We start from the raw sequence: 72,089 nt of genomic DNA on the forward strand, positions 1-72,089 counted from the left end.
ATGTACTTAGTAGTTGTAGCTATCCTCTTATTGAGAATGTTGCATTGCTAGAATTGGATCTAGCATGACATGGCTAATCTCGTTGATGATGCGACTGTGTTATGTTGTATTGTATGTTTTGACATGATGTGTATTTGCGGGTGTGTTTTGACATGACGTGTATTTGCGGGTGTGTTTTGACATGACGTGTATTTGCGGGTGTGTTTTGACATGACGTGTATTTGCGGGTGTGTTTTGACATGACGTGTATTTGCGGGTGTGTTTTGACATGACGTGTTTTGCGGGTGTGTTTTTGACATGACGTGTATTTGCGGGTGTGTTTTGACATGACGTGTATTTGCGGGTGTGTTTTGACATGACGTGTATTTGCGGGTGTGTTTTGACATGACGTGTTTTGCGGGTGTGTTTTGACATGACGTGTATTTGCGGGTGTGTTTTGACATGACGTGTAAGTGTGGGTGTGTTTTGACATGATGTGTAATCGTATGTTTCGACATGAAGTGTATTTGTGGGTTTGTTTTGACACGAAGTGTATTTGTGGGTGTCCTTTGACATAAAGTGTGTTTGTGGGTGTCTTTTGGAATGACTTGTGTTTGATGCTATATTTTGACATAACGTGTATTTGTGGTTATGTTTTGCCTCGACATGTATTTGGGGGTATGTTTTGACATGACATATATTTGGGGGTTTGTTGGGGGGGTTGCGGGGGTGTGAAGGGGCGGGGGTGGAGGGGGGCTTGATCAGTATTTATGGTTGCATTGGGAAATGGTATACAATTGGGAGTGATATTTGACATGACGTGTATTTGTGGGTGTATTTTGACATGACGTGTATTTGTGGGTGTGTTTTGACATGACGTGTATTTGTGGGTGTGTTTTGACATGGTGTGTATTTGTGGGTGTGTTTTGACATGACGTGTATTTGTGAGTGTTTTGACATAACGTGTATATGTGGGCGTGTTATGACATGACGTGTATTCGTATGTTTTCACATGGCGTGTATTTGTGAGTGTGTTTTGTCATGAAGTGTATTCGTATGTGCTGACATGACGTGTATTTGTGAGTATGTTTTGACATGATGTGTATTTGCGTGTTTTGACATAATGTGTATTTGTGGGTATGTTTTGACATGACGTGTATTGTGGGTTTGTTTCGGCATGGTGTGTATTGTGCGTTTGTTTTGACATGGTGTGTATTGGCGGTTTGTTTTGACATGACGTGTAATGATGAATATGTTTTAACCTGAGGTGTACTTTCTTTACACTTTTTATGTAATATCCTGGTGATATCATCGTCCTGTTTTGCGTTTCTTTGTGACGTAGAATACCAGTCATGTGGAGACGTCAATGCTAGCTGTCCTTCTGGCTGGTATGCGATCACTGCGACACCTGGCCAAACCTTAAAAGTTTTCTGTGAAATGCAATCTCCACAGGGACCCTGGATTGTACGTATCAGTTAAGTATATATGTGTGTGTGTGTGTGAATCAATAAGTAACAAAGTCGGGCTGTTTTTCGAGACTGTTTTAGTGAATGACTTCAGTTTTATTCACGATTGATAGTAATTTCGAATGCTGATACATGCTTATTCATTCCGTATTTTTTTTATTTTATGTACCCGTCAGTGTTAAGGTTTTGGGTTCACAACAAAGTACAGTAACGAATTAGTTTTTTCTACCACAATACGCTGTGCTATTCCACTCTCGAGCCATTGTATAAATGTGCCGACTGTTGGATGTATATATGTTATATTCCACTAGTGGAATATGACCTTCCTGCCTTTTGATTGGTTAAGTACTCTAACTTTGACCCCAGCTGCAATTGCTATTGACGTCATAAATAATCGAATGACGTCACATCACCGGGTCCCGACCGTCACCTGTACACCTTATTTGTATACGCGAAATAAGACTTGACCACGTTGGCCCTTTGATTCAAGCCGCTATTATTGTGGTAGAAACAGGTCACATGACTCATGATATTTGGATATGGAATATATTTCACACTCTTAAGTTATTTTTGACAGTTACAAAAGTCACTCGCTTTTAAAAAAAAATAACTTACTCGTGTAAAATGAACTCCATATCCAACAACCACTCGTTGTGTAACCTCTATATCTCCATTAGATAAAAAAAAATGCTTGTATCTCACAGCAAGTCGTAAGAGGCGACTAATTGAGCCCTCTTTCTACGGCGGGGTCGGGTTTGGTGTCTCCTTTGTTTTAGCAGACGATATTGGAGACACAGAATATTGTTGTTCATAGAAAACAAAGGATCGGGGATTTTTTTGTCCGTGGCCAAAATAGATCATTATGAGGTTCAATACTTGGGATATTAAGTAACTCTTTTTTGACAACTTTTCTTATATTCTACTTGCTGTTAAAATGTTAATATTCATGCTTAGTTTAAAATATGCTGAGCTAAATACTACTTAATCGATCCTGCCTATTAAAAAATGTACTGCATTAATGCATTATTATGAAAAACGTTACTGCACTCTGATATGCTGAGGAAATACACTGTATATGTTCTCATTCGGGCTTGAAATCTGTGAGATGAAGCTGACAATGAGTTGACAAAAGATATCTACCCGGTATTGCTGCAAATCGAATGAATACAAAAAATAAATCTCGCCTGTAATAATTTACACTAAGTCACTAAAATACACAATACTTATTTTTAAACTGTTTCACCCAAAAGGGATTAAACAATTTGGAAATAAAAATCCCATTTATGTGAACTATTTTCATTTCCAAATTGTTTAATCCCTTTTGGGTGAAACAGTGTAAGAATAAGTATTGTCTATTTTAGTGACTTAGTGTAAATTAAAGAAAAAAAAGTGTTTGTTTATTACATTGCATGAAGGTGATACACAACCGCCAGAACGTTAAAGTTAACTTCTATCGAGGATGGGAGGACTACAAAAAAGGCTTCGGGGATCTCGACGGGAATTTCTGGCTAGGTAATGTACATCTAGAGAGAATTAGTAGGGTAATAAACGTTAGGGTTAGAGTAACCTATGGCTTGGTGATATTCACCGACGTAGAATTAATTAGTAATGTAATACGAGCTCGTAAATGTGAAGTTTATAGTAATCCTGGTGCATTTTTCTTTTTTTATTCAGTCGAATTCTCTGGTGGAGGTATTGCAATAGCAAGTTATCAAAGGCCTCTACTACATTTACGCCTACGACGGGACCTCGAAAACTGACAAATTAGATTAGATTTGCTACCACACGTGAATCTATGAATGTCAAAAAATCATTATGCTCTGAATGGAGCAAAACTCTTTTAATGCTATAGTTATCCTTAATGCATGTGCTTTCAAACATGATCTTAACGTTCAAACAAAATGCTTTTATTTCACAGATGACTCCTATTGATTGTTTGCGCTTGAGATGAATTGCGGGTCTCATTAACGTATTTACAGGTAATGAAATCATACACCGGCTCACTGGTATGGGGTATACGGTTTTGAGAGTAGAGCTTGAAGCCTGGGACGGCTCAACCTGGTATATCGAGTATGACACGTTCAGTCTTGCTAGCGAAGCAGACAAGTATCGACTCCAGGCCACTGGCTCATCCGGAAATGTGTGTAAGTACCCAATTACTATACTCATTATCTGAATTAAATACCAAAAGCGGGCCCAGAATCTCTAACATATTGACCAGCCGGATCACGTGGAAAGCACTAGAGCATTTATTTAACAGCAATTGCGAAACAAGTTATGTTTTGATTAACAATTCTTGTTGGGCTGGATGAAACCCTACAAGGAGGCGATCTGTGCAAGCATCCTCAAACATGTTAGAATAGGCGATATTGATTTGTCCACCACCAATGCTGTCTCACAGTTGGACTGTCGGACCTTTTACCAAGAAAATTCGCAGATCTTTCATTTCTCGTGCCCTTGCCTTGTGTTGATATTTATTGGTGATACAAGAGTAACACGAAAATTGATGACGTAAGCATCAAGGTGGTCCGGGAAACATATCCTCTTATATTTCATGAGTTCATGGTGTCATTTGAATCAAAAGTTCGTTTGTTGTTTATGAAGTGATTAGTTGTGCTATTATCTTTCTATATCGCTTGTTTCTAGTTTTTTTTTTCTTTTGATTTACTTTGTATGAAGACTTTCGAGTTAGCTCATGAGGATTGTAGGTGCAAATAAAACAAAAATTAAATACTGACTGAACGTCGTAATTAATTTTGAAATATAACATCACATGTTTTCAATACTAGTAGTTATTTGAAACAATCTCTTGATCTGAAGGATTGTATTTTTTTCACAATTTAAAGTAGAAACAAATTGAGCTGTGAAACAATTAACATGCACTTAATAATTAGATATCATTTTGGGATTTTGCTAAGCGAATAATATGCAATAACATGACAGTATATATGTCAATATTTTTGTAATCTTATTTATATATATACTGTCCGGTTATCTGATTTCTGAAACGGTCATTGTACCCAATACTGTCCGGTTATCTAATACTGTGTGGATTTCTGATACTGAATGTAATTTCTTGATGAAGCACGAGTCAAAAGATGTTTTATTTCTAGTTTGTATTTCTATAATGTTACAGATGACGCACTTAGCTACCACAACGGATATCAGTTCACGACATTTGATGCTGATAATGACGCCTGTAGCTACTGCAACTGCGCAGAAGGCCACCACGGGGCCTGGTGGTACCGGGCGTGTGTCGACTCGAGTCTTAACGGTCTGTACCAGGAAGACAAAGGAACTGATATACTAAACTCCATGTTGTGGTACAAGGTTTTCGCAGGTAGATTTCACGTCCCAATGAAGAAGGCAAGAATGATGATCAGGAAACCGTAGACCAAACCTCGCCGTACTTTGGTATGTCAGGATATAACATGCGGGTCTATCATGGTATCGCTTTGTACACCATCGTCCTAATGTGTTAATGGTTTACGTATCGTTTAAGATGTCACCTGTATTGTTTATATTGTTTATGTTGTACTTAAATTGGTTATGGAAATTGTGTTACCCGAGGGTATACAAAGTAGTTATTTGTTGAATACAATTCCACTCACTGCTGCCAAGCTAGAGTAAGTCCCGCAGCAACGCAGTGTCAATTCCTAAAACTATATCGTAGAATTACAAAATACCTGTTGGAGTGTCAAAGAAATTGTATTCCAAGTGAAATGGTGTAAATCATGTCAAACGAGTAGGCCTAAACAACAGAGATCAATTACGATTATGTTCTGATGTTAAAACCAATGACACGCCAATCGGCTAAACTACTACAAAGATCGTCGTCCCGTAATAGTGAATTATCAAGCGGTGCCCGTTCCTCCTCAACACATAACTCCAAACGATTCCGTAGTCCCAACTCCATAAAAAAGTAAGATTGATGGTATCCAGGCTAGAAGTTACTTATCTCATAATGGGTATCAGGGACGAAGCATTTTCCAGTGCAATGGCCCGATGGATCGCCAAATGCATGACAACCTCAACAGGATATTTCCCCTGCACTCATAGTTGAATTTCATATTACTCGAACTGCCAGCGGCAATGTACGAACTTTTATCAGTAACACTTCTTTATTGTAAGTTTTCACTTTAAAATGAAGCAACGTCTCTCCTGATTTTAATTAAAATGAAACACAACTTTTGTCCAACCCGTACTTTCCTAGCGTTTCAGTTGACCATAATATTCAGGATAAGACATTTGAATAATACATGGTACAAAGATCAGCCAAGGTTGCACTTATCGCACTCTCAAATTACCATGTAACTGTACGGATGATACCAAGGATGTTCATTTTAACGGTCACGTAACCCACTATTCTAATGGTATAATTAAAACAAGAGTACATCCGGTTAATCTCGCCTTACTGCAACAATTCTTTAACGATTACCGACCAAATAATATCTTTAGGAAAACATTATTTTGAAGACACTACGGACGAAAGGTCGTAACACAATCCTTTATTTTAATATTTTCCTTTATTTGTTTAATAACGGCCCTTCGGTTGACTAAACATGACATTTGACTATATCATTGATTTTGAGACCCTATGGGATTTCTTGTTTGGCCATTTCAGAGAAAGTTGAGTCGACACGGAAGTGTCTATCTGATAGGTAATTAGTAAATGCTTCGAGTCTGATGAGGTGGTCATTTGTCGCTCTTCTATTTCTTAACCCACCTCAAAGATGCGATTTTATATCGATTGCCTCAAGACACCAATCTAGTAGTTTACGCAACATGTCAGATATATAGGATGCTAATTGTTTGGATCAGTACAATTTCTCCCGGTTTTGGGAAAGGTGTAATTATGGAGTTCCTCCACGAATCTTGAATGTTCCCGGAAACATTAACTTGGTTGAATATGTAAAGACATGATAGTGACGAGTTCGGTACGTGATTGAGAGATTGATATGGGTATATCTTGGCCTTAATCAGACTCCTGTGATTTTCCAAACGAATCTAAAATTCTGGTAGGTTAAATAGTTCATTGTAACTTTCCTGGTTTATTGACTTCAAATTTAGCCATTTCTTTTCTATTCTTAAAGACTGGAATTTTCAGAAGCCGTTTGAAGTGGATGAGGATTTTACTGTGGTGTTTGCAAAAACATTGGCGATTTTTGACTTGGACGAATACATTATGTTTTTATTAATCAGATGTGAGGATGATGAATTTTTGTTTTCCTCACAAAAGGTGGCTGATGCCACGAAGCAAGAAAATGTCATATTCACTTCACTGGCGGATCCCCTCGTTTCAGGAGAGATTCAAATTGATTCCGATAGCTTCCCATTCTCAAACGTTTTAAATATAGCTACAGCCGTTATCTCAACGTCAACTTTGGTCCTGTATCGTTTTCATCAATTTTCAATTGCTTTACTCTCCCGTATGAGGCCGTACCCTCCACTATTGTATATCCCGTTCTCCGATTTCAAACTCCTTGATTACCTATATTACAAGAGGCTTAGAGGGCCTGTATCCCTCACCTGGTTGGATTTGACCTAACGTCAATTCATATTAAATTTGTTAATAATTTTATTTGTCGATGTCGAAAAAAATGCTGGATATTGGGTGGGCAACTCAACTGCTTTAAAGATATAATGTAAAAACGAAGTCTAGACTCGCGAGGGATGTGAAAAGACCATTGAGATGAGGAAAGACCTCTGGGTCTTTTTTACGTTAACATTGCGTGTTTCTCTTGATGCCAAGTAATGCTTCGAGGGCTGATTGATATGCTGTGAGAGTCATTGAAGGATTTTAATTTTGCCGGACATATTCTAGTATTTGTCAACATAATCCCCTTCAGTATCTATACATTTTTGCCAGTGGTATTGAAGGGCCTCAACGCCATGTTTATAGAACTCCTTTTCTCGGCCGTTCAGAAAGTCATCCACAATATTAGGGTTAGGGTACGGGTGCCTGAAATAGCTGTTTTCAGCTCTGGAAATAGAGAAAAGTCTGATGGAGCGAGATATGTAGGTTCCCCTTGGTGGTTAGTTATGCATATTGCATTGAAAGACATCATTAAGAGGATTCGCCCTAAACAAATATAAAACCAGTTGATCCATAATTATTTTAATGCTAATAACTTTATATGCCTATCCGGTCTATCTGTTCAACCGCTAAACGGAATGGAAACGCCCGGTCTTACGTCATCAAAACAGTCGGTCTATTTATAGGAAAATACCCCTGTCGAGTGGAAAAATACTGAGAAGGTCGAAAAAATAGGCCATTTTCAAAACAATCTTGTGACCGTTCTGTCAAAGATATCGAAAAACGAAACAGACTGTTTTCTTCAGGAAACATTTATCTATATGTTATGCATTGTATTTGTTTCTGGAATTTTTTTTTAATTTTGAGGGCGGTTTAAACAGAACCTCTTAGTCAAAATGACGATTTTGGCATGTTTGACCCAAAATATCTCATAAATACAAATTTCCACAGGGATACCAGATACATCCAGACCTAGATGGAGCCGAGTTTTACAATGGTTCAAAACCCCATCAAAATTGTATGTGTCAGTTTTACCGTCCTCAAAGAGCCATTATATCCGGCAAAAACGGTGAATTCTCTCGTACCTTCATTTCGTTCCGTAAGGAACGATAACAAGTTATTTAAGAAATAATTAACGATGATTCGTGTATTGTTGCAGGATATACAACGAGGACGAGGATATTTTGCAATTAGTCTATTAATTAAAATTGCAAAATATCCGAGTCCGAGTTGTATATCCTGCAACAATACACGAGTCAAAGTTGATTATTTCTATTCTACCATGTACTGTTTAGTTCTGAGATCGACCTCTTTCTAATAGAAAAACAGCAAGAAAATCCCGAGAAAACCTTGTAATTTATTTCATGAGTATTGCATTATTTGTTGATGAAATATACAGGCAATACAGTACTACGATCAGGAGCATCTATCATATGGCGAACTCGCGTCGTGATAAAAATTTAATGAAAGATTAACCCATTAGCCCACTGAGCTATAGTAACCTTTAATCAAGCGGGTGAATATTAGATATATAAAATTGTAACAGCCGTGACTCGCGACCGTGTATTATTGGCACGAGCGTGGGTTATTGGAAAATAATACATGGTTTTAAACCAATCAAAACTGCCGTTGCATAGCAAACATGGTAGAATGCCCCTTACTACACTCCATTCTTTACTGTAAGAAGGTGTTATTTAAACTACTCTGACCCACTATCCCCGTGTAAAGATTATTGATGATTACCTACCAGTCATGGTCACGACCGATTCCGGACCGTAACGATGTAATAAATCATAAAATAACAAATATGTATGGTAGATTAGATGATATGTACCAGTCAATATGTGGAACTATACTGGACCACACTGTATCAAACGTCATTAAGTTAATGACGGATAGAACAAGGCTGACTTCGGCTTAAAAAATTGTAGTAGATGTCGAGCCTGGTGAGATCATTGATATCCCGGCCCCTTTACCGCATAGAGCATTATTGGGCATCCAAAGGTATACAAAATCATGATGTATATATGCGCTGGGGTCTTTCCCCACCCCTAGGTATCTAGTTTCTTGGTTATATTTTTGAAACCATTGAGATCCCCCGTCCCATAACCATATGTAGCATTGTTGGACATCAATAATAGGGATAAACACAATCCGGATTAAAAATAGGCCCTTGGGCCTTTACACATCCCTAAAGGCTTAGCTCATTGGGTTTATTTTGAAACTTTAGATCCCGACCCCATAACTGTATATAACATTGTTTGGCGTCAACTGATAAACAATTATATTGTAAAAATATGCCCTGGGGTTTATCCTCCCCCATTGAGACTTATAGGGTGTTTGTTGGTTATATCTTTGAAACCGTTTACATGCCAACACTATAACCATATGCAGCAATGCTGAGCATCAATAGATAAACACAATGATATAAAATAGGCACTGGCGTATTTCCCCACCCTAGGGGCTTAGTTTCTTTTGATATCTCTTTGAAACCATAGATATCCTCACCCTATAACCATGAATAGCGTTACTGGGAATCAAGAGATAAACACAACCCTGTTTCAAAAATACTATTCTCTATATTGGGCCGGGTACCAAAGGACTGGTCTTATTTAGTTAGTTTATATTGACGAGGTAGCACTCTAAATTAAAGAAGACAAACGGCTTTTGCAAACTGTTCAAAATCGGTTAGAGTTAGGGTTAGCATGAAAGAGTCTGTCATTGCCACAGCTCCCATTCACGATTGTGGCTTTAAATTGATTGAGCATCCGTCTTATTCATCTTATCTCGCTCCATCAGACTTTTCTCTATTTCCAGAGCTGAAAACAGCTATTTCAGGCACCCGTACCCTAACCCTAATATTGTGGATGACTTTCTGAACGGCCGAGAAAAGGAGTTCTATAAACATGGCGTTGAGGCCCTTCAATACCACTGGCAAAAATGTATAGATACTGAAGGGGATTATGTTGACAAATACTAGAATATGTCCGGCAAAATTAAAATCCTTCAATGACTCTCACAACATATCAATCAGCCCTCGAAGCATTACTTGGCATCAAGAGAAACACGCAATGTTAACGTAAAAAAGACCCAGAGGTCTTTCCTCATCTCAATGGTCTTTTCACATCCCTCGCGAGTCTAGACTTCGTTTTTACATTATATCTTTAAAGCAGTTGAGTTGCCCACCCAATATCCAGCATTTTTTTCGACATCGACAAATAAAATTATTAACAAATTTAATATGAATTGACGTTAGGTCAAATCCAACCAGGTGAGGGATACAGGCCCTCTAAGCCTCTTGTAATATAGGTAATCAAGGAGTTTGAAATCGGAGAACGGGAATATACAATAGTGGAGGGTACGGCCTCATACGGGAGAGTAAAGCAATTGATGAAAACGATACAGGACCGAAGTTGAAGTTGAGTTAACGGCTGTAGCTATATTTAAAACGTTTGAGAATGGGAAGCTATCGGAATCAATTTGAATCTCTCCTGAAACGAGGGGATCCGCCAGTGAAGTGAATATGACATTTTCTTGCTTCGTGGCATCAGCCACCTTTTGTGAGGAAAACAAAAATTCATCATCCTCACATCTGATTAATAAAAACATAATGTATTCGTCCAAGTCAAAAATCGCCAATGTTTTTGCAAACACCACAGTAAAATCCTCATCCACTTCAAACGGCTTCTGAAAATTCCAGTCTTTAAGAATAGAAAAGAAATGGCTAAATTTGAAGTCAATAAACCAGGAAAGTTACAATGAACTATTTAACCTACCAGAATTTTAGATTCGTTTGGAAAATCACAGGAGTCTGATTAAGGCCAAGATATACCCATATCAATCTCTCAATCACGTACCGAACTCGTCACTATCATGTCTTTACATATTCAACCAAGTTAATGTTTCCGGGAACATTCAAGATTCGTGGAGGAACTCCATAATTACACCTTTCCCAAAACCGGGAGAAATTGTACTGATCCAAACAATTAGCATCCTATATCTCTGACATGTTGCGTAAACTACTAGATTGGTGTCTTGAGGCCATCGATATAAAATCGCATCTTTGAGGTGGGTTAAGAAATAGAAGAGCGACAAATGACCACCTCATCAGACTCCAAGCATTTACTAATTACCTATCAGATAGACACTTCCGTGTCGACTCAACTTTCTCTGAAATGGCCAAACAAGAAATCCCATAGGGTCTCAAAATCAATGATATAGTCAAATGTCATGTTTAGTCAACCGAAGGGCCGTTATTAAACAAATAAAGGAAAATATTAAAATAAAGGATTGTGTTACGACCTGTCGTCCGTAGTGTCTTCAAAATAATGTTTTCCTAAAGATATTATTTGAACGGTAATCGTTAAAGAATTGTTGCAGTAAGGCGAGATGAACCGGATGTACTCTTGTTTTAATTATACCATTAGAATAGTGGGTTACGTGACCGTTAAAATGAACATCCTTGGTATCATCCGTACAGTTACATGGTATTTTGAGAGTGCGATAAGTGCAACCTTGGCTGATCTTTGTACCATGTATTATTCAAATGTCTTATCCTGAATATTATGGTCAACTGAAACGCTAGGAAAGTACGGGTTGGACAAAAGTTGTGTTTCATTTTAATTAAAATCAGGAGAGACGTTGCTTCATTTTAAAGTGAAAACTTACAATAAAGAAGTGTTACTGATAAAAGTTCGTACTTTGCCGCTGGCAGTTCGAGTAATATGAAATTCAACTATGAGTGCAGGGGAAATATCCTGTTGAGGTTGTCATGCATTTGGACGATCCATCGGGCCATTGTACTGGAAAATGCTTCGTCCCTGATACCCATTATGAGATAAGTAACTTCTAGCCTGGATACCATCAATCTTACTTTTTTATGGAGTTGGGACTACGGAATCGTTTGGAGTTATGTGTTGAGGAGGAACGGGCACCGCTTGATAATTCACTATTACGGGACGACGATCTTTGTAGTAGTTTAGCCGATTGGCGTGTCATTGGTTTTAACATCAGAACATAATCGTAATTGATCTCTGTTGTTTAGGCCTACTCGTTTGACATGATTTACACCATTTCACTTGGAATACAATTTCTTTGACACTCCAACAGGTATTTTGTAATTCTACGATATAGTTTTAGGAATTGACACTGCGTTGCTGCGGGACTTACTCTAGCTTGGCAGCAGTGAGTGGAATTGTATTCAACAAATAACTACTTTGTATACCCTCGGGTAACACAAAATTTCCATAACCAATATCTTGGATTTTGACAATTGAAGTTTGTTATCGCAATTTCTCAGAAAGTACTGAAGGGATCTTTCTCAAATTTCTTACGTAGGTTCCCCTTGGTCCGTAGTTATACATATTGAGTACAAACACACCAAATTCGACACTTTGACTGCTGGTTTCTGCACAGCATTGGGGGTATACTATCCACCTCCTCAATCTCGTGGATTAAGGTACCTGGAATTATGATGGATCCAGATTCACCTTGAACTTGTTTTTGCTGTCCTTCTGTTCCGTCACTGCCACCAACTACCTCCTCATTGGGTCCCTCTGCATTGACTTGCTCAACATACTTCCGTTTCTTTGAGGCCTTTGGCATCCTGCCTTTTGGACTGGATAAACTCTGTTCCCTCACAATAAAAAAAAACAAAATTGCAATATTTTTTTTTTCTTATATATATATATGAACTATTTTTTTCTCAAGTCCAGGGCACAGCACCACACAGCAAAATTATCAATATAAATTCACATTAAAATTATCAAACACGTGATACAATTTAAAATACCAAAACCAAAACATGTATATATGTATTGTTGTATTTATTTATGATACCCGACATTAAACTAAACAATTAGAATCTAGTTTACTTTTTTCTTCTTTTTTTTGTATTATTATTATTTCTATATGCATATGTATATGTATATGTATATATATAATGCCTATAATGCCTGTTACATCCTCAGTATGGTTTAACAATATAAACAATCTTGTAAGTGTTAGACTGGAGCATTGCCAGGTCGATCGTCCAATAACGCAAGACCAGGTTACCTTGCCCTACCCGATACAACCGTATATATGCGATCGGCTATTTTAACTTGATTATTCCAATAATGTTAACGGGCCATGTACCTACAACACGAACAGTGTCCGTACTTCATTTTTTTAATGCACACGTACCTTGCACATTTGTATTTATCCACAAGGCCTACTTCAGCCTGTTTAATTAATCGAGTAGCGATTTCCGGTTAAACCGTTTCCTAAATGTTATCTGCCGAAACAATGTGCTTACTTATCGACTACTTTGACCTGGTACAAGTACTTTCCGCGCTGAACCATCACTTTCTAAGTATCTTAAATAAGATACCTCATCAAGAATCTAAGGTTTAAAATACACATACTAAACAAGTAAAAATCATATAAGCTTCAATTACATAGCCTTATTCGAGACATATTGATACAGAAAGCCAATGGCGCGGCGGCCAATAACGAGTGAAATTAACCAGAAGAAATCAAAGGGCCAAAGGGTCTGAGGTCATATTATAAGAAATTTAAAATTGGATTTTATAGTCAGACAGCTACATTTGTATCAGATGAAATGTCTTAATCTGACCCTGGTATTCCTGTTCTATATATATTCAAGAAAACATGTATAACATATATATCAGCTGACAACTTTACAATAGCTGAGTATAGTTCTTTCCTCATTTCTTTAATGCTTGTGGAAAATTATTGATATACTCCTGAATCAGTAAAGCTGCTTGTAAACTTTGAAAAAAAGAATCAACTGAACGACAAATCGGTCTATTAACAGAACATATTGTTCAAGTAACTACAACTAAAGATAAAATCCAAGATGTAAGGCTTACACAGCCGAAGTTTTTTTTTATTTTATTTATACTATAAGTTATTAATAAGGCCTATCAAACATCTATTTTATGACCCGTAGTAACACATTTTCACTCCGATAGAAAACTGCGGTCGCGTTGTCCGACGAGACATATCTAGTTTTGACACCGACGCCAGTACATCATGATCAGTCACGGATCATAATCATTAGATTCTTTTCAAACAAAAAATAATAACCTTATTTAATAAAATCCTCACGAAAACCGGCAATGTAGTTTGTTAAACTTGCCCTCAATTCCTGGTCATATTTATTGCGTATTCTAGCGACATACAAATGAATATGAAACTGCGAACGATCGTTGGTTTAGTTACAGTAGACATAACCGCCATTTTGGCTGACTAGTGATGAGTCACGTGACACCTGAAGTTATCTCGTGGAATGCTCGGGTGCATTTGACTACGTAAATAGGATTGGTTTTAAGCTATCAAATGTTCCTGCATATGAACTCAGGATGAACAGATGTGGATAGTTTCTCTGTGAATGCATGTAAATTTCCACGACGATCAAACTGATTTTTCTACTTTCGTTTTCAAGGCAGTATCGAGACAGAACTACGTAATCCTACGCCAACAAAATTGCATATACTGACGAGGAAAAAGGTTAAAATTTATACTCTAAAATAGTCTAGAACACCAAACATTCACATTTCAATTTAAATAATTGCAGTAAACACGGTTTACATCACTTAAATTGTGTCAATAATTGTTATCAAAATAAGAACTATATTAGGCTGCGGATGTATATCATATGTATGACAGAAAAGAGGAATAGTTAGCCGGAACCGACCTGTCAGTAACAACAGTTTCCCACCACGCCTATAACGGCAGGTGCCAAAGGCACCCTGACGTTAAAAATCCACAAACATCAAGCTAAATTCGGCAGGATTGTCTCAAATATCGTTTGGAAAACACATAATGAATATATATTAAAACAATTGGTAATACTATTAATTATAAACATGGCGATTGTCTTATCAGAAATTGATATCTTTGTGACATAAAATTACACTTGCCTTGCTTTGGCTGGTCCTGCGTGAAGGGGATGTAATGAAAGGGAGGTAACTCTAATAGGTAAAAAGGGGCCAACACCCCAATCTACTATCAGAGCAAAACAACACTAGTTAAACTGTAATAACCTGAACTATTCAGAAAGAATAGTTCTTCATTAATGTCAAACGTCCGAGGGAAACCGAGACGAGATCATAAAATACACAGGATTCTGATTGTTAAATTAGGAGTGACACAAGTCCCCTAATAGAATAGCCCGGCTTCTGCCAGTCATTAATTAGACCCAGATGATGGTAAAAACCTGCGAACCAACAGAGTAGATAAAATAACTGACCTCATTAATGGATTGGTAATGTACACAAAATGTCAATTATGTTTTATTATCTCATATACACTAAGATTTAATGTAAAAACATATTGAGAAAAATAGAGAAGTCATAGCATTTTACAAAGGTAGCACACTACAGTAGGACAGCCTGGCAAATAACTTCTGTATCATGATATGCATAAAAAATGGAAAAATAAATGTACACTATAATTGGTATATTCAATATGAAGTAATACATACAGGCTTCACATTTGTTAAAACAAAAATTAATAAATTGGTTCCGGATTTTAAATATCCGGATTTTCCGCAAGTGTTTTTACACAGGAAATTGTTTTGCCTACAGCGAAAAATGGAAGCCCACAGAAAAGGTGAGATAGCGGAAAAACTTATTTTACAACATATGACAAAACAAGATTAATTCTGTCTTTTGGATAGAGATATTTAATTTTAGATAGGTTTCAGCAAAAAAAAATGTGTAGAGAATTGTGTAATTTTGGGTCAAATATCATAATATTTTGCAATTTTTGAGTTTTTTTTAAGCTGTTACCATGGTATTCACAGCTCTAAAAATCTCTAAATATCAGTTTACTTATCCTTCAGAGCTGTACCAAACATGCAAATGTTGTACAGATTATAAAAATATATACTTTATTAGAGGTTATATGTAGGGTTAACTGGCAATGTTAACATATGCCATATTTTTCAGAATTGTGCATTTTTACTGTACACTGCTACCAAAGCATTAATAAAACAGGATACATAAATTTTACATGTAAATGTCAGAATTGAAATGAAAACAAATAAACCATTTAAAGATAAAAAAAAACATTTTGAAAATAAAATAAATATATCTAAAATAAAGAGTCAAACAAAGCATGTAGACGGATATAGCTCATTTAAAATGAGTTGTAAAAATGCGATTTATATTTTAAACCAGTTGGTTATCTTGTGAAAATGCGCACAGTTACCTCGATAAAAAGCGTCACATACCTCGTTAAAACAAAGTTTCTTTTGTTAAAACGAGCTCAGTTATCGCCCTAAAACGGGAAAATTTTCGCGAGTGATTAATCTTTATAATGAAATAACAGGTACAAACGAGACAGCTTTCGCCTTTAACGAGATATGTATTTACAAAATTGTCTTACAGTTTCATTTATCACACAATACAGATATGTTTGCCGTGAATATAACACGTTAAGTTCTGCTATAAAAACATGGCAACCTCCCTCACCCTAATCCCTAACTCTAAACCGTGGGAACCTCCCTTACACTTATCTCTAACCTTAGCTTCTATAACCTAGCTTGTTTATGGCAAAACTTATAACATGGGTGCTGTAATACGCCAACGTTTACATAGCAAAGAACACCAGGTCTATGTATTTTGTCATCACAACCCTTACAGCGCGTCTTCTTTCCTGTCTTTCTCTTGCTTTAACCTTGGATAGAGACTTCCAATACAAGTTTACGATGTGGAACGCTGACGAAAATGATGCATTTTGTACCGTTATGTGACACTTGCTAACAGTAATATTATGTATGTTTACAGCTACAGATTTGTTGTGTCTTTCCCCCCCTCATTGGCTCAATTACTCAGCATATTCTTGCCACATACGTTTTCTTCCTTACACTGCCAATGTTTTCACTTTTGAAGTTTGTGTCTGGATTGAGTGGTTCAAAAAGTGAATTGTTATCGTCAAATGATATTGGTTCTAACTGTCCCTTGCGTTGTTCACAACATGAACCGCAGTTGTCTCCAGGTTGTTCACAACTTGTATCGGAATAATGTTTGCGTTGTTCACAACATGAACCACAGTTGTCTCCAGGTTGTTCACAACTTGTATCGGAATAATGTTTGCGTTGTTCACAACATGAACCACAGTTGTCTCCAGGTTGTTCACAACTTGTATCGGAATAATGTTTGCGTTGTTCAAAACATGAACCACAGTTGTCTCCAGGTTGTTCACAACTTGTATCGGAATAATGTTTGCGTTGTTCACAATATGAACAGCAGTTTTCTCCAGGTTGTTCACAACTTGTATCGGAATAGTGTTTGTGTTTTTCCCAAACGGTACCGCAGTTGTCGTTATTGAGTTCACGTTGTGTACAGGAGAGGTCTTCGTTTTGTTCACAACACGGACCGATATAGTGTTGATGTGGTTCACAACACGTACCAGAATTGTCGGTATTGAGTTCACATGTACCGGGATCTAATGAGTTATATCCGTTTGATTGATAACGTGTAGCAGGTCTACATGTTTGAGACGCAGCCTTAGTTACGTGATACATTCTGTATGGTTCACGACCTAAAATTGAGGTATCACGGCAGGTATTTCTTAGTATAGAATGATCTAAGGAATGTTCCTCCTCACAATTGTCAACTTTGAGGCATGAGTATGTATTTGTTGAAGAAGCGCCCAATAGTGTATCAGGAGACATAAGTATACGTTTTGAGTTATCTCCCTTCGATTGTAAGTGTGCATCTCCAAGGTTGTCCTGACACCTCTTATTGTATCGGTTGGATTTAACTATGTTCGGACTCTTTCCGTTTTGTCCATAATAGACTGTCATATTTTGAATTCTCTCAAATGATGAATCCGATTCTAGGTCATTAAGCGAACCGTCACTGTCGTTAGAACCATCTGTCTGAATATCTCCTGTAGGTATTCCAGGTCGTGTGTCTAGTTGTGGCTTATAATTAACACCACGCCCGTTCACCATCACTGCAGAGTTTGCATCCATAGGAACTAGTAACGGTGCGATATTAGGGTCACTGACCTCCACAAACGTAGTATGTCCATTGTCCTCAATGTCTATGCCTGATTCACTACTAGGTATTCGCTTCACCAAAGAACAATCAGATGTGTGTTCTGTACTAATCGAACTTCCGCAGTTGTTCATCTCAGGTTTCCTGTCTGTTTGGCAATAATCAGACAGACCCGACCCAGTTATCTTGTCTGCATTCTTAAGTCTCGTTTTGGTGTAATAAGATGCTCCTGGTCCCTGATTTGTAACATCTGACACTAATTTCTCTTCTTCTCCAAGCAAACCATCTCTGTCCTCACTTCTCTCACTTGCGGTAGGAAAGGACAGTTTGCGATAATGTCCTACAGTAAAACAAATAAGAGTTAATCCATTATTATTCCCTTTCCTGTTTTCTGACTATAAATCACCATTCTGACCCAGTACCCAGATCAATAGATTGTTGTGAAAGCTTGACGGAATTCTAAAAAAATGATATCACAACCAGACTGTCTAGAAGATATTCAAATATAAAATGGACAAATAAGAAATGTCGGGGTAAATCCTAAGCATATCTAGTGACATAATCATGCCTTACGCATATCGGGGTACACCACAATGTCTAAGCCTGTCGAGTTTATCATAATGAACATATCAGGGTATATTATAATGAACATGTCGAAATTCACCATAATGTTTTGAACTGTTCTGGGAGCTGTATTTATAATGTATTATAGCTGTTCTCCTGTACATATCACAATGTCACATAGTCGTACTTACTCATCCTTTCATCAGTCGTATTTGTGACGTTTCCACGCGAATTAAAGCCACTATCTGCATACGAATCTGCGCTCTGTTAAAATAAAGAGGTATAATAATAACAGTAAAGATTCAACGTGCGATGCTTGGTGTATTTGTAATTGATTAGTATATACGACTGTTTGATGTTGTAAACGTTTCATCTTACTTTTGTTTTTAAAAACAACTACCTATATGTCTGTATTATAGTTTGCCTTGACCTACCGTTTTCTGGTTTACTGTGGTAACTTGATAATCTTGGCCGATGGCTGGGACTTCTATATGAGTGTCCAGACCTTTATGATACCGTTTGAAACACCTGAAACAGTTCGGTGCAAAGGATACATTAAACCTTTAAGTGCTTTCTCAAAGCAACATCGTAATGGTTACATTCAAATATATATTTATAATTTATATTCATATTTTCTCGGTGGGGGTTGACATTATTGATACAAATTGATATAAAGGGTCGTTAGTCGATTTAAAACATTAAAAATAAGACAAACTTACCTTATCATTAGTACAACGAACGCCAAACCTAACAGAGACCCAATAATAATGAGGACAATCTCAGCAGTGTCCAGAAACGTCCCGGCTAAAAAATATATCATATATATGTCGGTAATCAATAGGCGACAATACTAGTGGAAGAACTTAATGATTTATTCGATATATAATAGAGGAAGAGGCAAAAGGTAAGGAGAACGCTACTCCTACGACAAAGTAAGAATATGCATCGATATGTGGAGGCCGAACGACTTTTTAACATCCAAGACTAATTCTAAACAGCGTGTGACGTTCTTGATTTCAATATTTTGTTATGATTTTTAATACAATTGTTTAAAATGTTATTCTTGATATATGTACATGAAAGGCAATCCACTAATGCCGTTAAAGGAAAGATATATGTTGTCCTGGATACAGTAACGACGGGTTAACTCTACCTGATCAGCGACATTAATGTATTAATATCAATAGAACAGACAATATGTAACCGTGATTCCTAAACGCTACTAAAAGTAAACAAACCAGGGGATTTGATAGGCTTCCTCCATTGGATGTCACTGAGCTTGCTGATCCCGATACTTGTACGAATCCTCATACAGACAGAATACAGAGACATGGGGTCAAGGTCAGGCAAGACAATTTCCTTTACACGCAAGGTCGCTGTCACGTTAAGTGACCGAGCCCCTGTAACATTATTGAAAAAGACAATACTGTATTACGACAAAGGTAGATGCAAAGAATGCACTATTGTAAAAAGGAACAGGAATAATCCTTATCTGGACAGTTGGCGCTTATTGTTTCATTGCATATATCGCAGTAATAATATAACTATTTATCTCGCGATATGTCTCTTAGGTTTATTGGTAAAGAGAGAGGTGATGGGCGCGAAAAAAGTGATAGTGAGAGAGAAGTGATAAGAGAAGAGGCTGATGGGAAAAGATTAGTGGTTCGGAAAGAGAGGTGTGAGAGAGGGAAAGGATAAAAAGAAGTAATTGGGAGAGAGATGCGAGAGAGAAGACAAAATTGATAGGGAGAGAAGTGATAGGAGAAAGAGACCGATTGGAAGAGAGAAGTGGTCGAGAAAGAGGAGTGAGCGAGAGAGAGGGGAGAAAAGAGAAAAAGTGATGGGGAGAGAGATGCGAGAGAGAAGAAAAAATCGATAGGGAGAGATAAGTGATAGGGAAAAAAGACTGATTGGAAGAGAGGAGTGGTTGGGAAAGAGAAGTGAGCGAGAGGGAGGGGAGAAAAAGTGACGGGGAGAGAGATGCGAAAGGGTAGAAAGAAATAATAGAGAAAGAAGTGATAGGAGAAAGAAACTGATTGGAAGGGAGAAGTGGTTTGAAAGAGAAGTGAGAGAGAGGAAAGGGAGAAAAAGAAGTGATGGAGGGAGAGAAGCGAAAGGGATAGAAGTGAAAGGGAAAAGAGACTGGTTAGATTAGAGAAATGGTTGGGAAAGAGAAGTGAGAGAGAGAGAGGGGAGAAAAAGAAGTGATGGTTAGAGAGATGCGAGAGGGAAGAAAGCAGTTATAGGGAGATAAGTGATAGGAGAAAGAGACTGATGGAAAGAAAGAAGTGGTTGGGAAAGAGAAATGAGACAGGAGGGAAGTGATGGCAAGAGATATGCGAGAAGGTAGAAAGAAGTGATAGGAGAGATAAGTGATAGGAAAGAGTGATGGGGAAAGAGAAGTGTGAGAGAGAGAGAAAAAGAGGGGGAGGGGAGTAATGACAGAGACAAAAGTGACCAAGTAGAGATGATTCAGGAGAGTTGGGTTATAGAGACAGAGAGCTGTACTGTTCTTTTTGTGATGGATATTGTAAATAAACTATATTTATATTGTTTTGACTTTTATTGCGTTATGTATTAGGGAATTGGTTTCAAAGCAGTCGTGTTCGGTTATCGTATAATGTGTCAACCTCACATTTAAATCAGTAAATAATATAGTGCGTGATTTGTGATACCTTTATATCGTATTATCCACGTATACTCAGCAGTTGATAAGAATTCCTTAACGATTTTAAGTAACAAAGGTTTAATGACATACGCAAACTGAAGGTATATTTTGAAATAGTGTCTTTACCACTAATGCAGTCCTCTTCTGTGCTTCCTTGTGTCTGTTTATAGAACAATTCGTACTGCTCTGGTTTCCTATACAGAAACTGGGCGTCACAATATCTGAATGACAGCGACACGACATTTACCGATTTCCCTTCCTGATCGTCACGTGTAAGGAGGTAAAACGTCGGCTTCACCGCTGATGAAATTAAACACAAACGTGAAAACATATTGTTAGCAAATGGTTGATTATTTCATTAAATGTAGCATAATTCAAGTAGTTATGACAAGAGCCATCCTATTTATCGCATGCTCCTATTAGTATTGCCGTTTAGTGTTATATTTATTTAAATAACCAAATACCCTAACGTATATTAAAACTACTTATTCCTTCATACCCGAGTCAGTTGCTTTGTTAGATTTACTTTCGTCATACAGGAACTGACATTCTTCAAACACCATACCACTGCTTTTATCGTCATTGGTTATGTAGGCCACCGCAAACATCCAGTCACGGTAGTTAGAATGCTTAATCTGAAGATCAGCAGAGGTAACAGGTTTCTCGATTTTCTGCCATGACATTTTGTTCTGAAATAAGTATTTCAATTAATTAAGATATTGGAATATGAAAAAGTAACGTAGACGTAGTTTGATAGCGAACAGTAGTACTGTGGTCTAGCTTTTGACAGGAGGAACTTTGGTCTGGCGTTCCAACCTTGAACCTAGAGGATACTCACACTTGCTCTAGCTGGCAAGGTGACCGTGAATACTCTTCGTAACGCACATCTTTATTTATCTATAGATACATCTCCCTGGACTTCGGCCACAAAACGAAGACGTACTCAAATATTCCTCAGTACTCGAGATGTTCTTCGCTAATTCTAGGTATGCATGAAACAACTGGGGATAAAAGGATCGTAATGAAGACCCACAAGATATTAGCACCTTTCAAAATAAACTGAGAGTTAGAGGCAGTAGAGCCAACATGAATAAGACTGCACCATACATCTGTTTCATCCTTCTAAGACCAATCACTGATGCTAAGGACCTAAAGTTATTACAGAAGGCAATCAAGAACCCCAAAAAAGTCATTCCCTACCTGACATGAATGCAGATCCTTGCTTAAAATGTACCTTAAATCTCAATGTAATGCCGTCATTCTCTACCTAACATATGTGTTGTCCCAAGCTCCCTCTACAGCGCATTCAGTGACGTCACTCCATACCTTATATGCATTGTTCCTTGCTAACTCTGCATCACAATGCATTGACGTCATTTCCTACCTTACATAGGTGCTGTTCCCGACTTCCTCTACACCAGAATACGGTAACGCCTCGAACGAGACTTTCATCAAAATTAGGTGAAATGGTCCAGGATACTCTGAACTTCGCTTCTCCGAAACCCTCAGCAATGACGTCTGTTGCACGTGGAAATTCTGTTAAGAAAATATCTCATTAATTACGGGAACCGCTACTCATCCGACCCATTTGAATCCAAATCTAAGAGACAACAGTACCACAAATATGCGCCATGTTCTAGTCATAAACTTAGAAAAGAAGATATTTACCAATATTGCTATCCTGGTCGACTAAAGGAATAGGCATCAATGCTCGTTTATTTGAACATAAGTGCTCCCCATTACACGCCCGAAGGACGATATCGTACGGTCCTTTATTCCAACAGGATGCGTGACTCAAGGCAATAGTCGCAGCAGGATTGACAATGTAGTTGTGAGAAGGATCACCTTTCAGATACACCTTGTAATACAAATCAGATAGCTCACCATTCCTCTTCTTCGGCGGCATAGGCTACGATGAAAAAGGTTATTAAGCATAAACACATATGGGGAAATTATACCATTACAATCATAAAGTGAAAAATAATATGATATTATCACTGTTCATGTACAAAATATACTACATCGTCAACACATATGGACAAAATACATAACATCATCAACGCTCCTAGACAAAATATAACGAATCATAATCATCAATGGACAAAATACATTTGATGTATACTACATCGTTTACGCTCACTGACAAATTATATCACATAATTCATGCTCATTGACAAAATACATCACATCGCAAAGGCTCGCTGACAGAATGTAATCCACATTGACAGTAAATTATGAAGTATGTAGATGTATATCTGAACGTGCTTTCCGTCGTACTATTTTATTTACGCATGGTCCAGTTGTTCAATTAATGAAAAGTTTAATGTCGACACAAAAACAGCCTTTATTGTATTTGTTACAATACCCCTACATAATGTAAAGTCCGAATGCAAGAAATAATGAAACTAGTAAATGTTTGTTTGAAACAAATGCACCCTCTGACATGTGACTTTTGCATGAAGTTTCACCAAAATATCTGAAAGAATTAGGTTAAATTGAAGCAATTGAAGATTTTCTATACAAACAAGTGTTGCCTTGACCTTGACATTCTGAAACACGTGTTGTCCGAATCACGCTCATATATTTGAAATTTGTATTAAATTTTGACAAAAATCTGTCAAAGAATAAAAGAATAAAATTTAATCCGGACGGGACGGGACGGACATTGGCAACACTATATGATAATTCACATCTTAGAGCATGCCAGCGAAATAACATCTTAGAGAATGACAGAGAAAGCCCACCTTAGAGGGTGATAGATAAATCACAGCTTAGAGGGTGACAGATAAATCAGATCTTAGAGAGTGACAGAGAAATCACACTTTTGAGAATGACAGAGTAATGACACCTTAGAGGGTGACAGAGAAATCACATCCTAGAGGGTGACAGTGAAATCACATCCTAGAGGGTGACAGAGAAATCACACCTTAGAGGACGACAGAGAAATCACACCTTTGAGGGTGACAGAGAATTCACATCCTAGAGGGTGACAGAGAAATCACACATTTGAGGATGACAGAGTTTTGTGAAAATATGCCCAAAAGTTTAGGAGAGGTTGGCTTGAAAAATTACGGGACGTCAGGCGGACAGAGAGACAGAAAGTCAGGCCGATTCCTGTATACCCCTAACTTCGTTGCAGGGGTATAATACTACTATGTTAAAAGGATACAACAGGTAGGCGGAAAACCAGGTAGTTACAGTATTCTTCACATCGAATTCTCATGATCATTAACTTGAGCAGAACTTACTGGATGTACACTGGTGACATACGGAAAACAACAAATTGAAATGTTCGGTTTAGTATTTTCACATGTACCTTGATGAAGATTTGCATCGCACAGTTAAGTTCTGTTAAGTTGTTCCATCGTCTGGGGATAAAGTACCCTCCTACTGTCGTCCTTGGGGCCACATCCGGGGCTGTCGGGGTCAGTTAACACAGTTAAGTACACTGATATGACAACTAATACCAGAGACCAGAACAAAGACAAACATATAAAATAGCGCCTGCTATAATAGTCTTATGAATACAAATAAGGCTTTTCCAACAAAAACAAGTACAGATATCTTAACAAACAAATACCAGCACAAACATTTGATAAATTCAAGTGAGAAATTTTAATGAATATAAGTACAACTAGAACCTTGACAGGTCAGTAAGGGTCCCGTATTGTGGCAATATATCACCCATAAACATCATCAAAAATAACCTATATAGCTTAGGTTCATGTTCGACTTTTGGACAATAATTTTGAACAAAAGAAGGAAACATTTACACATTTACTATAATGTGACTCCTGTGTCCTTCCACCTCATATTTGCTGTACTAATGAAAATGTAAATACTGGTGTAATCTTCGTGTGTTTGTTTTAATTTGTTTTATTTCTAAACCTCACCCATCAAGGACCATGGTCAAATTCAGAGATCAACTTTGTCTTTGAGCTTAGTATTAAAATGACCTTTACTCCAGTAAGGTATGCGATGATAGATCAACTGATTAGAGCGTCGATCACATAACCTCAGGTGAAGATCCTAGGTGAGTGGTTTGATTAGCCTTATCTGTGATGGTTGGTGTTTCTTGAGAAGCTAAGAAAGAGACATTTCAGATAGACACTCAACCCAAATCGTTATGGATGGCATGTGACATGCATCCCGTACGTTACACAGTAAGGTAACCACTATCTTCTACAGGGAGTCGCTGCCTCAACATAACACTATCTAACCCAACAAACAAACTATAACCAAGTCACTGATCTTTCGTAAGTTGACTTATCTTTTGATTCGGGCCAGTTTTGCTTCAAAATGCCGTAACAAAATTTTCATCCGTGAAATATTCTTAACTCGACATTGACATGTAACGTTTGGACCCCGTGATATTGAACGTTGGTCCATCGACCCCTCGTGTTGTTCTGACAAGCTTTGCTTCATAATATAATAACAGCATGTTCATAACTAAAAGGATACAAAACTTGCCATGAGATTGAACCCATGACCTTGACTTTAGATTAGTTGAATTCTATTCCGACTACATTTACATCATCACACAATGTTCATCAGTGAAAAATTCCAAAATTGAATTTAACCTTTGACCTAGAAATATTGACTTTAAGCCGATTGACTCAATGCTAAAATCCAACCAACATTGGTTCATAATGTCATAACAAAATACTCAATAAAATGATACAAAATTTGACCTTGACTTTAAACTAAGTGACTTTGACATTTGGTCAGTTTATTCATTGTTAAATCCGGACATACATTTCTTCAAAGTGTTATAACAAAATGTTCAATAGTGAAAAGCTACAAAAAAATGGCATTGATCCAGTTATATTGACCTCTGATCAAATATCCTAATAAATAAACGTACTAATATCCTAATAAATAAACGTACTAATATCCTAATAAATAAACGTACTAATATCCTAATAAATAAACGTACTAATATCCTTATAAATAAACGTACTAATATCCTTATAAATAAACGTACTAATATCCTAATAAATAAACGTACTAATATCCTAATAAATAAACGTACATTACAAATACAAGTACCACTACCTTATTATCAAACAATTACATATATCGTAACAAATACATATACAGATAGTGTACAGGTACATATATCGTAACAAATACATATACAGATAGTGTACAGGTACATATATCGTAACAAATACATATACAGATAGTGTACAGGTACATATATCGTAACAAATACAGATACAGATATTGTAACAAATACATGTATAGATATTGTAACAGGTGCATATATTTTAACAAATACAGATACATATACTGTAACACATACAGGTACAGATATTGTAACACATACAGGTACAGATATTGTAACAAATACAGGTACAGCTATTGTAACACGAACAGATACAAATATTGTAACAAAAACAGGTATAGATATTGTAACAGGTGCATATATTGTAACACATACAGGTACATATACTGTAACACATACAGGTACAGATATTGTAACACATACATGTACAGATATTGCAACACATACATGTACAGATATTGTAACAGGTGCATATATTGTAACACATACAGGTACAGATATTGCAACACATACAGGTACATATATTGTAACAGGTATAGATATTGTAACACATACAGGTACAGATACTGTAACATATACAGGTACAGATACTGTAACACATACAGGTACAGATATTGTAACACATACATGTTGTAACAAAATGCATGTACAGGTACTGTAGCACATACAGGTACACTTACTGTAACACATACAGGTATATATATTGTAACACATACAGGTACAGATACTGTAACACATACAGGTACATATATTGTAACACATACAGGTACAGATATTGTAACACATACAGGTACAGATATTGTAACACATACAGGTACAGATATTGTAACACATACAGGTACAGATATTGTAACATTTACAGGTACAGATATTGTAACACATACAGGTATTGTAACACGTACAGATATTGTAACACGTACAGATATTGTAACATATACATGTACATATATCGTGACAAATACATGTCAAATATTACTAATATCGGCAGGAATTGTACAATTTCTCCGTTTGATGAAGCAATGAATTACTTACCATCCTTTTCCGTTTTAAACAAAAGCCTACTGAAAGCACTCCAATTTCGTTCATCCTCAACCAATTGACTTCTTGCACGAATAGACACATTGTATTGCGTGTATGGTATCAGTTTTGTCAGACTTGTACTCGTACTGTTCTTACTGCTGTGCAATACCTTAAATTTAAAGTAGAATTGAAGTAGAGATTTTGGTTGGATATATTCATATATGAAGAATGATAACATAAAAAGACGTTTGGATGGAAAGGGTCTTGCTATATGGAAGGAACCCGGGCACCTGTGAGAATGATGTCGGATTTCACATTACAAAGTCACACATAGTCCAAAATAGAACTGCAGTTTAGCAATTAACATTTTTGATACTGCAATAATAGAATTGCAATTTTAGAATTTTGAATATCGAATTAATGTTGCAATATACATTTTCTCAGTCGTGTCAACAGTTGCATTGTTAGAATTTCGACTCCTTTAACCTTTCATATTACTATGAGTACTTTGAAGGGGAACCGGAGTAACTTCCCAGTAACCACCCTTCCAAGTCAGTTAATTATCGTACCCCCGTCAACGGAGTAAAAGACGAATGTGTAACCCGACAGCGCTACACGACCACAAATTGAGAAACTACGAAATTGAAGGTGAATTTTAGCTCGCCTGAGCTCAAAATACCTTTTGTTTGGCCCATTTTGATTCGTAGATGATGACAAAGTCGATGACGAATGTGACAAGTAGACTTTCTGGTAACATCCAGGTCAGGAGCACCTCTCTTCTGGTAATGTTAGTCACTTTGAACTGGTGCAGCTCGGATATCTTGACTGGTTAGAAAACATATCGCCTGTGACCGTCAGTATGAACTAGATTTGTCATATTTCTCACAATCAGGAATAAACTTTCTGATTTAAAGCGTATTATAATGGTTAGTAATTGTCAAAATCAAATCGTGGTACACACCAGGAACGTTTATTCCGGTCTCAGAAAACTTCGAATAACCTGTATATAAGAGAGGGATCTGGGGAAAATTCCTAACAAGAGCTGGCTATATTAGAAACTATGTGTACTTGACAGGGGCTGAATTAGTCTTTGCAAATGGAGGTCCGTGTGTCCGGTATGGGATGACGTATAATTCGCTGCCTTTAGCAGAAAAGTATGGTGTTTCTCAATATATACCAATTTGGTAATATATCTATTGATGTAGTTTTGTGGTCAGTATTTGATTTATAATAAAAATGCAGAAAAAGCAGAAAAAAACGGCGATTGTGAATAGTATCCGAAATATATGCCGTATAGGGATTTCAATCATTAAAAATGCTCGTATACCAGACACCATGAAGAACTCTAAACAAAAGAAGACTGTTTGTAGGAAAATAGTTCAATCGTAGAGTTTGAGGTAAAATGTTCAGCTTTCTGGAAATATTCCCAAACAGCACAGTTTTACAATTGTCTCGGGGAAAAAAATTGTTTTCTTACGTATATTATCTAATAGGGACATCTTTATGAATTAAAATGCCTCCCTGTATACCATATTTTTCTCATAAAATTCAGAGCGGTTATTTGCATTTCAAGGTCAAAACAGAAATAATGTTTATGCTTTTATAAAGTCATATCCGGTCAAACAAATGTCAAGGCTTCCTACTACATGCACATGTGAACATAACGTCACGGTTGTTTTGTGTCATATACGTGATCCCAACAGACTTACAGAGCATTCCCGAAACTTGTACTTCACGCTTGTACATGTATGTTATGCCGAATCTGGAATCGGTGACAGCGTTATGGCATTGTTTACAAAACAAATGTTATACCTCAGCATAAAACACTTCATACACCACTAACTCATAATCCCGCCACTAACTCTACATTTGACGACCCACTCATTACCACAAGTATAACATGGCGAGGTTATGTTGTTGTTTTTTTCATTTAGAACCGAGAATGAAGATTGTAGGGGAGTGTAGGTTAATGAGATGACAAGTAGATCCGTATGACAGTGTGGGTTTAAATAGCCCTTACAGGTTACAGCTGCAATTTCCCTCTGGCACCACTGTAAAGATCCCTTACATTTGGTTTTGGTTTATTTTGTTTAAAGTCCTATTAACAGCCAGGGTCATTTAAGGACGTGCTAGGTTTTCGAGATGGAGGAAAGCCGGAGTACCCGGAGAAAAAATCACCAGCCTACGGCCAGGACCTGGCAACTGCCCCAATTAGGTTTCGACTCGCAACCCTGAGGTGGAGGGCTAGTGATAAAGTGTTGGGACGCCTTAACCACTAGGCCACCGCGGCCACTCCCTTACCTACAGTTGCGATTTCCCTCTGGCGCCAATATTAAGATCCCTTACCTACAGTTGCGATTTCCCTCTGGCGCGAATGTAAAGATCCCTTACATACAATTGCGAATTCCCTCTGACGCCAATGTAAAGATCCCTTACCTACAGCTGTGACTTCCCTCCGGCGCCACTGTAAAGATCCCTTACCTACAGTTGCGATTTCCCTCCGGCGCCACTGTAAAGATCCCTTACCTACAGCTGTGAATTCCCTCCGGCGCCACTGTAAAGATCCCTTACCTACAACTGTGAATTCCCTCCGGCGCCACTGTAAAGAACCCTTACCTACAGCTGTGAATTCCCTCCGGCGCCACTGTAAAGATCCCTTACCTACAGCTGTGAATTCCCTCTGGCGCCACTGTAAAGATCCCTTACCTACAGTTGCGATTTCCCTCCGGCGCCACTGTAAAGATCCCTAACCTATAGCTGTGAATTCCCTCCGGCGCCACTGTAAAGATCCCTTACCTACAGTTGCGATTTCCCTCCGGCGCCACTGTAAAGATCCCTTACCTACAGCAGTGAATTCCCTCCGACGCCACTGTAAAGATCCCTTACCTAGAATTATGAAGCCTAACCGTTACGCCACAGCGTTCCCTTTTCCTACATTTATGATTGACGATGATGCCCCTCGGAAGCACTTACCTATAGTACGGGTGTCTTCAATGTATCGTGTTCGCTGGTTACTCCCCAATACATTGGTTACCGTAGCTTTGATCGTGTAGTGTCTGTTGATACCGAAGTCATTGTCCATGTCTACTCCGGAACCGGAAGGAGGACTCCAGTAGCAGTAGTGGTTCCCAGGAACGGGACAATTTAACCATTCTGTAGACCTGAGACACGCAAATTGCTTACAGGTTTGTTTCCTGAGACACTCGTGGCAATATTTAAACACTCCGTAATATCAAACCTACTCCTTTATCATGTCTTACTAAAGACCCTTATATCAAAATGTGTAGTATCATACCTATTCCATTTTTATGTCTTACTTAAGACACTCGTGCCAATACATCAATAATCTGTAATATCATACCTACAATATACTCCATAATATTGTTTTACTAGAAACATTAATATCAACATTCTGTAAAATATTTTGAAATGTATTTTTTTATCATTTGTTCGTGGTTGATTGGTTATATAGTTACCAGGACGATTGGAATTCGAAGGTCACATTGAGCCAAAGACGGGATTTGGCGTCTCTCTCTGCAAGCTTTACATTACAGTTCATATCACAGTGATTTCTGGAGAAACAGTATATATCTTCCGGGGTTGATGGCCGGTCTTAAAATAAAACATAACCAAATCAAAATTAGGAAATCAGTCATTCTCGTCATTATACAATTGATTATACTGATTCATCATAATGTATTTTTCCATTTGCTCCGCATTGCCACTATATAACATTACCAAACAAGTGGAAAGTTATCAGACCATAAGTCTCTAACAATTTCCATTGGTGTAGTGATACGAAATATACCCATATCCTCAGACTGGTATTCTGTCCTGATCATTTAACTTTACAAAATGTCCAACTGAATATAAACAAGGACATATATCGTCAAGATCCCTCCTCGGGGGTTTAGGTAATAAGTCTACCAAACAAGTTTCATTTCCTTCAAAAGATATCGTGCGGAAAGCGAATCCGGACGCACGGAAGGACGGGCGTACGGACGGAATCCATTTGAATATCCCCCGCTTCGTTGGGCGGGGGATAACAAAGTATATTATTTCTATATACTGTATAAACAATGGTACACTTCATCTTCTTCCCACAGGGAAACTTAATGTCCCTGAGAAATGAATTCCACAATATCATTGGCTGAAGAGTACTAGGTTCTGACATATCTGAGCCTAAATAAGATTGTCGCAACTTTAGCAATATTTTCAAGTTCTAGCTTTCTGTGGGATTTATCACCCTTGAATTTTGCGGAGATCACGTGCAAACACGGGAGGTAGGGCAAGAATAAGAAGTCAATCTGTTGTCCGTTTAAATAAATTCATCATTCGAGGAGAGAGGACTTCGCAACTCATGACTTGGTCCCGAACCAAATTTGGCAAATTGTGTTCGTCTTTTGTGGACGAGAAACTCACCGAGATGAGTACCGACCCACTTACTGGAGTTAACCGACACGTACACGGTACTTAGGAAGCTTTCATATTTGCTCATTATTAAGTATCATATTGTGTACTGGGTTCAAGATAACCAGTTTTAGATATGGTTTAGTTCTCTGGGTGAAAGATGTCTGTAACTACATTTTAAGTAAAACTGACATGTGTTGCGCAAGACTGAAACGCACCAAGTTATTATTTTTTCCCATTCACAGTACATATATCATAATCACCGTGTATACCGTCCCTTTTGGGGGCACGGCTATGCGGCGTAGGAGGGCATGACTCCGAAGCAGCACATATGTAATTGAGGTGAAAACTCATGTTGATATTATTCCCATAAGGTATCATTCGTATCAAATACTTACACCACGGAACCCAGGGATGTCTAAGGTGTCTCTAGACGTAATCAGATTGTAATACTTCCACAACATTTGCCAAAAAACAAACATAGTGATAACTGCATTGCTTTCAAGCAGGTATAATGCTTGAAATTGTTTGAGAGTGGTCAAAATTCATTTTAAAATACATTAATACCGATTTCTATAGCGAAACCCTTAAAATTGCACATTTACGATCACATTTTCTGTGTTGCCCATGCGGTCATTACTGTCTGCGGCGCAGGAGTTTACGACTGTAAGAAATTCATTAGCATCGACTTTGTTATATTAGCTTTACAGATGGCTTCATCAAATCTCCTACGTGATGAAGAAACAACAGAGAATCCAAGGCATATATGCCCCATCTGTAACACACACACTGGAATCGTCGCTGGCACGACACGTCAGGAGGAATGGTGGTATCCAACACCAATGCTGTCACTGCGGGAAATCCGTCATGTTAGAAGTTAACCTCCAACAACAGACAGTCGTGACCGCATGGTTACACAGAAAATGTTATCGTAAATGTGCAATTTAAGAGTTTCTCTGTGAAAATCGACATTTAACGTGTTTTGAAATGATGTATTGATCATTCATAAACACTTTTCAAGCATTATACCAATTTGAGAGCAATGCTGTTATCCGGGAAATGCCATTTTCACCATGTTCGTTTGGTAATTTTGTCGATCTAGCAAATATTGTGGAAATTCCTGAGTAAACGGCACAAAATACGTTAAATCCGATTACGTCTAGAGGTACCTTAGACATCCCTGGGTTCCGTGGTGTAAGTATTTGATACGAATGATACCTTATGGGAATAATATCAACATGTCACATCTGTGCCGCTTCGGAGCCGTGCCCTTCTACGATGCATAGCCGTGACCACCAATGTGGCGATGTGCAGGGTTTGGTTTGTTTGGTTTGTTTTTGTTTAACGTCCTATTAACAGGGTCATTTAAGGACGTGCCAGGTTTTGGAGGTGGAGGAACACCGGAGTACCCGGAGAAAAACCACCGGCCTACGGTCAGTACCTGGCAACTGCCCCACGTAGGTTTCGAACTCGCAACCCAGTGGTGGAGGGCTAGTGTTAAAGTGTCGGTACACCTTAACCACTCGGCCACTGCGGCCCCTGTGCAAGGTGATAATGTTCTTGCCCTACCATGAAGCAAATTGGAAGCGTAATTCATCTCTTCTATGAAGAGCTCGCAAGGGGAGACTAACTCGGAAAATCCTTCAGGGTCCAGGAGACGGATACCAAATAATTAATAATTTGGGGTCATCTTATGCCATGGAAGTTTCCAGCCAAATTTCATCAAAATGTGAAAAAAATACGGGAGGAGCACGACGAACGACAACGCACGGATCATGATAGCAATAAGTCTTGATCCTTTGAGTCAAATGACCTAAAATTCCACTCCGTAAAGATGTTTCTATGAAGGTCTCACACAAATAATTCACCCAATCAGCTACCAGAACCAAATCCGTAAAGGAAAAGATGTTTCTTATTTTTACATTAAAATTTGAAAATAAAAAAATGTACTATCCTGCTATAAACAGAATGACGTAGGATAACGGGTGTAAGAAGGTGGGGAATCCCCTAGGTGGGGGTTCCTAAATCCACCTTAAATAGAATGACATGATATAACGGTTGTTAGAAGGTGGGAACTCCCCTAGGTAGGGGTTCCTACATCCTCTATAAATAGAATGATGTGAGATAATGGGTGTACGAAGGTGGGAACTCCCCTAGGTGGGGGGTTCATAAATCCACTATAAATAGAATGATGTGAGATAACGGGTGTAAGACGGTGGGAACTCCCCTAGGTGGGGGTTCCTACATTCACTATAAATAGAATGATGTGAGATAACGGGTGTAAGATGGTGGGAACTCCCCTAGGTGGGGGGTTCCTACATCCACTATAAATAGAATGATGTGAGATAACGGGTGTAAGATGGTGGGAACTCCCCTAGGTGGGGGTTCCTACATCCACTATAAATAGAATGATGTGAGATAACGGGTGTAAGAAGGTGGAAACTCCCCTTAGGTGGGGGTTCCTACATTCACTATAAATAGAATGATGTGAGATAACGGGTGTAAGATGGTGGGAACTCCCCTAGGTGGGGGTTCCTACATCCACTATAAATAGAATGATGTGAGATAACGGGTGTAAGATGGTGGGAACTCCCCTAGGTGGGGGTTCCTACATTCCACTATAAATAGAATGATGTGAGATAACGGGTGTAAGATGGTGGGAACTCCCCTAGGTGGGGGTTCCTACATCCACTATAAATAGAATGATGTGAGATAACGGGTGTAAGATGGCGGGAACTCCCCTAGGTGGGGGTTCCTACATCCACTATAAATAGAATGATGTGAGATAACGGGTGTAAGATGGTGGGAACTCCCCTAGGTGGGGGTTCCTACATCCACTATAAATAGAATGATGTGAGATAACGGGTGTAAGATGGTGGGAACTCCCCTAGGTGGGGGTTCCTACATCCGCTATAAATAGAATGATGTGAGATAATGGGTGTAAGATGGTGGGAACTCCCCTAGGTGGGGGTTCCTACATCCGCTATAAATAGAATGATGTGAGATAATGGGTGTAAGATGGTGGGAACTCCCCTAGGTAGGGGTTCCTACATCCATTTTAAATATCAGGATTACTGTCTTTCAAATGACAGTAAACCTATCCATTAACATAGATCAGTTTGTGAAAACTTTAAATTTTAATTTGATATTTTCATATAATTTTAACTTCAAATGACGATTGATGGGATGGAGTCACAGGAAGTAACATGTAGTAAGATAATGATTAAACTCACATCCGACCCGGACATAGGTCATGGAGATGGTTTCATGGTTATTTTGGAAACTACAATAGTACGTATGGTTATTCTCCCCTTGAAGACTTGGAATAACTGTCCGGATGGATGAAGAGTTGACGGGTTCTGACGATAAGGTGGAACACTTTAGGTCCATACAATGACGTATGGAAAGGCTGTCTGACGAGTTGTTCATATCTTCTCCACTGTATGAGCATATCAGCTCCAACTGCTCACCGACAGGTATATACTGAGTTCCGGATGGCTCCATATCTACGAATAAAGTAATACTTTATCATCGCAGGCGCTTGCATAAAAAAATTGTTGATATAATCTGTTGATATGGTAGGGGTCAAAATAAACTGGTATCTGCATAAATGACAAATAAAGGATAACTTCATTATCACAGGCGCTTGCATGTAAAATGTTAATTCTAAAAATTCCAATGCATTTTTTAAGTTGATATATGTCATTTATACAGATACCAGGCAAATAGGCTAGAATCATTCATTGAAAACAAAATTTGTAGCCCTTCATTCCAGCATCCTACAAATCCAAGGACGGGTCTCTAGACATCTTGGTTATTAAGTTGTTTAAAGATCTCACCCTCTGTGACACCTTTGACCTTGAACGTAAGACAAGGTCATTTACATGTATTTACATGTACTTGCACACACTTGGAAGTTCTTCACCTCTGCACGCTACAGACCAGGCATGCTTATTACTGAGAAGTTGTTTAAAGACTATAATCTATTTGACCCCTGCGATAAGACTATAGTCTATTTGACCCCTGCGATAAGACTATAGTCTATTTGACCCCTGCGATAAGACTATAGTCTATTTGACCCCTGCGATAAGACTATAGTCTATTTGACCCCTGCGATAAGACTATAGTCTATTTGACCCCTGCGATCTTGAATGTTGGTAAAGGTTATTTCCTTTGAACAAGTTTGATAGTCCTTCTCTCGCGCACTGCCCAATAACAGACATGAGTCCCTTAGATATTGAGACGTATTTTATTGCATTAGACACATTTGACCTTAAATGTAGGTCTAGGTCATTCATTCGTACTGGCTTGATAGCCTTTTACCCAAGCCTGCTACAGGCATTATATCATGTCTCTAAGCCTTTTGGTTATAGAAAATAAGGAAATACAACACATTCTCTTTTCTTTTTGAAATTCATATCCACACTCCCCTTGATCTGACGTCCATTCCACATTGAAATTATGAGACATTATGAATTAAAACAATTTCAATAATATATCACAGTTAATTAATATTTATATAGAATTTGTCTACGCCGACATAAAATATTATAGCAGGTTTTGGCAGTAAAACGTAACACACTAGGATTACTGAGGAGCGCTGACAAAAGATTGGTAGCGGAAAGATTTTACTGCAGCTTATAAACATACAAACAATCCTCATTATTCCGAATGAACAAATTACAAAGGAATTTGCGTGTAGCAGGCGTTACGTCGTCATGAAATCATTATCAATGTCTGACTTGCATACTTACGTGTACAGTTTGTAGTATCACATTGTACAAGGGACAGGAGAGTGACAAAAAGGGCTGAAGTTAGAGACCACTTCAGCGAAAAATAATCCATCATATCATCGTCGTGAATCAGGGTTACTCTTCCACATAAACGTCGATTATTACGGCACAAAGTCAGGAATATTACAATACACGTCCGATATGATCCTGTGTTGGCCTTCTCTCCATGTTCTAGCGAATCCCTATCGATCTTGGTTGTCGATATGCATGCTGCAAAAACCCAATATGAGACAACTATTCGATTATGTTTAAAGTTTGTAACCAAACCTTTAACCATATGGACAGCGACGTGATCCATAACCAGATGACATTGGTATATTATACCACATAACAATAGAATACACATGTGTGTGAAGAAAAAAACCTGATCCAAATCGTCTGCAAGGATTAAACAAAGGACGTCAAACGGTTATGCCCCTGTCACACTTTACCGGATTGGGCCACCGGACGTGAAACGGATAACATTTTTGGATATCCGGTGATGTTCGTCAATATCCGTTTTATGTCCGTTTTATGTTCGGTTCATTCGTTTCATGTCAGGTGATGTACGGTGCGTCCGGTGGTATCCGTTGGAAAGTTTTGTGCATGCACAAAACTTGAAACGGACAGTAACGGATAAGAATATTCGTTGGCTGTCCTGTGCATGTCCGTTTTGTCCTGTATATATCCTGTCATTGTTCGTTTATATGCGGTAGGTGTACGGGGGGCATGCGTTACCCAGTCCGTTAATGGAACTTGAACGCACACATAACGAACACATAACGGACACATAACGGACAAACACAGGATGCTTGCAGGATTAACACCGGACACGACGAATAGACAAACGGATTGAAAACGGATAACACGCACAGAACGGATGAATACAGAATACCTACATGATACCTACAGGGGGAGGACTGACTACTGACAGAAACTGATTAATTATCGCAGGCATATCATCACCACCTTTATCATGCTCTGTTTCAGTTTCAGTTTCGGTTTCCTGTGCAACAGCATCAACAGCATCGACAGACACTTCTTCTGTGTCTTGCGCTTTTGCAGGAACGTTTTTTTTTTTATTTTTCTACCGCGAGGCATTTTGGCGAGGCAGTCAGCACTGCAACTTTTTGACAACTGATCGCCGGAGAAATGCATATATCTTTTTTTTTCTGCACGCGCGCGTTAATATCCGTTAGGTGTTCGGTTTGTCCGGAATGCATCCTGTACACGTCCTGATTCACCGGTTCATGCTCGTTTGTTGTTCGTTACTCATTCGGAGACACCCGGTTGGTAGTACGGTAGCCGTACGTTACATGTTCGTTATTGGTACGTTTTATCCGTTCCATATTCGGTGCAAGTACGTCGTCAGTTTGGATTTTTGTACCGGACTGACAACTTTGCCACCGTATACCACCGGATAACAAAAAATTATATCCGTTGATGTCCGGTACACCAATCCGGTCAAGTGTGACAGGGGCATTAGTTCGTTCAGTTAGCTAATTGATAAACGTATGTGAAAGCTGCGTCCTACAAAAGTAATCAAAGGTACTTAAAAGGAAAAATGCCTGCATTAAACTTTTTTCCTGATATCCATTTTTGGAAATGGGAGTTAATGGCATAGCAGAAAACGCAAGAAGAATTATATGTCCGTGTGTTCGGTTTTTGTTTTATGATCGGTCAAAGATACCAATTTGACATAATATGTGATTTTGAGTGAATTTAGCTTGCGTCTTGATAAAGGGGCGGATTGCCTCGAAAATTCGACAATTTACTTGTCTGTACTGTTATTATTACTACTTGACAAATTATATTATATGATATATCCTGGCTTATATACATTTGTAAAATGCACCGTGACTTATAGGTAGATACATATAAAATGTATCGTGATCTGTATGTAGATATTTATAAAATATATCCTGGCTTATATATAGATGTATATAAAATATATCCTGGCTTAAAATAGGTAAATATGTAAAAAAAAAAAACAAAAAAAAAACCATCTTGGCTTATATGTAAAATAAATATCTGGTGGCGATATGAAGACAGTAAATAAAGAATTATAAATTGATATTGCATCAAGTTTGACCCACATATACAGAGTCTGTAACATTATCCATGTAGACAGACCGCTTCCTTAAAATAGAAAGCACTCAAGTGTGTTATTCAAATGTTTTTTACCAGTTATGTTGTTTTAAAAGTAAATCTACAAAGACCGTGATGGTTTTTATATAAAATAAGATATTGTGGAAGCTTGATTGACTTATGACCGAGGGGAAATGTGGTATCAGATATAACGTATTAATGTTATCATCATAGGAAATCGTGAACAAAATTTCTTGACAGATAAATGACAATACCATCACAGTTGTAGAATATTTGTATTAATGAACCGTAGGCAATCTCTGATGAGAAATGATTTACGAAATTACTACGTTTAATATGTTTGAAGTGACTACGTTTAATATGTTTGAAGTGACTACGTTTAATATGTTTGAAGTGACTACGTTTAATATGTTTGAAGTGACTACGTTTAATATGTTTGAAGTGACTACGTTTAATATGTTTGAAGTGACGTTTAATATGCTTGAAGTGACTACGTTTAATATGTTTGAAGTGACTACGTTTAATATGTTTGAAGTGACTACGTTTAATATGTTTGAAGTGACTACGTTTAATATGTTTGAAGTGATTACGTTTAATATGTTTGAAGTGACTACGTTTAATATGTTTGAAGTGACTACGTTTAATATGTTTGAAGTGACTACGTTTAATATGTTTGAAGTGACTACGTTTAATATGTTTGAAGTGACTACGTTTAATATGTTTGAAGTGACTACGTTTAATATGTTTGAAGTGACTACGTTTTCTCAAAAACAATAAACTGTTCTTTATACAATCCGGTCGAGTCCCCACGTTCGTCGCGCGTTCTCACCTTTCTAAGTAAAAAGGAAGAAACAAACTAATTGTTGTTGATCAAAAATGTTTTGACATGTTTTTAATTTACTTCGCCAGGGTCTGTCGATAGTGGCACGATGAGCTTCCATAAGTCTCATTTTCATCTAGATCGTAACTTAATTGGAGTATGACGCAATAACATCTCACATGACCTATTTAGTTTGCATTGTTGATCTGCATGCTGCGGTAAGTTAAGTTTTATCAGAATTCTCCCTGTAAATTAAAACGAACGGAAATCCTGATACGTGGCGTAAATTGATAAATATATTTATAGAATTATTGTCTTTCGATGTATTTATATATATCTCCATATCAGCTACGATATGTTTATACATATCTCCATATCAGCTACGATATATTTATATATATCTCCATATCAGCTACGATATATTTATAAACATCTCCATATCAGCTACGATATATGTATATATATCTCCATATCAGCCACGATATATTTATATATATCTCCATATCAGTAACGATATATTTATATATATCTCCATATCAGCTACGATATATTTATATATATCTCCATATCAGCTACGATATATTTATAAACATCTCCATATCAGCTACGATATATGTATATATATCTCCATATCAGCCACGATATATTTATATATATCTCCATATCAGTAACGATATATTTATATATATCTCCATATCAGTTACGATATATTTATATATATATATCTCCATATCAGCTACGATATGTTTATACATATCTCCATATCAGCTACGATATGTTTATACATATCTCCATATCAGTAACGATATATTTATATATATCTCCATATCAGTAACGATATATTTATATATATCTCCATATCAGTTACGATATATTTATATATATATCTCCATATCAGCTACGATATATTTATAAACATCTCCATATCAGCTACGATATATGTATATATATCTCCATATCAGCCACGATATATTTATATATATCTCCATATCAGTAACGATATATTTATATATATCTCCATATCAGTTACGATATATTTATATATATATCTCCATATCAGCTACGATATATTTATAAATATCTCCATATCAGCTACGATATGTTTATACATATCTCCATATCAGCTACGATATATTTATATATATCTCCATATCAGCTACGATATATTTATATATATCTCCATATCAGTTACGATATATTTATATATATCTCCATATCAGTTACGATATATTTATAAACATCTCCATACTAAATATAAATAAAGGGCGACATTCTATTTATCTGTCAACCACATTGTATCCATATCGACTGTATACTACCATTTGGTAACAGTTCAATGCTTAGATATATACTGTATATGGTGTAATATATACTGTATATGGGGTAATATTAACTGTATATGGTGTAATATATACTGTATATGGTGTAATATTTACTGTATATGGTGTAATATATACTGTATATGGTGTAATATTTACTGTATATGGTGTAATATTTACTGTATATGTGTAATATATACTGTATATGGTGTAATATTTACTGTATATGGTGTAACATTTACTGTATATGGTGTAACATTTACTTTATATGGTGTAATATTTACTGTATTTGGTGTAATATTTACTGTATATGGTGTAATATTTACTGTATATGGTGTAATATTTACTATATATGGTGTAATATTTACTGTATATGGTGTAATATTTACTGTATATGGTGTAATATTTACTGTATATGGTGTAATATTTACTGTATGTGGTGTAATATATACTGTATATGGTGTAATATTTACCGTATGTGGTGTAATATATACTGTATATGGTGTAATATATACTGTATATGGTGTAATATATACTGTATATGGTGTAATATATACTGTATATGGTGTAATATATACTGTACATGTATATGGTGTAATATTTACTGTATATGGTGTAATATATACTGTATATGGTGTAATATATACTGTATATGGTGTAATATATACTGTATATGGTGTAATATATACTGTATATGGTGTAATATTTACTGTATGTGGTGTAACATATACTGTACATGTATATGGTGTAATATTTACTGTATATGGTGTAATATATACTGTATATGGTGTAATATTTACCGTATGTGGTGTAATATATACTGTATATGGTGTAATATATACTGTATATGGTGTAATATATACTGTATATGGTGTAATATATACTGTATATGGTGTAATATTTACTGTATATGGTGTAATATATACTGTATTTGGTGTAATATTTACTGTATATGGTGTAATATTTACTTTATATGGTGTAATATTTACTTTATATGGTGTAATATTTACTTTATATGGTGTAATATGTACTGTATATGGTGTAATATATACTGTATTTGTTGTAATATTTACTGTATATGGTGTAATATTTACTTTATATGGTGTAATATTTACTGTATATGGTGTAATATTTACTGTATATGGTGTAATATTTACTGTATTTGGTTTAAAATTTACTGTATTTGGTGTAATATTTACTTTATATGGTGTAATATTTACTGTATATGGTGTAATATTTACTGTATATGGTGTAATATTTACTGTTTATGGTGTAATATTTACTTTATATGGTGTAATATTTACTGTATTTGGTGTAATATTTACTGTATATGGTGTAATATTTACTTTATATGGTGTAATATTTACTGTATATGGTGTAATATTTACTGTATATGGTGTAATATTTACTGTATTTGGTTTAAAATTTACTGTATTTGGTGTAATATTTACTTTATATGGTGTAATATTTACTGTATATGGTGTAATATTTACTGTTTATGGTGTAATATTTACTTTATATGGTGTAATATATACTGTATATGGTGTAATATATACTGTATATTATACCTCATTCATTTAAGTGCCTATTTGAGTCTAGTAGTTGCTCCGGTCCATATATAGTATATGGCCCGGAGTCAAGGGCCGAAGTCCTTGACTCCGGGCCGACGCTATATGAAAATGACGTCATAATACCAAGTTGACGTCGTCATATTATGACGTCATCATTTCAGACACTGAGCGAAATGGCGTCTATGAAAATACTAGTGTGAATATCAAACAACAGCCAACAACATGCAGCAAAAGTGCTCCTGGTATGATCTTTAATAACTGCAACGTTAACATTTATAACAATTAATTGATTAATGATAACCAAAAAATAAATTCACAACGGAGTAAGGAACACCCTGTATTTTTGCATCGTTTTGTTTGTTTCAAATTAAATGTTTAATGATTAAGAACAACTTGTTGTTTATTTTTTCCATGTCATGTTGGTCATATTCGGTATAATATAACAAATATTGCATGTCACTTCGGGCAATATGGGAGTTTATGGACTGGTCAGTCACCCAAATATATGTTTATGGACCGAAGCGAAGCTGAGGTCCATATACATATATTTGGGTGACTGACCAGTCCATAAACTCCCATATTGCCCTCAGTGCCATGCAATATTTGTTAAATATTGTGTAATATTTACTGTATGTGGTGTAACATATACTGTACATGTATATGGTGTAATATTTACTGTATATGGTGTAATATATACTGTATATGGTGTAATATTTACCGTATGTGGTGTAATATATACTGTATATGGTGTAATATATACTGTATATGGTGTAATATTTACCGTATGTGGTGTAATATATACTGTATATGGTGTAATATATACTGTATATGGTGTAATATTAACCGTATGTGGTGTAATATATACTGTATATGGTGTAATATTTACGGTATTTGGTGTAATGTATTCTGTATTTGGTGTAATATATACTGTATTTGGTGTAATATTTACTGTATGTGGTGTAATATTTACTGTATATGGTGTAATATTTACTGTATGTGGTGTAATATATACTGTATATGGTGTAATATTTACTTTATATGTTGTAATATATAATGTATATGGTGTAATATTTACAGTATATGGTGTAATATTTACTGTATTTGGTGTAATATTTACTTTATATGGTGTAATATTTACTGTATATGGTGTAATATTTACTGTATATGGTGTAATATTTACTGTATATGGTGTAATATATACTGTATTTGTTGTAATATTTACTGTATTTGGTGTAATATTTACTTTATATGGTGTAATATATAATGTATATGGTGTAATATATACTGTATATGGTGTAATATTTACTGTATTTGGTGTAATGTATTCTGTATTTGGAGTAATATATACTGTATTTGGTGTAATATTTACTTTATATGGTGTAATGTTTACTGTATATGGTGTAATATTTACTGTATATGGTGTAATATTTACTGTATATGGTGTAATATTTACTTTATATGGTCTAATATTTACTTATATGGTGTAATATTTACTGTATATGGTGTAATATATACTGTATATGGTGTAATATATACTGTATATGGTGTAATATTTACTGTATATGGTGTAATATTTACTTTATATGGTGTAATATATACTGTATATGGTGTAATATTTACTGTATATGGTGTAATATTTACCGTATGTGGTGTAATATTTACTGTATGTGGTGTAATATTTACTGTATGTGGTGTAACATATACTGTACATGTATATGGTGTAATATTTACTGTATATGGTGTAATATATACTGTATATGGTGTAATATTTACCGTATGTGGTGTAATATATACTGTATATGGTGTAATATATACTGTATATGGTGTAATATTTACCGTATGTGGTGTAATATATACTGTATATGGTGTAATATATACTGTATATGGTGTAATATATACTGTATATGGTGTAATATATACTGTATATGGTGTAATATATACTGTATATGGTGTAATATATACTGTATATGGTGTAATATTTACTGTATATGGTGTAATATTTACTGTATATGGTGTAATATTTACTTTATATGGTGTAATATATACTGTATATGGTGTAATATTTACTGTATATGGTGTAATATTTACCGTATGTGGTGTAATATTTACTGTATGTGGTGTAATATTTACTGTATGTGGTGTAACATATACTGTACATGTATATGGTGTAATATTTACTGTATATGGTGTAATATATACTGTATATGGTGTAATATTTACCGTATGTGGTGTAATATATACTGTATATGGTGTAATATATACTGTATATGGTGTAATATTTACCGTATGTGGTGTAATATATACTGTATATGGTGTAATATATACTGTATATGGTGTAATATTTACTGTATTTGGTGTAATGTATTCTGTATTTGGTGTAATATATACTGTATTTGGTGTAATATATACTGTATGTGGTGTAATATTTACTTTATATGTTGTAATATATAATGTATATGGTGTAATATTTACTGTATATGGTGTAATATTTACTGTATTTGGTGTAATATTTACTTTATATGGTGTAATATTTACTGTATATGGTGTAATATATACTGTATATGGTGTAATGTATTCTGTATTTGGTGTAATATATACTGTAAATGGTGTAATGTATACTGTAAATGGTGTAATGTATACTGTATATGGTGTAATATATACTGTATTTGGTGTAATATATACTGTATATGGTGTAATATATACTTATATGGTGTAACATATACTGTATATGGTTTAATATTTACTGTATTTGGTGTAATATATACTGTATTTGGTGTAATATATACTGTATATGGTGTAATATTTACTGTATATGGTGTAATATTTACCGTATGTGGTGTAATATTTACTGTATGTGGTGTAATATTTACTGTATGTGGTGTAACATATACTGTACATGTATATGGTGTAATATTTACTGTATATGGTGTAATATATACTGTATATGGTGTAATATTTACCGTATGTGGTGTAATATATACTGTATATGGTGTAATATATACTGTATATGGTGTAATATTAACCGTATGTGGTGTAATATATACTGTATATGGTGTAATATTTACGGTATTTGGTGTAATGTATTCTGTATTTGGTGTAATATATACTGTATTTGGTGTAATATTTACTGTATGTGGTGTAATATTTACTGTATATGGTGTAATATTTACTGTATGTGGTGTAATATATACTGTATATGGTGTAATATTTACTTTATATGTTGTAATATATAATGTATATGGTGTAATATTTACAGTATATGGTGTAATATTTACTGTATTTGGTGTAATATTTACTTTATATGGTGTAATATTTACTGTATATGGTGTAATATTTACTGTATATGGTGTAATATTTACTGTATATGGTGTAATATATACTGTATTTGTTGTAATATTTACTGTATTTGGTGTAATATTTACTTTATATGGTGTAATATATAATGTATATGGTGTAATATATACTGTATATGGTGTAATATTTACTGTATTTGGTGTAATGTATTCTGTATTTGGAGTAATATATACTGTATTTGGTGTAATATTTACTTTATATGGTGTAATGTTTACTGTATATGGTGTAATATTTACTGTATATGGTGTAATATTTACTGTATATGGTGTAATATTTACTTTATATGGTCTAATATTTACTTATATGGTGTAATATTTACTGTATATGGTGTAATATATACTGTATATGGTGTAATATATACTGTATATGGTGTAATATTTACTGTATATGGTGTAATATTTACTTTATATGGTGTAATATATACTGTATATGGTGTAATATTTACTGTATATGGTGTAATATTTACCGTATGTGGTGTAATATTTACTGTATGTGGTGTAATATTTACTGTATGTGGTGTAACATATACTGTACATGTATATGGTGTAATATTTACTGTATATGGTGTAATATATACTGTATATGGTGTAATATTTACCGTATGTGGTGTAATATATACTGTATATGGTGTAATATATACTGTATATGGTGTAATATTTACCGTATGTGGTGTAATATATACTGTATATGGTGTAATATATACTGTATATGGTGTAATATATACTGTATATGGTGTAATATATACTGTATATGGTGTAATATATACTGTATATGGTGTAATATATACTGTATATGGTGTAATATTTACTGTATATGGTGTAATATTTACTGTATATGGTGTAATATTTACTTTATATGGTGTAATATATACTGTATATGGTGTAATATTTACTGTATATGGTGTAATATTTACCGTATGTGGTGTAATATTTACTGTATGTGGTGTAATATTTACTGTATGTGGTGTAACATATACTGTACATGTATATGGTGTAATATTTACTGTATATGGTGTAATATATACTGTATATGGTGTAATATTTACCGTATGTGGTGTAATATATACTGTATATGGTGTAATATATACTGTATATGGTGTAATATTTACCGTATGTGGTGTAATATATACTGTATATGGTGTAATATATACTGTATATGGTGTAATATTTACTGTATTTGGTGTAATGTATTCTGTATTTGGTGTAATATATACTGTATTTGGTGTAATATATACTGTATGTGGTGTAATATTTACTTTATATGTTGTAATATATAATGTATATGGTGTAATATTTACTGTATATGGTGTAATATTTACTGTATTTGGTGTAATATTTACTTTATATGGTGTAATATTTACTGTATATGGTGTAATATATACTGTATATGGTGTAATGTATTCTGTATTTGGTGTAATATATACTGTAAATGGTGTAATGTATACTGTAAATGGTGTAATGTATACTGTATATGGTGTAATATATACTGTATTTGGTGTAATATATACTGTATATGGTGTAATATATACTTATATGGTGTAACATATACTGTATATGGTTTAATATTTACTGTATTTGGTGTAATATATACTGTATTTGGTGTAATATATACTGTATATGGTGTAATATATACTTATATGGTGTAATATTTACTGTATATGGTGTAATATTAACTGTATTTGGTGTAATATTTACTGTATTTGGGGTAATATTTACTTTATATGGTGTAATATTTACTGTATATGGTGTAATATTAACTGTATTTGGTGTAATATTTACTGTATTTGGTGTAATATTTACTTTATATGGTGTAATGTTTACTGTATTTGGTGTAATATATACTGTATATGGTGTAATATATACTGTATTTGGTGTAATGTTTACTGTATTTGGTGTAATATATACTGTATATGGTGTAATATATACTGTATTTGGTGTAATATATACTGTATATGGTGTAATATAAACTGTATTTGGTGTAATATATACTGTATATGGTGTAATATATACTGTATTTGGTGTAATATTTACTGTATTTGGTGTAATATATACTGTATATGGTGTATTATATACTGTATTTGGTGTAATATATACTGTATATGGTGTAATATATACTGTATATGGTGTAACATATACTGTATATGGTGTAATATTTACTGTATTTGGTGTAATATTTACTGTATATGGTGTAATATTTACTGTATATGGTGTAATATTTACTTTATATGGTGTAATATTTACTTATATGGTGTAATATTTACTGTATATGGTGTAATATTTACTGTATATGGTGTAATGTATTCTGTATTTGGTTTAATATATACTGTATATGGTGTAATGTATACTGTATATGGTGTAATGTATACTGTATATGGTGTAATATATACTGTATATGGTGTAATATTTACTGTATTTGGTGTAATGTATTCTGTATTTGGTGTAATATATACTGTATTTGGTGTAATATTTACTGTATTTGGTGTAATATATACTGTATATGGTGTAATATATACTGTATTTGGTGTAATATATACTGTATATGGTGTAATATATACTGTATTTGGTGTTATATTTACTGTATTTGGTGTAATATATACTGTATATGGTGTAATATATACTGTATTTGGTGTAATATATACTGTATTTGGTGTAATATATACAGTATATGGTGTAATATATACTGTATATGGTGTAATATATACTGTATTTGGTGTAATATATACTGTATGTGGTGTAATATATGCAGTATGTCGTGTTATATACAATCTGTACATTTATATTATATCGTGTAATGTATATGTGGTATGGAATTTATGTTATCGTTTATGTATCGCTTGCCTAGATCAGGATAAGCAAAAAACGACCTGTCTTCCTTAGAAATGCGGTGAATGTGGTAAGGTGAATTATGATAACGGCACATTAATGGTTTAGTCATGTTAGTATGGTGTTAGTCATCTTCGCTAGCCAAGGCTTGTGATTACGTTACACTCCACGTGGAGTGTAACGTAAGTTACACTCCACGTGGAGTGTATCCACGTGGAGTGTAACGTTCAAGTTCAAGTTCTTTATTACTTTAAACCACATGGTTTATCAGTATATAAATTACATGTACAACAAGTCCTCACAGTCCTCACAAATACTCACAACACCCACACTGATCCACACATACCCACCCACTCACACTGATCCACATACAATTAACTCACACACACCCACCAATCCACACATGTACACTACAGCACATACACACCTATACCCACACACTCACACTGATCCACACACATGAACACCGGTCGGTTACATCTAGAATAGTGTAGAGGAATATCTCTCACACTTCAATAATTAAGTACATTGTTTTCACAAATTACAAATTCTGCCATGGAAATTACAGAAGTACATAGGAGATTACAAACATGTTGTAGTTATATATTCTAGACATTTATATATTAATTACATATATATTAGCAAATTGCTCAATACTAAGTGATTTCGAAAATACATACAACACTATTCAATATTCAGCCTAAAATTGTAACAGGCGGTCTCGTTTCTTATTACTTAAGGAAATGAATTTCGCCAAATTGGCCATATCTTTTATGTCATCAGTGCACAATAGTTTTATAAATTTATACATGTTTGGTCTAGTAAAATAATATTTTTTTATTAACTTACTTCTCAACTCTTTAAAGCATTGACATTTGATTATAGAATGAAACTCATCTTCTATATCTCCATTATTACAAACATTACATTTTCTAAGGTTACGTGATATATTATTATAACGTCCAACCTCTACTTTTAACTTATGTGATGACATCCTTATTTTAATTATTTCTTTTAAATGTTTTGAATCTATAGGCATTGCTAAATATTTTTGTAAACAAAAATTATCACTCAAATGCATATACAATGCACACTTCGAAGAAGATTCAATCTTTTACCTTTAAACTGAACAACACTATTCAGGTGGATTGGCAAAATTCCAAGTGTCATCTTACGTAGAAATATTTACTGAAGGATAGTTTCTGTACTAACATGGCATGGTCTGCACACCAGATAAGGACAGGAACACGCTAGGTCTCCTCGGTAACAAACATATGCAATATCAAATATCGAAACGCATTGTAATACAAAACAACAATCGATATACGTGAAAATAAAAAAAAAAAATAAAGTGGTCCACATTGAGACCAAGCGTATGTAGTTACTATATATAGTGGTGAGGTTATAAAACAAACACACTACCTACATGTACACGACATACCACTCTGTAACGATACATATACATAGACGTAATATTAAACCAAATTAACCACAAATCTTACTTGTTTTAGATGACATTGAATCTGTACTGCATTACCAGTCCGGAAAAAGATATGTCAACACGGACTGAAAAGTGCGTGGGATGTATACATACCCGGTACGTGGCGCTCCTCGCTCGGTGATAAAGAGCCCTTACTCGGAACTCTGTATTAGAAGTCTACCAGGAAGTTAAAAAAAATTCATACCAACATGACTGGATATATGTTCCGCCACTCACTCGAGGATTATCTGGCACTTGTTTGCACTATTCATTCAGATGTAAATTAGAGATATCGTATATAGTGTTTATAAAACGAAAGTACAACTAATTCAAATACTATGGGAACATGACGTCATTTCTGACCAACTAATTATTAGACTGCTGCAGTCTACGAGTGAACATAGAAAAATATGTTATGTCTTATCAATTTGTTGACCCCAGACGGACTATACCAGTTACAGGGGTCCTAGACGACTTAGCTGTGGCGACCCCAGACCGACTATACCAGTTACAGGGGTCCTAGTAGACTTAGCTGTGGCGACCCCAGACCGACTATACCAGTTACAGGGGTCCTAGTAGACTTAGCTGTGGCGACCCCAGACCGACTATACCAGTTACAGGGGTCCTAGTAGACTTAGCTGTGGCGACCCCAGACCGACTATACCAGTTACAGGCGTCCTAGCAGACTTAGCTGTGTCGACCCCAGACCGACTGTACCAGTTACAGGGGTCCTAGTAGACTTAGCTGTGTCGACCCCAGACCGACTATACCAGTTACAGGGGTCCTAGTAGACTTAGCTGTGGCGACCCCAGACCGACTATACCAGTTACAGGGGTCCTAGTAGACTTAGCTGTGTCGACCCCAGACCGACTACACCAGTTACAGGGGTCCTAGTAGACTTAGCTGTGGCGACCCCAGACCGACTACACCAGTTACAGGGGTCCTAGTAGACTTAGCTGTGTCGACCCCAGACCGACTATACCAGTTACAGGGGTCCTAGTAGACTTAGCTGTGGCGACCCCAGACCGACTATACCAGTTACAGGGGTCCTAGTAGACTTAGCTGTGTCGACCCCAGACCGACTATACCAGTTACTTACAGGGGTCCTAGTAGACTTAGCTGTGTCGACCCCAGACCGACTATACCAGTTACAGGGGTCCTAGTAGACTTAGCTGTGGCGACCCCAGACCGACTATACCAGTTACAGGGGTCCTAGTAGACTTAGCTGTGTCGACCCCAGACCGACTATACCAGTTACTTACAGGGGTCCTAGTAGACTTAGCTGTGTCGACCCCAGACCGACTATACCCGTTACAGGAGTCCTAGTAGACTTAGCTGTGGCGACCCCAGACCGACTATACCAGTTACAGGGGTCCTAGTAGACTTAGCTGTGTCGACCCCAGACCGACTATACCAGTTACAGGGGTCCAAGTAGACTTAGCTGTGGCGACCCCAGACCGACTATACCAGTTACAGGGGTCCTAGTAGACTTAGCTGTGTCGACCCCAGACCGACTATACCAGTTACAGGGGTCCTAGTAGACTTAGCTGTGGCGACCCCAGACCGACTATACCAGTTACAGGGGTCCTAGTAGACTTAGCTGTGGCGACCCCAGACCGACTATACCAGTTACAGGGGTCCTAGTAGACTTAGCTGTGTCGACCCCAGACCGACTATACCAGTTACAGGGGTCCTAGTAGACTTAGCTGTGGCGACCCCAGACCGACTATACCAGTTACAGGGGTCCTAGCAGACTTAGCTGTGTCGACCCCAGACTGACTATACCAGTTACAGGGGCCCTAGTAGACTTAGCTGTGGCGACCCCAGACCGACTGTACCAGTTACAGGGGTCCTAGTAGACTTAGCTGTGTCGACCCCAGACCGACTATACCAGTTACAGGGGTCCTAGTAGACTTAGCTGTGTCGACCCCAGACTGACTATACCAGTTACAGGGGCCCTAGTAGACTTAGTTGTGGCGACCCCAGACCGACTATACCAGTTACAGGGGTCCTAGTAGACTTAGCTGTGGCGACCCCAGACCGACTATACCAGTTACAGGGGTCCTAGTAGACTTAGCTGTGTCGACCCCAGACTGACTATACCAGTTACAGGGGCCCTAGTAGACTTAGCTGTGGCGACCCCAGACCGACTGTACCAGTTACAGGGGTCCTAGTAGACTGAGCTGTGTCGACCCCAGACCGACTATACCAGTTACAGGGGTCCCAGTAGACTTAGCTGTGGCGACCCCAGACCGACTATACCAGTAACAGGGGTCCTAGTAGACTTAGCTGTGGCGACCCCAGACCGACTATACCAGTTACAGGGGTCCTAGTAGACTTAGCTGTGTCGACCCCAGACCGACTATACCAGTTACAGGGGTCCCAGTAGACTTAGCTGTGGCGACCCCAGACGGACTATACCAGTTACAGGGGTCCTAGACGACTTAGCTGTGGCGACCCCAGACCGACTATACCAGTTACAGGGGTCCTAGACGACTTAGCTGTGGCGACCCCAGACCGACTATACCAGTTACAGGGGTCCTAGTAGACTTAGCTGTGGCGACCCCAGACCGACTATACCAGTTACAGGGGTCCTAGTAGACTTAGCTGTGTCGACCCCAGACCGACTATACCAGTAACAGGGGTCCTAGACATAACACATACAGTAATGTGTGTACAACTTTTTAAAATCAAGAAATCAAAACATGGTAAGATCATAAAGCTTGATGACAGCCTGCTTAAAAAAATAGACAGCTACAACAAAGGTGCTCACATATATAGGAGACGGACCGACGTACTATATGGATCACAGGTACTGATGATTTTGATGATACAATGATTTTCAACGACAGACATTTAATAACGACAGATAAGAAAATGCAAGTCATATTATAGTAGAATAAATTTAAAGCAAGATATACGAGTAATACACTGGTGGTTTTGTAATGTGAGGTTGAGTGATATATAAAGCGTTGGAGATACAGTGTGTATACATCATGAAGTGGTATAACTGTGAAATCTGTCTTCTCAACTTTAATCTTAAATTCAAGCAATCAGTATTTGCGTCAAAAAGAGTTTCACTTGCGCATACAAGTAAATGTATATTTTCTCGACAGTTTTTGCGATTTCTTCTTATATTACACGTTAATCAAAGACAAATAGTTATAATAAACATACCTACTGTAAGCTTAACCATTTGTTTGGAAAAGGTCACAGTTACACAGCTTTAAGAATCTTGAAAAAATGTAAATAGATTGTTATATTTTTTTTGTTAAAGTTTTAGGCAAAGTTAATTGCGTTGAAAAATAAATTAGTAATATGATATGCGGTTTGGAGTAATGTGTTGTGCGGTTATGGGATGATCACAAACTACACTTTCAATTTGTATCAATCGAAATATAAAGGTTCCATACTGAATTAATTCTATGTATGAAGTTAAAATCTCAAACATGAACTAAATCAACTACTCGTAGCATGCTGCTGGTTGGTGCTGTTCTTTAGTTTCTCTATTGATTTGGTAACTCTTCAAAACCGGAAGTAAACACGCGTTAACAACATGCGCAGTGATGCCATATACTGTATCATAATGCAGTCGATGGATTGTTATTAGATATCAGTCTAGAAATTGAGGTTGAAACAGAAGTCCTTCTGGCCCCAACCCCGTGTAAATATGGCAATCAATCGAGTACCACATGACATGTACACACTGTGGGAAAAAGTACCAGCGTCATTAAAGATATTTTTGCGTTTTTCTGTTTCACTGTCTTCGATTACGATAAGATCGTTTTCTAAGATATCTGTTGGTATCACCCTACAATGAATTTCAATTTATTATGGTGCCTGTTTTACAGTGTCCGAGAGGTAAACCGATGTGTGTGATCTATAACTGCTGAACATTACTCTGGATTTGTAACACTGATATATGTACAGTTCACCTGGAATTATACATAAAGGTATATACATCTATCACAAAATGGCAGAGTCAGTCTAATATATTTGCTTTAATGGCATTTTTGGACTATTGGAATCCAAAGTAATCGAAATTACTACCGTAAGTAATATTACGAAAATTAAGATACAACCACAAGGATACTTTACTCTCGACTGCTCTTTACTGCTAAAAACTTCACTCAACGGTTTGTAGTATGAACTGATTATATTGATGTTTAAAATATTTTTCGTTTTTTATGATACAATGTATTTTATCGTATATGTTCAGTAAGAATATATGTTTCGATATACACGTCAGTATCTGCTCAATTTTACTTCTAGTGATGTGAAAAGCACCAAAGTAGTGCTGAAATCTAGCAACAAACAAATAAAGGAATGCTTATTATTCACTCTTTGTTTTGAATATCACTTTTGTATTTCAATTTCTATAACAGTATGGCCGACTATAAATCTGTGAAATAGTGCTTGCCTTTTGTTGAGACCACGCTCATTTCTCAGCTGTTTCATATATTATTCAACCGCATATTACATTAAAAAAACGTAAGTGTACATGTATTACTCGTATGTACAGCGTGTTTTATTCATTCCGATAGCGGCACACAACTGCCGCGTGACAGGAAGTTTGGGTAAAATGCTACAAAAATTTTTTACCAATCTAAATGAAATCAAATAATCCAAACACGCCTTGAACATTAATTGGTACAATTTGAGGGACGTTTATGTAACGAGGAATAACATGCTGGCGTCACACTGTCCCGAAATTGACACCACATGGCCATACGAATATGGAAATTTGAATTTCGAGCGAAGATCACCCCGAACTTGGCTAACACTAAATATTTTTTTTTTTTATAATTCTTTTATTTTTTGAAGATTTTCACATATTAAAACAATAGACATGGATGACAAAAATAAAAACAAGACAAAAACAAACCCCATACATACACACACTCTTACACATACATTGTGTACATGCTGTGATGATGATCATTATCATCATATCATCATCATCATCTTGCATCATCATCATGTATCATATAAGTAAACATGTATTATCATCATACATTATCACCACCATGCATCATTATCAGCATATATATCATCATCAGCATCATGCATCATTATCAACATATATCATCATCATCATATATCATCATCATCATCATCACGCATCATCATATATCATCATCATCATCATCATCATCATCATCATCACGCATCACCATATATCATCATCATCATCATGCATCATATACATCATCATCATATATCATCATCATGCATCATATATCATCATCATCATGCATCATATATCATCATCATCATGCATCATATATCATCATCATGCATCATATATCATCATCATCATCACCATGCATCATATACATCATCATATATCATCATCATATTCACGCATCATCATATATCATCATCATCACGCCTCATCATTATCAGTATATATCATCATCATCACGCATCATCATATATCATCATCATCACGCCTCATCATTATCAGTATATATCATCATCATCACGCATCATCATATATCATCATCATCACGCCTCATCATTATCAGTATATATCATCATCATGCGTCATATATCATCATCATCATGCATCATATATCATCATCATGCATCACTATCACCATCATCATCATGCATCATTATCATCATATATCATCATTATCATGCATCATATATCATCATCATCACGCATCATCATCATTATAGTCAAACACGCATCATCATTATCAGTATATATCATCATCATCACACATCATTATCATCATATATCATCATCATCACGCATCATCATTATCAGTAAACACTAAATTTCTTGCGTCAACACTAAATTTCTTGCCGAAGCAAGTACGATGCCTAACGAAGGTCAAATGATGACACCCGAACCTATAAACGAAGGCATCAGAAATACGTGATTTGTTATTAGGAAGTAGACACAAATGCTTAACGAATTCCACACGACGGCTTTACGACGACGTACTGTGAATACGTGAATACGATACGTTAACGAAGGCGTCACGTGACACTCCGATATTATACAACCTTCAGTCGGATGTTTTCCAAAAAACTCTAGTTCAAAGCAATGCAGTACACGAGCCATCGGTGTTAGAGCTGCTGAAGTTTTACTTTAAGTGGAAAAAAACCCGGCTACATCATATTTTCAATTTCTATTTTAAACTATACACATTTTTATAAATACTAGTAAAGGGTGCGCAATGTATTGCTTACCGCACACGGGGAATACTTGACTTGAGAAAATGAAATTCGGTTGTATTAGTCGACACGTGGTCCCATCACATGGCATCGTACTATAATATAATTCCTACCCGACGGCAGTGTGAGGGCTTCACGTAGTCGTGTTACCTTCCTAAGACCATCGGGCAACTTTGTGTTTCCTTCGTAGTGCATTCGTGAAGAGAGACATGCTCAATGTCGCCGATTATCACACGAAGAGAGGACGAAAGTGACACGATTTGACAAGATGTCCTCACGGTGGCCTTACAGAGGACAAGAAGGATAAACGAAATCAGCACGAAAACGAACCTTCGCAAGATTTTTCGGACATTTTTTTGGTATGTCAATTATTTTGACATGACTCACGAGTTTGCTACCGGAGCCCGAGAAAATCCACCTGCGATCATACGACGATTCAAGATTTCCTAACGACGTTCCTCTTTTCCGCCTCTCTTCCCGTCCTTCATGCCTCTCTTTCATTCTCCTTCCTCTTCCTATTTACCCTTCCTCTTCCTATTTACCCCTTCCATCTCTTCTAGTAAGGCACCGACTATTTCATGAATGAAAAAAGGTGCCCGGGAGGCTGGTATAAAAAGACATATCTTCGTCTTTGCTGAAAATCAACCGTTTCTAATATGGAAAAAGATTTCCTGATCGAGACCATATTCCTACTTTCGCAAATGTAAATCTTAGAAAAAAATGTAACAAGTGAAAAAAAGTACATGTATTTCGACACAAAATATCAGGCCCCTCCCGCGAGAAAAATAACTGATGCCTAAATCATTGTTACACATTGGATCCCCTTTTCTGTTCACTGTCATATTGAAACTTCTGTGTGGATACAAGGAAATCTTAATGTACCGTCTTTTATTGTTTTCTCCATTAGATAAATATAGCTGAACTTGAAAGTCAGGCAAAATATGGTGACAGTCTCGGAATGAATGATTTAGCCACGTACGACCCACCATTATCTAACACCTGCAGTGACGGCCACGTACGACCCACCTTTATCTAACACTTACATTGATGGCCACGTACGACCCACCATTATCTAACACCTACAGTGATGGCCCCGTACTTCCCACCTTTATCTAACACCTACAGTGATGGCCCCGTACTTCCCACCATTATCTAACACCTACAGTGATGGCCACGTACGACCCACCATTATCTAACACCTACAGTGATGGCCCCGTACTTCCCACCTTTATCTAACACCTACAGTGATGGCCCCGTACTTCCCACCTTTATCTAACACCTACAGTGATGGCCACGTACGACTCACCTTTATCTAACACCTACAGTGACGGCCACGTACGACCCACCTTTATCTAACACCTACAGTGACGGCCACGTACGACCCACCTTTATCTAACACTTACATTGATGGCCACGTACGACCCGACTTTATCTAACACCTACAGTGATGGCCACGTACTACCCACCTTTATCTGACACCTACAGTGATGGCCACGTACGACCCACCTTCATCTAACACCTACAGTGATGGCCACGTACGACCCACCTTTATCTAACACCTACAGTGATGGCCACGTACGACCCACCTTTATCTAACACCTACAGTGATGGCCACGTACGACCCACCTTTATCTAACACCCTCAGTGATAGCCACGTACTACCCACCTCTATCTGACACCTACAGTGACGGCCACATTCGACCCACCTTTATCTAACACCTACAGTGATGGCCATGTATGACCTACCTTTATCTAACAACTACAGTGATGGCCACGTATGACCCACCTTTACCTGACGCCTACGGTGATGGCCACGTATGACCTACCTTTACCTAACACCTACATTGATGGCCACATTCGACCCACCTTTATCTAACACCTACAGTGACGGCCACATTCGACCCACCTTAATCTAACACCTACAGTGATGGCCACGTATGACCCACCTTTATCTAACACCTACAGTGATGGCCACGTATGACCTACCTTTATCTAACAACTACAGTGATGGCCACGTACGACCCACCTTTATCTAACAACTACAGTGATGGCCACGGATGACCCACCTTTATCTAACACCTACAGTGATGGTCACGTACGACCCACCCTTATCTAACAACTACAGTGATGGCCCCGTACTTCCCACCTTTATCTAACACCTACAGTGATGGCCACGTATGACCCACCTTTACCTATCACCTACAGTGATGGCCACGTATGACCCACCTTTACCTATCACCTACAGTGATGGCCACGTACGACCCACCTTTATCTAACACCTACAGTGATGGCCCCGTACTCCCACCTTTATCTAACACCTACAGTGACGGCCACATTCGACCCATCTTTATCTAACACCTACAGTGATGGCCACGTATGACCCACCTTTATCTAACACCTAGCGTGACGGCCACATTCGACCCACCTTTATCTAACAACTACAGTTATGGCCACGTATGACCCACCTTTATCTAACACCTACAGTGATGGTCACGTACGACCCACCTTTATCTATTACCTACAGTGATGGCCACGTATGACCCAACTTTATCTAACACCTACAGTGATGGCCACGTACGACCTACCTTTATCTAACACCTACAGTGATGGCCACGTACGACCCAACTTTATCTAACACCTACAGTTATGGCCACGTATGACCTACCTTTATCTAACACCTACAGTGATGGCCAGGTACGACCCAACTTTATCTAACACCTACAGCTATGGCCACGTATGACCTACCTTTATCTAACACCTACAGTGATGGCCACGTACTACCCACCTTTATTTAACACCTACAGTGACGGCCACATTCGACCCACCTTTATCTAACACCTACAGTGATGGCCACGTATGACCTACCTTTATCTAACAACTACAGTGATGGCCACATTCGACCCACCTTTATCTAACACCTACAGTGATGGCCACGTGTGACCTACCTTTACCTAACACCTACAGTGATGGTCACATTCGAGCCACCTTTATCTAACACTTACATTGATGGCCACGTACGACCCGACTTTATCTAACACCTACAGTGATGGCCACGTACTACCCACCTTTATCTGACACCTACAGTGATGGCCACGTACGACCCACCTTCATCTAACACCTACAGTGATGGCCACGTACGACCCACCTTTATCTAACACCTACAGTGATGGCCACGTACTACCCACCTTTATCCAACACCTACAGTGATGGCCACGTACGACCCACCTTTATCTAACACCCTCAGTGATAGCCACGTACTACCCACCTCTATCTGACACCTACAGTGACGGCCACATTCGACCCACCTTTATCTAACACCTACAGTGATGGCCATGTATGACCTACCTTTATCTGACACCTACAGTGATGGCCACGTACTACCCACCTTTATCTAACAACTACAGTGACGGCCACATTCGACCCACCTTAATCTAACACCTACAGTGATGGCTACGTATAACCAACCTTTATCTAACCCCTACAGTGATGGCAACGTTTGACCTACCTTTATCTAACAACTACAGTGATGGCCACGTACGACCCACCTTTATCTAACAACTACAGTGATGGCCACGGATGACCCACCTTTATCTAACACCTACAGTGATGGCCACGTACGACCCACCTTTATCTAACAACTACAGTGATGGCCACGGATGACCCACCTTTATCTAACAACTACAGTGATGGCCACGGATGACCCACTTTATCTAACACCTACAGTGATGGCCACGTACGACCCACCTTTATCTAACAACTACAGTGATGGCCACGGATGACCCACCTTTATCTAACAACTACAGTGATGGCCACGGATGACCCACCTTTATCTAACAACTACAGTGATGGCCACGTACTACCCACCTTTATCTAACACCTACAGTGATGGCCACGTACTACCCACCTTTATCTAACACCTACAGTGATGGCCACGTATTACCCACCTTTATCTAACACCTACAGTGATGGCCACGTATGACCCACCTTTATCTAACACCTACAGTGATGGCCACGTATGACCCACCTTATCTAACACCTACAGTGATGGCCACGGATGACCCACCTTTACCTATCACCTACAGTGATGGCCACGTATGACCTACCTTTATCTAACACCTACAGTGATGGCCACGTACTACCCACCTTTATCTAACACCTACAGTGTCGGCCACATTCGACCCACCTTTATCTAACACCTACAGTTATGGCCACGTATGACCCACCTTTATCTAACACCTACAGTGATGGCCACGTACGACCCAACTTAAATCTAACACCTACAGTGATGGCCACGTATGACCCACCTTTATCTAACACCTAGCGTGACGGCCACATTCGACCCACCTTTATCTAACACCTACAGTTATGGCCACGTATGACCCACCTTTATCTAACACCTACAGTGATGGCCACGTATGACCCACCTTTATCTAACACCTACAGTGATGGCCACGTATGACCCACCTTTATCTAACACCTACAGTGATGGCCACGTACGACCCACCTTTATCTAACACCTACAGTGATGGCTATGTACTACCAACCTTTATCTAACACTTACATTGATGGCCACGTACGACCCACCTTTATCTAACACCTACAGTGATGGCCACGTACGACCCACCTTTATCTAACACCGACAGTGATGGCCACGTACGACCCACCTTTATCTAACACCTACAGTGATGGCCACGTATGACCCACCTTTATCTAACACCTACAGTGATGGCTATGTACTACCAACCTTTATCTAACACTTACATTGATGGCCACGTACGACCCACCTTTATCTTACACCTACAGTGATGGCTATGTACTACCAACCTTTATCTAACACCTACAGTGATGGCCACGTGCGACCTACATTCATCTAGTACCTACATGCTCTATCATATAACATGCCAAAATGTTGGTCTGGATATGTAGTTTAAATGAGTAAAGATTAAGTTTTCAGGGGCAAAGTCAGTCAGGTGAGACAAGTATTCGATGTTTGAAAGATTAGTTTTGTTGATCAAATCTTGATTATCAGCCAGCGTCAGTCAGAGATTTTTTGTCTGGGTGGAACGACTCTGTCAATATCTGGACAGACGGCGTCAAAATATTTCAAAGGACATTACGTATTAATTACGTCTTGCCAGACTAGGCTTTAATAAAGGAAATGGATTCATAGATTATGTCATATACGAGAAATGGAAGCCTATAGTGATCACCAGTTAGCATCGATATGTGTACGTTTTCTGTTCATGTCAGCAAATTCCGGGTGTGTTCGTAAATTTCTGCGAAATAATTATTGAAAAGACATGATTTATCAAATCTTTTAGAGCTTGCCATGTCGACTTTACTTAATAAAGTCGACCTTGTTTACCTTGTTGACTGACTGTGGTTAATCATTAATCATTTTTCTTGCTTAATAGCTATTCATTCTTTCAATGTCCGTGTTTGAGATTAAAAGAATAACAAATCCCTCCTCCTTAGGTATGCAATAGAACGATGCCTGCACAATAAGAAAAAGACTTGTTTAAATATGAATTTCGAATATAATTCTGTGATATCCGAACTGTGTAATGACAGAACAAAAGTGTTTGTTTTAACTTTCTGCTTAGATCGAAAAAACAATACGCCAACAGACCTTATTGATTACCTAATATAAATATTTACTGACAGATAGTGTTTTGCCTTTAAACTATCATTTAACCTTTGACCTTTAACCCTGTGACTTGACCTTTTGGCAGTTGACTCCTTGTTTATTTTTTACCAGAAACTTTGCTTCAAAATGCCATATCTAGAGGTTCATCAGTTAATAGATAAACATCTGACCGTGACATTGACCTTGTGACCTTGACCTCTTTAACCCAGGGCTTTAACTTTGTTTGGCGTTCTGACCTGACAGTAGGGCAATGTCATTCATTTGAACACACTCGAAAGCCCTTCATATCAGCTACCTAGTGATCCAATGTCATTCTTTTTAAAGATTTTAAAACATTCTATCCCTGTAACACTAATAGTAAGGGAATGTCATTCATTTGAACGAAATTGGTAGTCATTTATCGCAGCACGCTACTGACATATATCAAAATCCTTGGCGTCTTGGAAATTGAGAAGAATAAAAGGGTGAAAACAGAAAGTAGCTTTACTTTAGTTTTTGCACATTTTACCGGTGATTCATTTTCCCATATTCATGAAATAAACTGAAATAATCATTTTCGCCAGTGGTTAAGGTAAGAAAATGATTATCTTTTAAGGATTTAGCATTTCAAATTTGCTATTTCAAACACAAGACAGGATTCATATTAACAAACAAAAGTTGTTGACGCCAATAATATTGGTTTTGTCTTGTTAAACGTCTCAACAACAATGGTTTAATAAGGACGGCTTCCCCTGTGTTCTAGATGTATGAGTAAGTCTGTACTTTAGGAGGCTGTGGTATGCCCGTGTCTGTCTCTTTATGATATTGCTGAACCTCGCTGAATTATACAGCCGAAGACATCCAGTGGGATACACAGCTGGTCACATTATACTGACAACTACAGGCTGGAGCATGTACAGGTGCTCGTTTCTGTAGTTCAAAGACCTCTTTAACCCGCGCCAAATGTTTTGGTTGAGCGTCGGATCTCTGAATCCTAAGCAGAGAGTTTATCTGTTTTTGTCTATTTCTCCGTCTAACTCCTTGCTGAATGTGTAGCAGCTTCTTATCCTTCCCAGTTCACGGTTGTTTTTTCCGAGACATTAAAGTGATGTATAACCTCCCAAACTCTCCCGCTTAAGGGGCCGGGATCTGTTAATACTGATGAGGCCGCTGCGAAGGGATTACAAGATTTCTCTTGTAACTCCTCTTTGACGTAGATTGTGATGGTCTTAGAACACGTCTTTTACTCTCATTGAATAACTGTCTTGGGAAAAACAGGTCGAACTGGTTCACCTCTATAAATCTTGGAATCTTTCTTTTCCTTTTCATCTTCAATATTGGAGTCAGTTGTCCCAGTTTCGGACAATCAGGAACTTCCCATGGTGCAAAAACAAGTTAGAGGCAACAGCAGGAATCTCGCATATCCTTGAACCACATAATTTGAAGTGTCCCGCTATTACGTTGAAGATATCGGCGAACCTGTTCGTATTCAACTTGCCAAAGGCTTCCTTTACATTTCGCGGAAAAGTAATATTTTAGACTGATACTGACTGATGGTTGGATAAGGATATAATAGTATCAATGTCGCACTGAGTTTGAACCATTTCTTCTCTTAAGGCAGAGTCAAATGGTAATGGTGGCGTCATTAAACCCCTGTCCTTCCAGCCATATGGTGTGACTGTAGGGTTAGAGTAAACTCTGTTGCCGACCTTTAACTCAGCCATAGAGCTAAATGGTGTGGTTTTAATTATATTGACGAGTTGTCGCCCCTGTTGTTGTCCTTAATATCCGTCATTCACTTGTTTCTCCTGTATACTATCTCAATCCCTCAACACCAGAAAATCTCCTTCCTTTTATCTCTCCTGTGTTCAGTAATTGGACAATATGTAGGTTTATTGCTGTCTTTACACTGCTGCAGCGCCAGTTTGTTGGCCTTGGTAGCTGTTGGCCTTGGTAGTTGCTGGCCTGGGTAGCAGCTGGCCTGGGTAGCTGTTGGCCTTGGTAGTTGCTGGCCTTGGTAGCAGCTGGCCTTGGTAGCTACTGGCCTTGGTAGTTGCTGGCCTTGGTAGCTGTTGCAATACCAGAATTGTAGACACGTCTCTTCCATCTTTTTACCTTTTTAGTTTCGAGAGTGGCTCTGTCAGATACATCTTTGATGATATATTTTACTTGTCTGGTGATTATAGCTATCGACGGATTTCCATCAGTCGATTGCGTCAACCCGCTCAGTCATTATTATACTTATTTTTGTCTACTTATCAATCTTACTGATTTAGAATCCAGCCATGGTGAATGTGATGTGAACTTGTGGCCTTGTTCAGCTGTGACAAAATAATGATCTGAATCGTTGTTATGTTTATATTTAATACTAAAACACGATCAGCAGGCTTCTGGTGAACACAATTTAACAACTTAAACTCAAGACAACAGGAACTCAAAGAGACAAAATGAATGTGCTTCCTACAAACGAAATTAGCATTTTGCGGTGCCATGCCCTTTGATATATTTTCTCGGAGGGCACCATATTTTTCCTTCGTTTTTGTAAGACTGCTTAACTCTACCATCCTTATCCCAAGCTTTTTTTACCTGTTTAGTTTGAGTGAATATACCATCCTGTTAAAACGTCGTTGAATGTACAATTCTTTTTTTATTGTTTGATGATGAGCAGTATGAGTTTTGTGCGTTACTCACTTTACAGCCGATCTGCTGGGGGTCAATGACGAAAGTGGCAGACACCAATACATAATAAAGGGAGATCAATATTACTAATTTGTAGAATTAAGAAATAATTAACGATGATTCGTGTATTATTGCAGGATATACAACGAGGACTCGGATGTTTTGCAATTGAATTAATAACGAAGGCCGCAGGCCTGAGTTATTAATTAAAATTGCAAAATATCCGAGTCCGAGTTGTATATCCTGCAACAATACACGAGTCAAAGTTGATCAATTCTATTCTACCATGTACTGTTTAGTTCTGAGATCGACCTCTTTCTAATAGAAAAACAGCAAAGAAACCCCGAGAAAACCTTGTAATTTATTTCTTGAGTATTGCATTAATTGTTGATGAAATATACAGGCAATACAGTACTACGATCAAGAGCATCTATCAGATGGCATTGATTTTGAAAATTAAAAAAAAAGGATAAAAAAGAAAAGACTAACCCATTAGCCCACTCGGCTATGGTAACCTTTTATAAAAAAAATGGTGAATATTAGATATATAAAATTGTTACAGCCGTGACTCCCGACCGTGTATTATTGGCACGAGCGTGTATTATTGGCACGAGCGTGGGTTATTGGAAAATAATACATGGTTTTAAACCAATCAAAACTGGCGTTGCATAGCAAACATGGTAGAATAGAATGTAAATGTTGAGATAAAATACATGTGGTTAATGATTTATGGGATATGCAAAGATTTATACATAATATATCTATAAGAAAAAGGTATCTGTCCTTGCGAAGGACACACATATATATATACACTGTATACAATAAAAAAAGTTATTTGATCCTTACGGACGGAATAATAATTAAAAAAAAAAAACTTAGCAACGTTCTCTTAGCGCTTTCTCTATATCTTGGGAGTTCTTCAGAGACATATGCATTGTATATATATATATGTGAGTTACATCATCAGATTTCTTAATTTCATACATTCATAAAGTTTTAAGACATCATTTAAATAAATCTATATGTGACATATGTTATTTCTTAAAAAATAAAGGAAAGAAATGAATAATGTCCACACAAACATGTAAATGTTAATTCCAAATAACATTCCATGTACTAGAGTGTTTAATGAGCTGCCATTTAATAACACCTGAGTAGAAAACACATGCGTCACGTGATGCCATTTTCCTCCCAAGATGTTCGTTTTTTTCTTTCTTTGCCATACCTATTTTTTTCCTGCCATCATGCCCCTTTTCCCCTATAATATACACTAATAATTGCGTTGATGTTGGTCATCTTGAAATATGAAATATTGATTATATACGAAATTGCATGGAAGAGGTTACGAAATATCTGTTATAGTCACGAAATTACATTGTAGTAATCACGAAATTACATTGTACTAGTCACGAAAGTACATTGTAGTAGTCACGATATTACATTGTAGTAGTCACGATATTACATTGTAGTAGTCACGAAATTACATTGTAGTAGTCACGAAATTACATTGTAGTAGTTACTAAGTTACATTGTAGTAGTTACTAAGTTACATTGTAGTAGTTACTAAGTTACATTGTAGTAGTCACTAAGTTACATTGTACTAGTCACGATATTACATTGTAGTAGTCACTAAGTTACATTGTAGTAGTCACGAAATAACATTGTAGTAGTCACGAAATTACATTGTAGTAGTCACGAAATGACATTGTACTAGTCACGAAATTACATTGTAGTAGTCACTAAGTTACATTGTAGCAGTCACGATATTTCATTGTAGTAGTCACTAAGTTACATTGTAGTAGTCACGAAATTACATTGTAGTAGTCACGATATTACATTGTAGTAGTCACTAAGTTACATTGTAGTAGTCACGAAATTACATTGTAGTAGTCACGAAATTACATTGTACTAGTCACGATATTACATTGTACTAGTCACTAAGTTACATTGTAGTAGTTACTAAGTTACATTGTAGTAATCACGAAATTATATTGTAGTAGTCACGAAATTACATTGTACTAGTCACTAAGTTACATTGTAGTAGTCACGATATTACATTGTAGTAGTCACTAAGTTACATTGTAGTAATCACGAAATTACATTGTACTAGTCACTAAGTTACATTGTAGTAGTCACGAAATAGCATTGTAGTAGTCACTAAGTTACATTGTAGTAGTCACGAAATAACCTTGTAGTAGTCACGAAATAACATTGTAGTAGTCACGATATTACATTGTACTAGTCACTAAGTTACATTGTACTAGTCACTAAGTTACATTGTACTAGTCACTAAGTTACATTGTACTAGTCACTAAGTTACATTCTAGTAGATACATTGACGATAATATAATTATTGTTTCAAGGATCTCTACTCAAACCAATATGTTTTGTTCCTATTTTCCCGCGTTTTATCGATTTTAGGTAGCATTACCTTTTCGTTATGTCATTATACTTTTTTTGTAACTGTTCTGGTAAAAAGCATCCTTCTACATGCTAAATATATTCACGTATACTAGCCCATGGATTCAGTATCGAGAGAAAACAGAAATATAAATAATACTTTAATACTAGATGTGGTCAAAACACGGGATTTCCATCAAAGAAATGATCTCCTATGTGTTGTTGATCTGACGGTCGCTTCAATACGTTTAACCTACGTTTCCATTTGTTTTCCTATTCGTTTCCCTTCGTAATCTTCAAAGTTCAATTTTTTTATAATTTCGGCAGGAAATCATCAATCAACGTGTAACATTTGCGTAATATTTTAGACTTTAAAACGATTGATGAAATATCGCTAAATGATTGATTTTTTATGTTTGATCCTTATTTAACTCAATAGTGTGACACTGACAGATCTCTGGTAACATGTCATGTGTAAAACGTAAGCTCCAACCGAGAATGATGCACCGTTAGAATGCGAGAAGTTGAGCGACGGTTACGAAGTTTTGGTTGGTCGAAAAAGTCCGGGAAAAGTTTTATCTATATATCTGTGACCTCGACCTTTAAAATTATTATCATGCAAATTGTAAATGTCTCATCAATTTGAAATTCTCTCAATGTTTTGATAAAATTTTATCTCTATTAGCTATTGAACAAAAGCTTTTAAAAGATTAATGAACATAGGAATAATAATGATAATAAAAATCAACTAAAATAATAGGGATTACCATCCAAAACGAAAATATCTAAATATCTTGGTGTCTTTCGAACACACATAGTTTATTTTGGTTCGAATGTCGTAAAGGTAGCACAATCTATTAAAAATAGGTGTTACCCTACACAAACACAGGTGTTACCCTACACAAACACAGGTGTTACCCTACACAAACACAGGTGTTACCCTACACAAACATAGGTGTTACCCTACACAAACATATGGGTGTTACCCTACACAAACATAGGTGTTACCCTACACAAACACAGGTGTTACCCTACACAAACATAAGGGTGTTACCATACACAAACACAGGTGTTACCCTACACAAACACGGGTGTTACCCTACACAAACACAGGTGTTACCCTACACAAACATAAGGGTGTTATCCTACACAAACATAGGTGTCACCCTACACAAACACAGGTGTTACCCTACACAAACATAAGGGTGTTACCCTACACAAACACAGGTGTTACCCTACACAAACATAGGTGTTACCCTACACAAACATAAGGGTGTTACCCTACACAAACATAGGTGTTACCCTACACAAACATAGGTGTAACCCTACACAAACATAGGTGTCACCCTACACAAACACAGGTGTTACCCTACACATTACCCTACACAAACACAGGTGTTACCCTACACAAACACAGGTGTTACCCTACACAAACATAAGGGTGTTACCCTACACAAACACAGTTGTTACCCTACACAAACATAGGTGTCACCCTACACAAACACAGGTGTTACCCTACACAAACATAAGGGTGTTACCCTACACAAACATAGGTGTTACCCTACACAAACACAGGTGTTACCCTACACAAACATAGGTGTCACCCTACACAAACACGGGGTTACCCTACACAAACATAAGGGTGTTACCCTACACAAACACCACTTGTCCGTCTCGAATAGTGAATGATTGAACATTCAGTATAAATATAATTAACAACATCCTGTATGTCGAATAATTAATATGATAACGCCTTTATCATTCACACTGTTAATATTAATGCACTGTAACCCGATGGTTAGACTTACTTAACCAGTTTCAAGCATTTGCTCATCAGACTGCACACAATGCATGTGTTTATCATTATGATAAAAATCACACAAAAAACCTGAAGTTTAGTCATTCATCTTCAGTCGTTCAAATGTTGTTCAGCACTTGAAGTAACGGGTTGACGTTTTTGCTATTGAACGCTTATTACTGGCTGTTCTGTTTCTGGCTCTAAACATGTAACAAACTCGCCTGACTTCTGGTTCTATACATCTCACTGATCCATCTTACTGTTCGTCATCATTTATTCTATCGTTGAAATCATTGTCACACGTCATTCCAGAACCAAGTTGATTTTCCAATGGAATTCTGTCAGCACCTGCAGTAGTTCCACTGGCGTCCCATATAAGTGACATGTCAGGCTGTAGAATGTAAGAAACACAAGGACAAGAAAGTGAGTTATATTCTGGGGTTACACTCAATTCAGTCGTAGATGAATCTAACTGGCTCTGAGACCTAGCATGTGAAATAGATCTAAGGCCATTTTCTATTTGCCTATAAGGTACATCCGGATAAGTCCCAGCTGTACTGATTCCATACTCCTCTGTCGGAACTGAGTTACCACTACTTTTCCCAGCTGTACTGATTCCATACTCCTCTGTCGGAACTGAGTTATCACTACTTTTCCCAGTTGTACTGATTCCATACTCCTCTGTTGGTACTGAGATACCACAACATTTCCCAACTGTACCGATTCCATACTCCTCTGTCGGTACTTTGATACCACTACTTTTCCCAGCTGTACTGATTCCATACTCCTCTGTCGGTACTTTGATACCACTACTTTTCCCAGCTGTACTGATTCCATTCTCCTCTGTCGGTACTTTGATACCACTACTTTTCCCAGCTGTACTGATTCCATACTCCTCTGTCGGTACTTTGATACCACTACTTATCCCAGCTGTACTGATTCCATTCTCCTCTGTCGGTACTTTGATACCACTACTTTTCCCAGCTGTACTGATTCCATACTCCTCTGTCGGTACTGAGATATCACTACTTTTCCCAGCTGTACTGATTCCATACTCCTCTGTCGGTACTGAGATATCACTACTTTTCTCAGCTGTACTGATTCCATACTCCTCTGTCGGCACTTGGATTCTTTCCCCATCATTTATTTCAGTTGTAAGCGAAGCAAGGCGTGAATAATCAGTGTCATTTGAGCTCCGAGCAAGGATATCCCAATGGCAATAATGCCGCAGACTTGGCGTAATATTATTGGCCAGCTGATGTCCAGAACCGCTGGAACTGTCCTTACAACTGTTTTCTATATATCCTACTTGTGGAATGGACGAAAATTCGCCAGTAGAGAAAGTTCTGTCATTACTTTGATAATTGCATCTGTCAACCTTACACATTGGTGATGGAGGTAATTCAACAATTTCTCCATCAGTTCTTGCCGTGAAGATATTTCCTTTGCAACTGTCGATGGCTTGACTCTCTATGCTACTACGCATAACGTCACTGTCCGTACTAGCTCTAGTAGAGGATTGAAGATGAGGGGGCATAGGCAGAGTTCTTCTCGTCATCACAATACCTAAAAGTGGGATTGTTGTCAAAATCATAATCATTATTTATACGGGTATTCAGATTGGTTCCAATAGGTTGAAACTGGCCAAAGATTGTGCAAACTGACACCAAATCAAATACCGCTTATCAATGTACAATTACTTATAGATACATTATATACCAAATACTGAATATAAAAGTACACAATAAAGGTGTTTCAGATGTAATAGATACATTATATACCAAATACTGAATATAAAAGTACACAATACAGGTGTTTCAGTCGTCTTGGACTTATCAGTTACGCTTGGGGCCAAAATTAAACATACGGGATTCCAGAAGGGAAGTCAAGGCAGTCAAAATAGGCCGAAACAGACGATGTAATATAGAAGAAAAGGTGAATGTACCCAATTTATATATATATATTTATCATATGACTACCGTTATATACGGTGTCATAAACCCATCACATAAATTTTCTTTATGACACTAGTGTAATAACACCTTTCGCTACGCTGATTGGCTGGTTCCGTGAGAACTGTATTCATACGCGTGGGAACGACCTACTTCTTTTTACTACGACTCGTAAAAATGGCGACTAGTGCTTGTAAACTTTGAAAAAAAATCAACTGAACGACAAATTGGTCTATTAACATAACATATTGTACAATCAAAGATAAAATCCAAGATGTAAACATCCTAAGTTTTTTAATTATATTTATACTATAAGATGTTAAATTAGGCCTGGCAAACATCTATTTTATGACCCCTAGTCTAGTAACATATTTCAACTCCGATAGAAAATTGCGGTTGCGTTGTCCGATGAGACATATCTAGTCTAGATTCTTTTCAAATAAACAAATAATAACATTATTTAATAAAATCCTCATGAAAAACGGCAATGTAGTTTGTTACAACTTGCCTTCAACGGTTACTCAGAATAACATGCTGACACTGTCGTCGACAAACACGTGTAATGTCAAAACAAACAACACTGCCACAAATCGGCATCCAAAGTCGCTTTTCACGGCAGTCTGAACACAATGTTCAGTGGGAATATTCACGGTGGAACATTTCACATCTCCATAAACTCCCGCGAGGACGAGGATAAACACAAAGCAGTGAAAAGGCGCCGTACAATGGTTCTGTACGACAGCGACAGCGAATAGACATTTGTACAACGAAGCCTCCATTATCGCGCCAAGTGACGTCACGGCTTCGTCACATCAAAAACAGTCGCTCATGAACTTTCAAACTAAAATATTTTCCTCATTGTTTCAAACACCAAGGACAATTTATCTATTATAGACTAAATGAAAAAATGCTGAAATTTTGTTTTGAGACGTGTATTTAATCAAATGAATCCCTTTCAAGAGTCAGTTGTGTTAGAACTATTTCTTCTCTCGTCGGTATAATTGACCTACTTCGAAGGTTCGGGTGATTTGGTTGAGATGTGACGATTCAAGGCAAAAGAGAAAATCAGTTTTTGATGGGGAACGATGAAAGAAAACGTCATATGATAAAAAGAATCTGTCATTCGTTTCCCTTCATATTAGATTGATGATACTCGTTTAGAATTTTTTATTTTTGCTCGCCAGAGGCTCGCAAAAATAAAAAATTCAAAACTCGTATCATAAATCTAATATGAAGGGAAACTCATGACAGATCCTCTATATATACAATAAAAAGAGTTATTTGATCCTTACGGACGGAATAATAATTTTAAAACAAAAAAAACAACGTACTCTTAGCGCTTTCTCTCCATCTTGGGAGTTCTTCAGAGAGGTTTGTTTATTTTGAACTCATAATGACGTCTTACATTATGACGTCATTAACATAGCAACATATATATATATATATAGAATAAAGTTGAAATGTCCATGTGACGG

The 72,089-nt window shown here is 37.0% G+C and overlaps 3 protein-coding genes across 3 annotated transcripts in view; 1 reads left to right on the forward strand and 2 right to left on the reverse strand.

The window, feature by feature from the left end:
• Positions 1-2,854: 2,854 nt before the first annotated feature.
• On the forward strand, positions 2,855-5,050 carry LOC117326410 (ryncolin-4-like). Its single transcript, XM_033883157.1, has 3 exons — positions 2,855-2,957; positions 3,425-3,589; positions 4,582-5,050. The coding sequence occupies exons 1-3, from the start codon at positions 2,855-2,857 to the stop codon at positions 4,836-4,838; spliced, it is 525 nt and encodes a 174-aa protein (XP_033739048.1). The 3' UTR covers positions 4,839-5,050.
• Positions 5,051-15,808: 10,758 nt separating this feature from the next.
• LOC117325382 lies at positions 15,809-50,137 on the reverse strand. The gene is made up of 17 exons (XM_033881554.1): positions 49,993-50,137; positions 36,478-36,726; positions 34,957-35,229; positions 30,790-30,925; positions 30,287-30,474; positions 27,993-28,138; positions 27,326-27,482; positions 24,542-24,642; positions 22,894-23,134; positions 22,610-22,761; positions 21,725-21,914; positions 21,352-21,525; positions 19,796-19,957; positions 19,277-19,361; positions 18,992-19,085; positions 18,749-18,821; positions 15,809-18,333 (listed from the first exon to the last, which is right to left on the reverse strand). Exons 1-17 carry the CDS (start codon positions 50,006-50,008, stop codon positions 16,820-16,822), a joined length of 3,951 nt encoding a protein of 1,316 aa, XP_033737445.1. The 5' UTR covers positions 50,009-50,137; the 3' UTR covers positions 15,809-16,819.
• A 17,517-nt stretch (positions 50,138-67,654) lies between these two features.
• LOC117326411 overlaps positions 67,655-72,089 on the reverse strand; it is a 19,485-nt gene continuing 15,050 nt past the window's right edge. The window contains exon 12 of the mRNA XM_033883159.1: positions 67,655-70,228. Coding sequence (XP_033739050.1) covers positions 68,919-70,228 — 1,310 coding nt within the window. The 3' untranslated portion in view covers positions 67,655-68,918. The remainder of the gene's footprint in view (positions 70,229-72,089) is intronic.

Source organism: Pecten maximus, chromosome 4 (genome assembly GCF_902652985.1).
Source record: "Pecten maximus chromosome 4, xPecMax1.1, whole genome shotgun sequence".
Taxonomy (NCBI): Eukaryota; Metazoa; Mollusca; class Bivalvia; order Pectinida; family Pectinidae; genus Pecten; species Pecten maximus.

Coding starts and splice junctions, on each gene's coding strand:
- LOC117325382 (XM_033881554.1), bottom strand. Junction 19,958..21,351: donor AGAAGAGGACTGCATTAGTG/GTAAAGACACTA, acceptor ATAATGTTACAG/GGGCTCGGTCACTTAACGTG. Junction 18,334..18,748: donor TACGACTGATGAAAGGATGA/GTAAGTACGACT, acceptor GTTTTACTGTAG/GACATTATCGCAAACTGTCC.
- LOC117326410 (XM_033883157.1), top strand. CDS start 2,855: ATGAAGGTGATACACAACCGCCAGAACGTTAAAGTTAACTTCTATCGA. Junction 2,958..3,424: donor CGACGGGAATTTCTGGCTAG/GTAATGTACATC, acceptor ACGTATTTACAG/GTAATGAAATCATACACCGG. Junction 3,590..4,581: donor TGGCTCATCCGGAAATGTGT/GTAAGTACCCAA, acceptor ATAATGTTACAG/ATGACGCACTTAGCTACCAC.